The 72,089-nt window shown below is 30.7% G+C and overlaps 3 protein-coding genes and 1 long non-coding RNA gene across 6 annotated transcripts; 2 read left to right on the top strand and 2 right to left on the bottom strand.

Moving 5' to 3' along the window:
- The first annotated feature begins 22,082 nt into the window (after positions 1-22,082).
- On the top strand, positions 22,083-26,986 carry Vps8 (vacuolar protein sorting 8). Its single transcript, XM_040722896.2, has 6 exons — positions 22,083-22,463; positions 22,533-22,782; positions 22,840-23,018; positions 23,087-23,230; positions 23,290-23,783; positions 23,840-26,986. Exons 1-6 carry the CDS (start codon positions 22,213-22,215, stop codon positions 26,671-26,673), a joined length of 4,152 nt encoding a protein of 1,383 aa, XP_040578830.1. The 5' UTR covers positions 22,083-22,212; the 3' UTR covers positions 26,674-26,986.
- On the bottom strand, positions 26,748-30,093 carry LOC121127509 (synaptic plasticity regulator PANTS). Its single transcript, XM_040722898.2, has 3 exons — positions 27,559-30,093; positions 27,327-27,491; positions 26,748-27,268 (listed from the first exon to the last, which is right to left on the bottom strand). Exons 1-3 carry the CDS (start codon positions 27,652-27,654, stop codon positions 27,026-27,028), a joined length of 504 nt encoding a protein of 167 aa, XP_040578832.1. The 5' UTR covers positions 27,655-30,093; the 3' UTR covers positions 26,748-27,025.
- An 87-nt stretch (positions 30,094-30,180) lies between these two features.
- On the bottom strand, positions 30,181-47,511 carry LOC121127566 (bicaudal D-related protein homolog). 3 transcript variants are annotated; one of them, XM_040722978.2, is made up of 8 exons: positions 46,949-47,511; positions 46,341-46,571; positions 35,387-35,602; positions 32,496-32,612; positions 32,025-32,171; positions 31,687-31,962; positions 31,222-31,620; positions 30,181-31,167 (listed from the first exon to the last, which is right to left on the bottom strand). In XM_040722978.2, exons 2-8 carry the CDS (start codon positions 46,569-46,571, stop codon positions 30,745-30,747), a joined length of 1,809 nt encoding a protein of 602 aa, XP_040578912.1. In that variant the 5' UTR covers positions 46,949-47,511; the 3' UTR covers positions 30,181-30,744. The 3 variants fall into 3 exon arrangements, with proteins under 3 accessions (XP_040578912.1, XP_040578909.1, XP_040578911.1); XM_040722975.2 differs by having other exon boundaries at positions 47,003-47,293; XM_040722977.2 differs by having other exon boundaries at positions 46,955-47,186.
- A 6,345-nt stretch (positions 47,512-53,856) lies between these two features.
- LOC121127460 (uncharacterized) lies at positions 53,857-54,523 on the top strand. Its single transcript, XR_005867846.2, has 3 exons — positions 53,857-54,012; positions 54,100-54,322; positions 54,384-54,523. It is a non-coding gene; the product is annotated as an uncharacterized lncRNA (long non-coding RNA).
- The last annotated feature ends 17,566 nt before the right edge of the window (positions 54,524-72,089 follow it).

Below are 72,089 nucleotides of genomic sequence, written 5' to 3'. Positions count from 1 at the left end.
GTATTATACAAAAATATACAAGACCCCAACCGGCTACTTGTACTTTATTCCTTAGTAAACGGGTCTTGGATCCCGATCCCAAGTACTCGGATAATGTATATGCAAATTTTTATTATAAAGCTGGTTAGTAAAGATAGTACGGGTCTTGGATCCGTACTCGAAGGATATGATAAAGCAAAGGTGAATTTGTACTAGTCGATATCCAGGATCTGAACAAGTACTTTAACTTTTGCGGATCCTAAAATAAATATAAGGGATTTTTCGGATCTTAAAGACAAAAAATATTCCTTAATTAAGATCAATCTGGTCTTGAATTATATATATATGTTTTGGGATTGGTTTTTGGAATATTTTTGGGGGGAAAAATCCAATAATTAAATTCTTTGGGAAAAAAATTCAATAATCCACAGCTATATACAAAAAATTATTATATATATGTATATATATATCCACAGCTGCTTATAAAAAAATTAAATTTCAATTATAAAAATTTAGAAAAAAAAATCAAATATTCAATTTTCAAGTAAATAATAAAAATTTCTTTATTTTTTTTTTGTAATGGGGACTTTTATAGATCTTAAAAAGCTTATATTATAGCTTAATAAAGATAGGACGATTATTGGATCCGAAGCACTCGGTGCGATGTAAGTAAATTCGTATTATACGAGATATATGATCCAAACAGGCTTCCAGTCCTCAAACTTTTACTTAAAAAAGATTCACTAGATTTTTCAGATCTTATAGTACTCCTTCATTAAGATAGAATGGGTCTTGGATCCGGAACTGAATTACTCGGGTACGTTATAGGTAAATTTGTATTATTCTTCCAGGCTTCTAATACTCGAACTTTTACGGATCCTAAAAAAAGATTCGAGGCTGAAAAGCTTATAGTAACCCTTAATACTTAATCCTAGTTAAAAAATATATCATCTATTTGAAACGTTTCATCTCTATTCAAATTGATTAGTGCTTTGAGTAACAACTACATAAAAAGTTACACCGCGTAGTAATTTCAATATTATTAGTATAATAATTCCATTAATAACTATGTTCTAATAGAAATAATATTGGGTTCTTTATTATTTCGGCATCAGTAAATAGGAAAAATGTAGCCTCCGTCCAGATACTTCTTTATTTAAGATTGAACTTCCGCTAAAATGCTCTTAAAGTTCAAGTTAAGTATCACTCTAATTTTGAACTTTCAGATATTGATCCGAAAATGCGAAATTTATTCAAATATTTATCTCTAAAGATCCAAAACGACGCAGATCTGAAAAAATGTGGATATCCCCTATTTTTAATTAGGGGCTTATATGAAAAAATAAATTCATTCATCATTGAAGAAAATCCCTACAAAAGCGTACTTTACTGTGTTTCCAAGACTCGAGAGATCCCAGAAGGAAATTTCATGTGTTGTCTTCATTGTGGATGTCGGTCATTTTAGAAGAGCAGGGCCGTTGGCAGGATTTTATTTTGAAAGGATTTTTTTTTACAGGAGACAAAAAACTTTTTATAAATAACTTTTTTTTTTCCACAAGACTTTGAGATTTACATTTTTTGAATTTAAAACAATGATTTTATATAACAATGGAGAGGGGATATTGGGGAAGGAGGAAAGGCTACAGTAACCAAATTTTATAAGAATATAACGCTTGTTTCTTCTTTTAGGGGTAAGCGGTGAATGCTTGCCATATATTTGGATGTTATAATGGGACTAACAAACATATGGACTGAAACCTTTATTGTCCATCAAAAATCCATATCCCTTTGGGATATCTCCGTCCCTAATAAATAAATTTTTAAATGTTATGACATCATTTTGCATTCTGTAGCCCATAAATTAGCTCATACTTTTGCGTACGTCAGATATTTTTCTTATATTATCCTACTTATCTGGTTTTTGATCCATGTGGATCAGCGCTAATGGTAACAATCTAGATACATAAATGGAGTTTTCACAGCATATTCATTTGATTTTATGCATTTCAACGAGGAAACATGAGTTAAATTTTCATTTCTAAAAAGATAATTTGATCACATTCAGAGGCGGAGAAAAAAATTGGAAATTAAAAAAAAAAAAAAAAACCCTGTTTTTTATTACTAAAGCCCTTACGGGATGTTTTCTTCAGATTATTTAGGAAATAAGTCCATTTTATTTAATAAATATATCCACTATACTGTCCTATATGTTATCAAAGCTGAGATATTGAGGTAAACGCTAATTGCAACTTCCCTCCTATGAACTTTTGCGTAGATGATTGTTGTTAGGATTGTTATACACATGATTGATAACTAACTTAAAATTGGTAGGAGTACCTTAATATGGCCCACAAAATACACATATGGTGTTTATCACCTATTTTGTTAATTAATAATAATCAGATAGAGCATTTTCCGTAACATTTTAGTGCAAAAGAGAATCATTAATAACAAATACAACGTTAAGTTAGGCAAGTTACAGAATTGCATCCCATTGATTGTAAACAAGTCTTATTTTTTACAAGGGGGGAGTTATTTACTGAATTTATTACTGTGGAACTTATACGATAGTCAACAACTCCCAAAATACAGTGTAAAACCTCTGCCTAAAAGATACATTGATGAATGTATCTCAATTTGTTCCAAAGCTATGGTCCATAATTTTGACTTCTCAAAATTTAATGGCCTCTCACCCTGACCATTTATAATCTTCGTGCCAAGTTGGATCAAAATCGATGTGTACTTTTGGCGTCGTAATTCTGATGACTAACAAACAAATAAACAGAGGCAAAATAATAACTCATTTAACTTCGTCAGGGGAGGCAACAAAATTGATAGACCCTGTGATTAGTTACCTATTTCAATTAAGTAGAAGTTATTACTGGTTAAATGCCACATTAAGCATTCTCCTTATTTATATTTAAGTATGTTTTTCAATTAGGGCATTTGCCTAACGGTATAATGTCAAATAATTGTAAAATCAATCAAAAACATCTTCCACTTGAAAATAAACATTCTGAACATCATTTATCTAAAAAGCTTTTTCGTTAAATGGTAAAAGGTACGGGTTTCCCATTTAGGGCATTATATTCCTCCAACATGGCGTTGCTTTTAGTATATTATGGAATTTGTGATATCGGTAAAAACGCGCTATGAGATTTACACACACACACATACATACAACCACCCGCGTGACGGATCATCATAACGAAAGAAAATGACAATATTTATTCCAACGATGTATTTGTGCCCTTCAAATTAGATACGAATCTCAAGGAGCAGAAATGGAAGTGGGGCATTGAGGAGGATATGAATTATAATAATAATAATAACAATAAAGAACATAATGAGTATGACGTCATAGACGATGCTCCCCTTTCGGACAAATTCAATTAATGAAAGATTTAATTATAACGGACCATTGAGAGTTCTACCATTACGTTACAATTATTACTATCGTTATTAGATTGTGTGTGAGCAAGCATAACCACCACACACTCTTAAATAAGGGCTTCGCAATGGTTATTTTATCGTATATATATATGTAATTTCATTTAATACACTTGAGTAGCGCAGCCATTCTTGTAGTTACCATGAAGGCACAAAGAAAAGGGGATGAGGAAGAAATAAAAAGAAAAGAAAAGACGAAAAAGAAAATCCTTGTCTGCAAAACTAATTCATCTTCTTTTTAACAAAAAATAAATTAAATTAGAAATATGTAATGTGGAAGATTGAAGGAATCTTATACAAAGTTAACGGTCTATCTTAAAGAGATTAGAAAAATTAAGAAATGAATCTTTAAAACTAATGTATACAATATTATGTATATATTAATTTTATCTACATATAATGTACAGGGTTGTCACGATAAATTTACACAAAACTAATTTCAATTCAAATAATGATTAAGATCATTTCTTTTCAGATTCTTCTTTTCTAAGTGGTTTTAAAGACTCTTGGCTTAAACTTGCATTCAAATATAAGAGTAAATCATTGTTTAAATATGGATCGAGCCAAAAAGGAGGCAATTGTTAAGCTTTGCCGCGCTGGACTCTTCAATCGACATTTTAAAAATCTTGGAGTATCATAAGAGGACGGGTAAAAATTAATTTCACGGTGAGTTCATTACCAAGTAAAGACAAAATTTAAACACAAGATTCTTGGCTGACCAGAAAAAATCTATTGATTTCCATCCTGAATGGTCACACATCGACCTCACAAATCAAAGAAATGTTTTTATCTCATTAATCCAAATACCTTGGATTGAATATGTCCAAAAAGACAAGTTTTCACTAAAAGGATTATGGATATCAACCTGTAGAGATATAAAAAGATGTTGAACAGGCTGAATATATGAGGATACTAGGAAATTGGTGAAAAAGAGAGGCTGTGAATTAAAAATCGTCAGAATCATAGATAGTGTTGTGTTGACCCTTATTTAGGCCTAAAAACTGTTGTCCCGTCCAGTTCAGTCTCCTTTTGGTCCAGTTCAGTCCTCCATATCAGTGCTCAAACTTATAAAGTTTTATCCTTCATGACGTAACTCAACATTATTTCTTTTCTTTTTTAAAAAAAAAAAAAGTTATAATACTGACCGTTCAGAGGACCGACGGTCTTAAGGCCCGTTTCCAAGGACTGATCGCACTGACTCTTAGACTGTATTTGGCCAAATAAATAAGGACTCACATGGCACTAATAACAGATATGTAGGTATAAAATATCAAGTCTGAGATTCTGTCATCTTCACAACAACAAAATCAACCTCCATCATATAGCTTGGAGTCATAGTCAATGAGGGCCATGCCATGTTGTTCCATCATTGATGTGTGTTTAGAAGTTATACAGAACAAAGTAAATGTACAATATAGCTAATGGACGACCAGTTTTGTTCCAATATGGTTCAACTACAGCTCGTAAAGCCAACATGATCCATTCCTGATGAAGCAAAATATTCTTAATTTCATTTTAAATGTTCTTCTTTAACTCAGTTAACCTGAGTCGTATGGATCCATATGTCTAGAGGAAATTATAGGGACAAGTTTGTGAACGTCCTCACAGCTCCATCACAACATTAAATGGCGGCATCAAGAAGTATAATGCTATGATACCCCTGAAGGAACTTTTTGTACTCTACAAGTTTTTCAGACAGTGGCTCCGGAGCCATAAGGGCCTTTGTTGAATTTTGATGGTTATCACACAACAAAAAATAATTAAATGTCGCATTTTTTACAAAAAAATCTTTTTTTTACATTGTTATTTGTTCAAATTTAGTCTGAAAAATTATAACTCTAAACTTTAGAGAAAAAAAATGAGTGTCTTATTTTTTCAAATTTTGCATTATTGTCAAAATTCTACAAAAAAATAATTCTAATTGATTCAATTTAACTTTCATTTTCAAAAAAAAAATAATAATAATAATAGTCCTTCTAATCCTGATTGTTCGTGAAGAAGTTTTAATTCTCCCATACTTCTTGTGTAAATGTAACGTGACCACCCTGTATGAGAAAGTTATTTTACAACTATGATACATATCCCAGGGATTCAAAGTTTTTTTACTTTCTTCTTTTTGGAGAGCAGGAGATAGAAAAAATTAAGAAATAAAAAGTCTTGACATCAAATCAAATTTATTATGAAAGAGTATTATTATTATCTTACTAAACATCTCTTTCAATTATAGAATTTTGCTTCCAACTTTTTTTCTTACATTTTAGTGAGGAGTAGGTTGATGTTTCCTACCTGACGACAATTGCAAAAACTATTTATCTACTTACATATAGTATGCAAATAATAAAAATAACAATAATCTTTTCTTTGAGATGTCTTATCATTTATTATGATCCATAAATTGAATTCAGTGAGCCGTGATTAATTGAAATGTGTTTACTCACTAAGACCCTTTGGAATCTTCTCATATCTCCTTTAATTAATATTATTTAATACGATTGAATATTAAATAACAGCTGATACGGAGACAAATGATGTTCCTAATCCGTCAATGATGCAATTTCTTAAAAATAAATGTCTGTTTTCAGGGGAGTCCGCAGGGGGTAGGCTGGAAGGGCTAAGGCCTCTTCCCCAAATTAAGGAACTTTTGCTTTTTACTAAAAAATTTAATATTTAAATTTTTTTTCCTGGAAAATTACATTTCTTGTGAATAGCTATGGATTATTATTTTTTTTTTTTTTCGATAATTTTAATATTTGAAATCTCACTCTTCAAACTTTTTTTCGCAAAAATAAATTTTCTATGAATAGCTATGGATTTCTCATATTTTTTTCTACAAAATGTAATAGTTAAAATATAATTTTATATGTAACTTTTTTCCAAAAATTTACTTTTTGGGTGAATAGCGTTGAATTTTAAATTTTTTTTCCACTAAATTTAGTTTTTGAAATTTTAAATTTTTTTTCCACTAAATTTAGTTTTTTGTAAATATTTGAGTAGTTTTTTCCAAAAAATTTAAGATTGAAATTTTATATCCAAATCAAAATTATTTTCAGGAAATATCTATAAATTTTTGAAATTTTTTTTCGAAAAATTTAATATTTGAAATTTAATTTTTGAATTTTTTTTTTTCCAAAAATTTAGTTACTTTTGAAGTGCAGCGTAATTTTGAATTTTTTTTCCAAAATTATTTTTTTGTAAACAGCTTTGGATTTTTGAATTTTTTACTCCCAAATAATAATTTTTTTAGAATAGCTATGGATTTTTAAAAAAAAATTGAAAATTTTCGAAGAATTGTAGTATTTGGAAATAAAATTAATTTTTGGATTTTTTTCCAAAAAAATTACAAGAAAAAGGCCCCTCCCAAAATATATATATATATAATCCTACAAACACCTCTGGTGAGACAAAAATTAGCTTTTTGTGTTTGACTCAACCTGTAGAAGTTGCATTCAAGCGTGGTTCAAAAGATTATACAATTTTTGACACCCATTTCATAAGATAGTTAATTCTATTGAATCAGTAAAATCTAGCATTGAATCGGTTCTAGTTATGATTTTCTAATTAGTCAATTTCCCTTACTCTTTTCAGTTTTTTTTTATCGGTCCGACTTTTTTTACCATTCAACGGTTTTAAGGCCGATACGCAGGTCATTCAGTCCTAGCTATCTTTACAGCTATTCTTCATTCATAGCTAGGATTGAAGAACGCAATAACGAAGAAAATAATATTATAAAATATTATAATTATATTTAAATTCCAATATATTTATTTTATCATGCATTTTTAAATCAATTTACACCAAGGAGAGGAGGATGTTAACATCACAACGACCTATTAAATATGAACAAGAAGGATGAAAGAGCACATTCATCAACAGTTTTTCCTTTTCTAATCGCTATACTTAGTTGTTTTTTTTCTTAACACACATCCCATTTTTATGCATTACTCATAAATGATTATTCAACAAAAGTTATTAAGCACAACTTGTAGAAACTAGTTGGAAAATTGAAGTGTATCAACTTATCCACGTGCCAACTAGCCACACCACTATCCTCTTTCCCAACAGCCTTTTTTCGTTCCAACAGGCAAGATAACTTAGTCAGCAAATAATGGAAGTAAGGATGGCTATGATGAAAGAACTTCAACTCTTATAAAATTTACGTTTATTACATATTATAGTATTTTTATGATTCGCCCCAAATGAACTAGTTATATATATAGGTACTTTTATCGTCTTAAGTAACCATCATAAAAGATTGAACAAGGAGAGGCATAGATGATGATGGTGATAATATGTAGTAATAGTAGATAAAAAGATTTCAAGGTTCTCTGCTCTCCTTTCCTCACTTTTGAACTGAGTAAACCACTACTAAGATGAAGACGTTGAACAATTTACAACTCCTGTTATGAGATAAAATACTTTGTAATAACAATAAATAGGAGGATTAGAAAGAAATCAATTTAATCTTAAGCATTACTCACAAGATAGATATAGTTTTTATGTCTCAATTATTTATATATATATGACTCAGTTTTTTTGTACCCAGAAACTATATTGTTAATAGAAGAAATCTAAAAAAAAAAAAAAAAAAGTCTAATTAAATATCTTTACAATTGAAATAAAAAACTTTGAGAACTGACTACAGTGTGCGCAAGATATCTATGCCCTCTCTTAGGCAACCCCGAGCACTTAGGCAGCTGATTTTATTTTTTAGTTAGCTTGTTCAAACTTGCACGAGTTGGAAAACAAATCATATGGCAGTAGGACTTGGCTTCCTCCTGCACATCGAAAAAAATATCAAAAGGCTCCAAGACACAACAAATCCTTGGAGATGCATATTTTTTGAATATATATTTTGTTAAATTATACATTGAAACTTTTTCTATAATATAAGCTAAAATATTCCTCATCACTATGTTTTATGAATAAGTTATAAGGGTCTAAAGATGAGTGTCGTTTTGTTTTTTTCATTTTTTAGCCATTTTATATATCGAGTTCAGAACAACATATAGAATCAATATTAAGTCTTTTTAATCATAAGAAACATATTTATAATAGTTTTATTAATCCTACTTTTAATTTGAGGATTGTCTTATGAGTAAAAATGACTCTGAGCAATAATAATCCCGAATTATTATATTCTTAGATATTTCAGAATTCAGATGACTGAGTGACAATAAAATTATTATTATTTTTTTTTAAATGGTTCCTAATTGTACAAAAACATGTAAGAAAAGTTTGAACAATTTTTAAAGATATTTAAAGGTAGTTCAACGGCCCAAAAGTATTGAAAATGTACATTTGTAAAGAAAAACTGTGTATTCTCTTGAATACTGTCCATATACCTCAAATTAAAACTTTTTTGTAGAAATAATAATTTCAGCTAACTAAAATTATATAAAATTAAATATACTTCATTCTTTTTTCCAAAAAAATAATGGATATATGTTCAAAATAACGTTAATTGAAGTTGACTGAAATTTAGCTCATGACCTTTTTTTTTTTAAATTTCTTTAGTATATTGCAACCCAACTATTGGACAGATAAATATGAAAATTTGCAATTACGTTTAATTTACATTAAATTCAACGAAAAATAAATAAATTTTTAAATATTATATCCATACTGACCTTTTCACTCAAAGCGCTCTTTTAAATTCAATTTTAACACATAATAAAGGGATACTTTTTTTCCGAAGCCTATACTTTTGATGAGCAAACTAATGAGTTTATAGATGACGAAGGTGAAGATTAAATACCAATGTATACTCCAAAAAATAGGAAATAAAAACAAACTTTATAACTTCTGATCTTTTACTTGCCCTTGATCCAACCACCGAAAATCAGTTTTCATATTATTAGAAGTAGCTAAAAGTCTGGCATACGCTGTAAAAGAACTTTCACTTAAAAGAGAAACAATTTTTAAAAAAAGGCAAAACAAAGACTCAAAAAAATTGATGATATCAAAGAAAATTTTAGTCGAGAAGTTCCTTTTGCCATACATTGGAACAGAAAAATAATTCCTAATCTTAATAGAACCGAGAAAAAAAAGATCAATTACTTGTGTTAGTTTCCGGAAAAGGAATTTCTAAACTGTTATCGGTGAACAAACTTTTTTATGAGAGAGGAGAAAAACAAGCGAATGCTGCATTTAATGCAATAAAAGAATGTGATATTGGACATACAATCAGAGCAAGTTTAAATACCCCCAAGAATAATGGTACTTGTCTTATACTTGAAAAATTACTATGCCAACAACTTCTACCATTTACTTGTAGACACCTTGTAATGGAATTAGTGATTGGAATTGTTTTCCACGAGTGTTACATCGTCACCAGATGTTCCTTTGCTCAAAAAAGATTCTATGAAAATTGGTCATCAATCAACAAAACGATCTATAAGCCTGGAACTGCAGATGAAGAGAGTGGCCAGTCTTTTAGGAGGCATACTAGATAGTAATATTGAATTTTCAAAAGTTAATTCTAAAAAAATATACTCAAGAGACGAAAAAACTATTAATTATATTTCTTGGCAATGCCCTTGAGGACGAAGTTAAGTTCATGTCGCCTGGTACTATGCACCATGCCTGATGCCTTTTAAAAGTGATATATAGTCTCAAGAGTGAGATATTTAGATTATAATTCAAATTGACTCAAAGGGAAGAAAGACAAACAACGTGATGTTTGTGTTTTAATTGTAAGAGTCTATATCAAATCTTGGGTCGTCAATGAATATCAGGCATCCAATGCTCCTTTGAACCCCTTGAGTCTAAAGAAAAGGTTAATCATTTTCACTTTCCTCATCTATAATTTCATTAGTTCGTAGCATTTGATGTAAATTAAACGTAATTTGCAAATTTTCATATTTATCAGCCCAATAGTTGATTGTAATATGCTAAAGAAATACAAAAAGAGTAATGAGCTAAATTTCAATCAAATTGAACGTACGTTATTTTGAACATGCATACATTATTTTTTTGGAAATAGTTATTAAATATATTTTATTATAAATTTAGTAAGCTCAAATTATTGTTCTACAAAAAAAGCTTCAATTTGAGATAAATTGACAATATTCAAGCAAACTTTTCATACATGTTTTTTGTATAATTAAAATCCTTTTTTTTTTCTTACCTTAGCCGTTTACTTTTCCGAAACAAAATGATTTGATTGTCCTCCTATTCTGCACTCATAGATTAATTCGATTATTATCTTCAATTCGTTTGAATAAAATTATCCTCCCCCAATCCTAAATGGTCCCTTGTGTATAAAGCTTTGTTTCATTCTACACTCACTGAATATATTGAGTTGCTCAATTTCGGTTTCAAATTTTGAAGATCATTGCAACTTCTGTTCAAAGATAAGATTAAAAAAGACCTATGGAAGATCCAATTTTTACCCTATATATGTAAAAGTTGAATCAAGAATTAGTTTAAAAAGGAGATTGCATGGACCTCAAAGAGAGAATGTAAATAATTCCGCTGGAATTACTCAAGTTTGTCAATAGGTGTGGACAGTACTGGAATGGGAGTCTAATAGTTAAATAATAAAATTGTAATGCGACTATGACATAACCATTATATAATAAACCATCAGTTGCACAAAAACATTCAAGTCCGTTGTAACGAGCTAATTAGCTATAACAATAGAGTAGGAAGCTACGATAAATTCTTTAATAGAGGGGGAGTAACCTCATTTGGCCAATTTCAAGAATAAAAATAAATTTATCTGAGTAATGTTACCCTTAAACTGAGAACAAGAGAGTTATTTACATTTCTATAGAGTAAAAGCAAAAAAAATCGCATGAAATGCTGTTCAAAATTGAAATGCATTTATTTCATTGGATATTGTAGGGAAAAAATGAAGAAACTCGGGCTGGGAAAGAAAATGAAACATCTTGATCCCGGAGTTATCTTAAAGAACCCTTTTGCTGATAGGAACTAAAAGTATCTGAGATGGCAACTTCCTTCCTTTATAGCTATAAATATCAAGTTGATCTGGGGGATAGGAATAATCATCCTTCTATAAGACTGCAATCGAAACGACGTTCTCTCACCTACTTTATAACTACCAAAAAATCGCCCCTTCGCTAAGGATGGTGGAGTCCGTTACGTCTTCATCGTACGAAGGTAGACTCAAGATAGTGTGTGTGATCTCCAAAATCCAAGGATTTATTTATGGAGCTAATATCGAGTCCAAGACACTTTCAGAGGGACTTCGGAAGTATTTTTCCACACAAATTAAAATAATGCCCTCTCACTATTTACAAATATTGGGATGAAGAATCTGGTTGAAATTCGTCGTCCCCATACTCTGACATTTTGGAACCACAATCCAAAATCCATATTCTATTATTTTTATTATGTAGAACCTTGTTTCTTTTCAAAAATACCCCGTATTTTGTTGTCAGCTCTGAATTTTTCTGCTTCTTTTCTCCAAATCAGTGTTCTGTACGTTGACTAGTTGAAGTAAAATCATCTCCTATTAGGGCGTAAACAATTATCAACCATTATTGGATAATTAATCCTTTCATAGTTGAGAAGATGAATTGGCTAACTGCTACCAACTGATTGTGGGCCTTATTCCTTTTTATTTTCTGAGGAAAGGTTGCTTTGGGGTGTCTTAATTTCATTTGCACATATATGTATAGGACATTTTATTGAAATTAACATTCTTTTTTATTTTTCTTCATTACAAAATATTAGCTTTGTTTCTTGCTTTTAAGTTCAATTAAAATTTCGTATCTAAATGTTGGAAAGAGGGCGAATATATAAATTGGAAAAAAAAAAAAATATTTGTACACATTTTTGGCAGGTATTGTCATGTTTTTGGGGGTATGGGGGTAAAGAACGTCAATATAACAATTCCAAGTTATCTTTCTAATTTTTTTTTTTTTTCAGGTCAAGCCCAACAAACTAGCTTCTCTACGTCGTCTTATTGTTATTATCTGGACTCTCTTACAACAACATCATAAATATTTTTATTATATATTTAAAAGACTTATTTGAAACTTATATATATATTTATATATTGTTTTGTTGTTAAAGTCGTCAGGAGTATTGAAGATGGTGTGAACATATTTTATTGGGTCTATCTCTTCAAGTATGTTTCTGGGCCGGTTTTTCTTTTCTTTTTCTTCTTCTCCTAAAGTAAAGGTATAATAATATATATGTAGTCTTCATAGATTAAAATCAACATTTTATTATGCGTTATATTATTTTATATTATCATGATAGTAAGACTCTTGGAAAGTAGATCATTCGGAAGACAATGAAGAGGAGACACGGAGTAACCTCACTAATACAAAAATATAGAGCGTATTTTATTGTAAGCTGTCAAGATTTATCAGAGGCGTCTGCAAGGGGTGGCCTGGAGGGGCACCCCCCTAAATGAAGGAATTTGTCCGTTTTATTAGAATTTTCTTCCCAAAAACTTAATTTTGTATGATGTAGCTGTAGATTTTTGGATTCTTTTTGGATGAAATTTTTTTGAGCATAGCTGTTAATTTTTGAAATTAAATATTAAAAAATTAGTATTAGAAAATTCATTTTTGAATTTTTTTTTCCTGCGCAGTTTTTCTCGGACTAAACACTGTTCTGAACATTAATTAAATTAAAATGAACTCTTAGTAAGCTGTTAACACATAGTTAATATTATTTCTATAGGGACTGTTTAATGTCCACCTCGTCTAGTTTGCGGTAGAACTTCATTAGGCTTAAAATGATAATCATGACTCTTAAAACTTAATGAATAATCATTGCTTAAAACAAAGTTTATTTCACCAGAATATGATGTCACTGAGTCATTTGAATTTTTGGACAGAAATTCCACCATCCTTTTAATGTTTACAATTAGAGATCTTGAGAGGTTTTGATGCGAAAGAAGGCGCCCAAGTGTTACGCCAACATACACGATTCATTTTGTTGTCAGCTGTTGACTCCTTCCTCTGACTTGATAAATAAACGAAATAATAAGTTGTTTCATACTTTTGCTTCGTTTCCAAAAGGACAGGAATATAATTTCTTGTTGATCCCTCGCCGTGTATATATATATACTTGACATTTTTTTGTATTTCTATGGCTATTGTATACATATGTATACATATACCCTTTTAAAAAATATTGGAAAACAGTATTAACTAATCGTCAAATTTTAATATTATGCAAAATTTAATTTATTTGTAGAGATTCTGGAGAAATAATATAACAATGATAGTCTGGGATAGTGATGTAAATCGTGTGTATATTTTAGCCAGTACATTTTTTTTGGAATTGCTCATCTTAAAGAGGAATCTTCTTTTCCTTAACTTTGTCAGTATTGTTTAACTCCTAAGTAGTTATTTTTTTTTTTCGTAATACATTTATTTATATTTGAAACTTGACTGAACATTGGTGTAGAAGCATAAAAGATGGAGAGTAACCTTGAGGATTTGTAAGTCCTTCTTGGAATTAAGGATCGACGTAGTAGTAATTTTTGATCATGCCCCTGTTTATTTCCTTCCCCCCCTCCTCCCTTGTTCCGGCTGATTGTAACCGCTCTCTCCCCAAACATTCTTTAAATTATCAGGGGCTTGATTTCCGGTTTCTTCTATTTAACACGCCCATTATACACACGATTTCTATCACTAGTCTGGGAGTACGAAAGAGATCAATTGAGAGAAAGGTTGGTTGGATTGACTTTTTTGGCTAACTACCAGATGATTTTGAGCCTCTTTCTGTTTATTTTCGTGTGAAAAGTTGCAAAAAGTATCTCTAGCTGGAAGGAAATGGCTCAAAATTGTTAAACTACCAATTGATTTTGATTCTTTTTCTGTTTCTTTGCATATGAAAGGTTGTGTGAAACAATAAAGGCAACGACGTGGAGTAGGATTCGGAGAAGGACTTCTTTTTTTCAAACTCTCTATGTTTTTATTACACTTTACTTCTCCTCGATTATTAGGCATTCATCTGTACAAGATCTTTTTTTGTGTATAGTTTAACTGCTCACATCATTTATCAATATTTAATTCCAAACAGGAAAAAGTCTACGGAATCATTTGTCATCACTCTGACAAAACTTCCTCACAAAAGGAGGACGACGTGGAATATTTATTTAAGAAATTCATTTTTACATACATATTATTCAAAAGAGTAGGTTCTTTTTAATGATTCAACATACGTAGATAGGAGTACTGTGTAGCAATTAGAGTTCAATGACGCTCTAAAGACGTTTAATACTCCTGAGCCGACCCCTATATACCTTTTAATTAAACATATCCGTACAAGAAAATCTACGTTATCCGTGTCTAAATCAGACATAAGGATACATGTAATATGTATCTTTGTATTTAAAAAAGAAAGAAGTTCTAATAGGAGGGGCAAATTGTAATGTCAAATAAAGAAAAGTTACAACTATATACATACATTAGGGCGGTTTCTCTTTCAACTTTTTTCGAAATTCGATTAAAGCTATTTTCTAAAAGTTTTTCTATGACAAATAATAATCTATGCAGGATTTCATTTTCCTACGATGTGAACTTTAGGTTGCCCCTCCTCTGGTAATTTTGCTTTAAACTATTTTACTACTAAGCTCGCCTTTGGTAAATTTGCCTTAGGGTTGCCGTAAGATTGCTTGCCCTAGGAAAAAACTCACCGGGCAGAAGAATCGCCTTCCCTTATTTTATCAATTGTAATTCTTAGAAATTTATAGCGAGATTGTATTTTTATACTATTATTTAAAATATAGGTATCGGGAATTTTTACAAGAATGGCATCGGAATCAGAAACGAGATTTTTTTTTTTAAATAATTCCATTTCCAATATTAATTATTATAAAGAACATAATTTTTTCTTTCTTTCTGACAGAATAATCATGTAATTATGTTCTTGCCAAATGCAATGCATGTTCGTCAATCCATGAGTATTTCCTATATGATACTCCATCATATCTAATTATGATAATTAATAACAGTGAAGTGATTATCAATTCTTCGTTTTAAATCATTGCCGTATTTATTTATTTTGTTTTTCTCAATATACCAGGCGTAGAAATAGTACTGAGACCTGGCTCTAAGTAGTCATTAAAATACTCATAACTCATCAGGATGATGTTGATATAGAAAATTAATTATGAATCTGGCCACCATCAGCCTCAATGAAAGCCTCCAACCGCCTCCGGACTCCTTGCACACATATGCTTGTTTTCATGATCCTCCATTGCTGGTTAACAGAGGTCTTAAGGGCATCAATATTCGGTTGACGGACTTTGCAGGCCTTGTACATCTAAACGCGGATCATCAAATTTTCTTAACTGTTTCTCTCATTTTTTTTTTATGTTCCAGAGAACAATTTTATAGAAAAAAGAAACACTTTTGTAAACACTTTTTATAGGTTAGAAAAATGTCTATCAAATTTATTTAATTCAAAATATCTATAAATATTTTCTTATCATCTATATTTACTAAGTAAAGAGTTTTTGTCTTTTTCATAATTTGATGGAGATGTGCGACCTAAAGATGACCTAGTCGGAAACCGCCCTAATATATATACATACTCGTACTATATAGACAATGTTGTTTTAACAAATGGAATGAAGAAAAAAAAAAGAGAAAGAATGTATCAATCTTTTTAAGTATGTGTATTCATGTAATTAAACCCAACTTTTCTGTATTTATTTAACATACATACATTAGATTATATGATAAATAAACAAAAGAACCATGTTATTGGGCTTTATATAATATGTTGTGTACAAGTTGGAAATGGTAGAATTTGACATTTCTTCGTCTTTGAATCTATTATTCAATTACAACATTGGTCATTCTAATTACAAACTATACATTCATACTATCCTTTCATTTTGATCTATTGAAATTACATGGTTATTTTGAGAAAGGGACAGATACCAAAATTTCAGGTGATTCCCATATCTTCTTTATGAACGATTCATGTATTTTATTAATTTTATGTATAAAGGAATTGCAAAAGCAAATAACAAAATGATTTACTTTTTTAAATGTTTAACTTTTTATTAATTAGGGCTTGACGAGAAAATACATGAATATATTATTCATAATTATGACTATAATGAGTTCTAAATCATTTGAAAGAAAAATTATTTCGAAAGTTAGTTCTTCTCCGTGCTCAGGAGTCAATTTATTATGGGTTGGTTGGATAATATTATATTACACTTATTGCCCGCACTACTTAATAGACTTTCATTTTCAAAGAATGGACCTGAATTTGTTATGCGGGTCCATTATTATTGCATTCATTATATGTTAAAATATAAATAAAATGAAATTGGAATCGGCATTATTGAGTCTATTCCGATACTGCAAAAAGGCCGATTCTTGCCGATTCCGATGTATCGGAGCACCCCCTAGTTATTATGTATTTATGGATAACATGACACTGGGCATTTGAACTTTACCATGAATGTACAACAGAATACTTATATTTTTAGTCATTTGTATTAAAATACTCAAAAATGACAGCATTAATCTATCGATCATCCATGAAATATTCAATTATTGCATAAATATTGTAGCGACGTAGTTCAATAAACAACGCACTTGGAAAAAAAAACATTCTTTTGAACTCTTCCTATCTCAGTCACTCCTAGAAGAAATGGAAATATACTTAATGTATATGGACTTTAAAGGTCATTCCTACGTCAAAAAAAAAAAAAAAAAAAGAGCAAGGAGAAGGCAAAAGTGAGACATATTGTACATCTGAATTAATACTCTTGTTATTATCAGCTGTCTATTATATGATTTTGGGGATAGAAAATGAATTACAACGAAAAAAATATTGTAATTATCATTCAATTCATATATATTTATTTTATTATACTTTTTTAAACAATTTACACCTAAGATATGCAATAATGCATACTTCAGAGAGAAAAGTTAACACCACCTCGACCTTTTAAATCATGACTAATTAATTTTATGTACTTATACAGCTCCATCTTACCAATTAAATGAATATTGAAGAAAAAAAAATTACATTCTCTTCATCCAATGTACTGTAAATTCTTCATTTAAAATGATCAATTTCATTTGTTGGATCTGCAACTTGAATAATATTCTGAAACAAGTTGCAACGTGTACACACATATACATTACGTACGTATGTATATAAATTATAAACCTTTCGTAGTTAATGGTGGCTTTATCTACGTTAATGAAGCAAAGTTTGTCTGTATGCACGTACTCTCTTAGATATTTATAATAACATCAACTCTTTCTTCCCTCAATCTAAGTGGATGTTCAATTAAATAAATTAGGGCGTTTCAATATGTGACCATGAAATACAATTTGAGTATTCAGTGAGCGAATACGTTTTGACAGTATTGAGTGACCAAATGTGTTCTTTTGCAAAAAGTTTTAGCATTTGTAATGAAGAAATCTTTAAAAAGTAACATTGATTCAACTTGAGAGGCATTTAGCGTCTAATAAATATGAAATATGTATATATCTAATCCATACAGTCATTTTTTATCTAATAAATATATTTATGAAATTTTGCAGGTGTTTTGAATGTAGCATCAAGCGTGCGCGTCACATAGAAAAAGAAAAGGTAGTATACGTATAGAGTTGAACAAGTACGGTATGTAAAAATGAATGAAATCTGGCAGATGTTTAGATAAACACATATTTTATACAACTATATACTATAAAATATGAGTTGAGGACTCATATAACAACGGCCGTGAGTAGCTAAACTCATTAAATAAAAGAAGTACAGTTTATAAATTAAAAAATAATGGATGTGACTTTAGATAAGCCTTAGCAAATCACGTGTGTGTGTGTAAATAAAGCTCAGCAAGGGAGTCCTCCAGAGCAGGGATTCTCAAGCTTTTTTTTTTAGTTATGTATATTTTATGATATATTTATTTATTCTAAATACCCCCTACTAACATAATTTTTTTGGATTTCAGTGACAAGTGCTGGAGGGGGCTTGGTTTTTGTAATTTTTAAAAAATACAAGCATTATAAAAAAATTGAAAAATTAAACTTTTTGTATAAAAATTTAAAAAATCCATAGTTATTCTCAAAAAATTAAGTTTTTTTTGGAAAAAAAGATCAAAATCGACAGCTGCTGAAAAAAATCCATAAATTTGGGAGTGGAGGGAGGCTACAGCCCTTCCAGCCCACTCCTTTTTGACGCCCCTGAGTGATCTACCCTTGTAACATGTTCTTTCAAAATCTCAAGCACCCCTTGGGTGCCTCCAAGTACCCCAAGGGTTACGCTTACCCCTATTTGAGAACCACTGCTCTAGAGAGTAAAGTACTTCCTGGCTCATTTAAAAAAATATTCTCAAATTCATCTTTCATTCTGATGGAGAGACCATCTATGTTTTGAGTAACTACCTGTGAGGGTGCTCATGAAAAATCGTGATTAACATGGATGGATTCTTGGGGATTATCTTTTATACTATTAAAGCAAGGCAGTAGTGGTACCATTAGTATCTAATGAGTAACATGATATATTTCAGAGGAAAGTGGGTGAATGTTTACACAATGTGACGTAATCACAATGATTTTAAAATGATTAAAGACACAAAATTAGAAATAAAATCTGAAAACCTAAACACTCAACTATATCGAGCAAGGGTTCCAAGGTTTTATCACAGAAAAAAAAAGCATTGGATTGAGACTGTAAGCCGCCGTTTGAAAAGTCTAGCTATATGCCACACCATTTTCTTTTTTAATATATGAGATTTTGCAACTTCTATATATATCCAACTATTTATAACAGGAAGTTGTCAAATGAGAGAAATTACTTTTATAAGCAAGTAACATAGTTTGTTCATAAAGTTATTTAATGGGAAACCATCTTAAGGTGAATTATCACATTTCCAGCGTCTCCGCCGTTTTAAGTTTAGGAAAATGATATTTAATTTATTTTTATCTTCAATTTAGATTGCTCTTCTCTTTTACAAATAGGAAGTTTTGTGATAACAATAGTTACTTATTTATGGATAAAATTTTTATATTTTAACATGGAATTGTATTAACAAGGTGTGGAATATTGAAATAAATTAATCATATTTCTTTTCGACATTTGTATATTTTGAAAACTTTTGCAGACATGAGATCAATAATAGGGTAGATAATGATTTGTAACAAATAAAAAAATATAAATGAGGTGGAAAAAGTGGAAAACAACATTAATAAAAAAAATTTATTGAATAATATTTAACTTATCTCTAATATACTAAAAAAATTTTATAATGTACCATTCAATTTAGATATGTTTCTTTGTACAATCTTTCTATCTGATCAAAGTTTTCCCACTTATTAATTATTTATTACTCTGTTGAGCATAATTTCTCTTTTTATGTGACATAATTTCCGACCTTTCTATATTTACTGAGTAGTGGCAGGAGCAATCAATGATTGATATCTTTTTGAATTTATAATCAATTTAAGGAGTATATGGTTTTCCAAATTTCTTCATAGGAATTGTTTACCAATAAAACTCCTACCTATATATAACATTTAGAGAGGCCACTTACTTATATTACATATTTTAAGGAATTCAGCATGTTTTAGTTCTTTTAAGCATAAACCTAATCGATCCTAACTTTTTGATGACCTTTACCGATTTATCTCTCCTTCAGAATCGATGAGAACTTATATTCTCCCTTTTTTATAAACTGGATGACTTGTTTTACATCCCGGGACAAAACAAAGATTTGTCATTATCACAGAAACTAAATTCGGTAGTTTAATATATTTTAAGATTCAAACACCTCTTAAAAATAATTATTAACTAATCCATTCTTAGTACAGTCAAAGTATGTTAGTGCGACTAATGTATAGTAGACAGAAAATATGTTATATTGTTCTTATCCTTCTATTGAGTAATTCATGTATTTAAACAATAATACCGTGAGTATTCATAAATATCATTCGAGTAATGTGTTCATTTCTATAATAAGACTTCCTACAAGTATCCTTTACTTTTACAAAATTTTATATTTTTTAAACAAAAAATAAATTGAGTTGAAGATCATAATGAAATCCTTGAAATTAAGTATTTAAATTAAGGATAAAAATGTTTTAATGCATGTAGAAAAATATACATATACCAATGTAGTATACGAAGAAGAGTGGCGGAAAGTCAATAAGAGGTTGAGTGAGTGATTTCTATTAATTATTCCGAAATGTTTAACCAATGAGGTCAAATATCTACTGTAATTACGTGTAAACGGTTAGACTGCTGGCGATTTTTGCCAACGACCTGACCAATAATGGCGAAGGCCTTTGACCGTCTCCCAACAGTCGTTTTAAAAAATCATCTTATTAAAAATTATTAATTATTTGTTAGATTGATTTAGTCATGGACATCAAAAAATTATCTAATTATAATTTAAAAAAATATTTTCTTTGAATAATAATTGATGAACCAAAAAGCGTTTAAGTATAATTTTTTATAATGCTATGTGTTATTTATGATTTTTATATAAAGTAAACAATATCATCATTTTTAGTGAACGATAGTGTAGGTGTTCTCCAGGTAACATGTATTTCAAGTCGGATTTAATGATGGGATAAATTAGTGAATTTACAATTAAATATTTTTATAAAATTATATTAATCATTCTAATTTTTACTCAGTGTGGTGATTTTTTTTCGGTGTTCCTCAAGGAAAAAATCTACAAGAATCGAAACGAATAAATATGATAAGTACACAAAATGATATTGGATACCAATATTCATTTATTACTGTTAGACAGGTTGAGTTGAATCTGCATAATTGGAATACATGGTGCTTCCACTAGGTTTTAATTTTTATTACTATTCATATCTCGAAACAATATTAACTAATGATACAATTAATAATAGCTACATCTGTCTCATGTTTGCAGTATGCACACTATTGTTGCAAATATTGCTGGAATATTTGTTCATGATAAGCTTTGTTTGAAAATCCAATAACTTCAATTAGGGTTTTGGCGCTTCAAATGATCAAAAAAAGGATATCTCGATTATCCAAATCAAATATTGAGAAAAAAAGAATTCCTTAATTTGTAATATCATATCACCTTTGAATTTAGGAGATAGAGGAGGGTTCTTAATTGAGTATCCCCTTCTTAGTAAAAACATGACGGAAATTCATTCACATATGCATCTGCTTTCTATATGATTTGAGTTGAGAACACTCCGGTTCTTAAAACGAAAAACCGAGCAAGACTTTACCTTTGTCCTTCTTCCTTAATGAAGTTGTCGGAAAGTAATAATTAGACCGAAATTAATTAAATGTAAGACCTAAGTCTTAAGTTTATATAGTGTTTTCTCACTATTTAGTATTTACTCTCTTGTGTAAGGTAATATAAATAATAACTATAATGATATTGGAGGAGGGATAAACTATTTATAGTTGCTACTCCAATAGGTATTGTTTTCTATTTTCCAAAGCTGTTATCATGATTATTTTATTCTTAGAGAAAAAACATTAAAGTATAAAGTAACCATTTGTGCATAAGATATTGTTCCCAAACGCTCTTCAATTCAATATTCAATTATATATTATGTGCGTATGCTACTTGCTCACCAGAAATACAGGTGACAGCTCTATCTGTCATGCGAGAAAAAAAAAATAACGATGTGTGACGTACTGAGCCCATTCTGCCGTAATTTATGCAGTTTCCGAGGCGATATATTTCTAGTGTGTACTCATGACGTCACTACCAATAAGGTTGACGTCACATAATAACAACTCTTGAATAACATTCCAGTGATAGGTAAATTAAATTTTACTAATAGGGAAACGCCGACCGTCCATAAAAAAAGTAGAACTATGGATTCACAGAGAGAAGATGAAGGTGGAGACGACTCTTTGGAGGATCTGGATGATTTCGAGTATGATCTTCCTCCAGTGGACGAGACTCCTGATTTAGAGGATTTGTTAGCAGCGAGTGACGAAATTGTAGTGGGATTCCATGATTTTGCAGAGGAAGATGTCTCAAATACGGGATTATTGTTTGACGAAAATGCGGGTGAAGTTGTTCCCTCTGCTTTTCATTTAGATAATATTTCTCTTATGTCAAAGTAAGTGCCATATGATAATTCTGAATATTAAGCAATGGGACATTTTTTGTTTGATTTTCTTTGACTCAGAGGTAGTCTCAACTCGGAACTGTCTTCCTTATCCGAATGCAAAGGGAAATATCGTGGAGTCCTTTCCAAAAAGAACACTCCAAAACATTTGAACTATATCAAACACATTGTTCTTAAAGGAATTTCATCTCAAATGGCGTCTGCTTCAGATAGAGTGAACGCTGGGATCCCTGTGGTCACAGACTCTTCTTCTGCACTTATTGCTGTTGGAACGTCCAGAGGATACATCCTTATTTTTGACAGCCAACAAGTAACTTCTGTACTCAAGAAAATTACATCAAACCAAGAATTATTATATTTTATTTAGGTATTGAAATGGTCTCTTGGTGGAACAAACTTTGGATCTGAATATGGATCTGTGTCTGCTCTTGCTTTTAATTTATCATCTACACGTATTATTGCTGGATTTGCGAAAGGACATCTATTGGAATTTGATCTTCTTACTGGAAGACAACTCAGGGATTTAAATGAAACTCATCCTTTAGGGTATACATAACACTTACCAAAATTCCTATCTCTTTAATAACTAATGTTTCTTTTATTATTTTCATTAGATATGCAATTACTCATTTATTTTATACGGATGATCCGTCGGTCGCAGTATTTGCAGATTCAGGTGGTTCTGTATATGAGATCTCAATGAAAAAAACTTTTGGGCTACGGGGTTTCAAATCTCGATGTATTTTCTCAGGATCTAGGTATTCACTATCAATTAATCAATCTCTTGTTTTTTTATTTTTTTGAATATTTTCTTTAGAGGAGAAGTGTGCTCCATGGCTCCACTTAGACTCATCGATTATCCAGAAAACCGTTTCATTGAAGAGTCCATTATTGCTCTTGCTTCTATATCCAAAGTTATCATCTTGTCTATTCGTCCAAAAATGCGTGTTCTTTTTAATCATCCACTTCACGGTGCACCCACCACACTTCCTTTATTGTCCTGGCACTTTGTAGTCATTCAAACTTCATATTCGGATAAAGTCGTGGATCCAGTCCTTGCCTTTGGCCGCGAATCGACTGTTCTCTTCTTTCAAATGTCCGAGAACTTGTCAGGAAAAATTATTTTTATTCCATTATCCAAAATTGAACTAGATTATGTGTTGATGTCTATGGGCTGGTTAAACTCCCGATGTCTTGGTATCCTTGATGCGTCTGAAACTTTTCACCTTTACGACGTAAGAGGGAAAGAAAATTTAGACAGTTTCGATATTAGTGATGTAGGACTCTCATATGGAAGTAGTTTTTTTAAAGGTAGTCACTAAGATATATTTTTAATATGATTGTATAATTAAAAAGAATCTATTTAGGTTTAGCAACTGGAGGAAATGTAAGCGCTGCTCTTGCACTTGCTGGAGAACGAGCTGTCTATGGCTCTTGCCATTTTATTCAAAACCAAGTTCTACTACTTGGTCGAAAGGGTTTTCATACACTCATAATTAGAAATTGGAAAGAACGCATCGATCATCTTATAAAATCTAATCATTATATAGAAGCCTTTGAGCTGGGTCAGAGTTTTTACGAGGATCATGGAAAAGCCCTTATTGGTCTAAAGGGCTCAAAAGAAAAAAGGAAAAAAATGGTGGCAAATAAAGTATGCTCTACTCTCTTTAAATTTTTACACGTATCCATGACCACCAATTTCCCTCAAGAGGGAAATATGAGAGTATTAACTGAGTATTTTTCCGAAATAGTTCCACCCTGTGTACGTGTTTGTGTTATTTTTCGCCGTAAGGATCTGCTTTATCACAATGTTTGGGAAACTTTTTTAGTTGATCCTTTTTCTAAAGCACTGTTTTTAGAAAGTTTAGAAGTATTTATTTTAAATGATAAACTAAGGGACTTGCCTGTCTCTATTTTTCAAGAATATGTGATTCATTTTGAAAAAACCAAGAGGTTTCAGGCCTTGGAAGCATCGATCACTCATTTGGAGATAACTTCCATGGACATTCATCAAGTTATTAATTCATCTTGGAAGTATAAACTATATGATGCTTTGCTCTATGTGTACAATAATGGAATGTTAGACTTTGTTACTCCTTTTGAGGAGCTAATGGTTGAACTAATGACATCAATGAAAGCTAACGAGAAAGATCTACCCCCCCATTCAGTGGAATTAGGAAATAAAATACTTGTGTATGTGTCCTGTTGCTTAGCTGGGAGAGCGTACCCATATGGAGACATTGAAGAATCTTCCGTGTCAGAGGTGAAATATAGAGTGTACTCAATTTTAACTGCATTGCATACAAAAAGTGCACCCAATGAGGAATCTTTTTATCCGTATCTAAGAACCCTTCTACAGTTTGATACTCAAGGTCTTCTAAATGTTGTAGCAATTGCTTTTGAGGAGAAGGAATTTCAGGGAGAAATGGGATCTTGTCAGAAGCAACGCCTAATTGACATTCTCTTAAAAATCATGGTAAAGGATGATTCCGAATATTCCCCATCTCAAATTGGTAATTTATTTGTATTTTTGGCCAGACAAATCGCTAAAGACCCAAAGGGCCTTGATGTTTCAAGAGATTTATTGGACCGTGTTTTAGAAGTTCTTACACAGAAACCAAGTGACGATAAGTACCTTTCGTATGCAAAAGAAGAAAGACAGCAAGCTCTTTTTGAAATGATTCGTCTTGGGAATAGTTGGGTCACATATTTCGATAAAGATAAGTTAGTAAGGAGGTGTGAACAAGCTGGATTCTACAGGATTTTAGAAGCCATTTATCAAGAGGACAAAGAAATAGACAAAATACTGGAATGTTATCTGTTTGATGAGGTGCGAAAGAGACAAGTTTTTTCGTTCATTGAAAAAACTTTCACAATTGGTTCAGAAGAAGAAAAAAAACTACTCCGAGAAAAAATGTTCATTGAATTTACATCACTCATAAAAATTGATCCAAAAAAGGCTGTTGCTTCCATTTATTCAAGTTACAAATCCGAGGATCTATTTGCTTCACTAGAAGAACCAGAATTAAAGTATCAATTTTTGAAATATTTAATCGAGGATTGTGATTCTGTGGACATTTCTTTTGAATTGTACCAGTCTTATGCAGAATTAATGTTTTTACTTTTCCCTTCCTTTTTACCATCTTATCTCAAAAGCTCTAAAACACAAAACTATGATGCAAGAAAATTGTCCAAAATGTGCAAAGAATACAATAAGTCTCACGAGGAAGTTAATTGGTCACTGATAGAATCGGAAGTATACTTATTGTGTATTTTAGATGAGTCCATGGAAGGATTTGAAGTTCTACGTGGATCATTTGACAAAGTTGTAACACAAACGATTGAAAACTTATCCTCAAGTGAAGAAGTCAGTCTGGGTCTTTCCCTTATCTCTGATCACTGCCAAAGTACCTTTCCTCGGTTACATGAAGAGGAAAGAGAATCCATATGGGCTTCTTTTCTTGAAACTTTAATGGCTCCTCAAAGGAACTCTAATGACTCTGAAGTCCAAAACATTTTCAAACCCTTGGTAAAAAGACTAGTGAATTGTTGTACTGGTTTCATTCCTTTACGTACAATGATTAAAAAAATACTCCAGGATCCACTTTATGCTGAAGCGTCGCTACTCGAAATAAAAGACTTTCTGTTTGAAATGTTATCTATGTATCACTATGAAGAAACACTTCTAGTGTCTACTAAGAGTTTGGTGAGAGGTGACTTGCATTCATGTTTGGGGGAATTGATGACGTTGTCGAATCGTGGTTTGAGAGTCAACTCCGAAAAATGCTCCCTTTGTTCCGTATACTTGGGGAGATCCATGCCAGAGTTATCTATCGCCTTTCATTGCTATCATGGATATCATTTGAATTGTCTGGTTAAATCTGGCTGTTTTAACAACAAAGCAAATTTGTATCAGTGTTATATTTGTCTCAAATCATCGGGGGTGAATTATTCCTCTGCAACAAAGAGAGTTTCTGTTCAGATTGCTGACTCTGAAGGAGATTCCAAATCAATTTCTCTGGTTACTGAGGCAGCTGATTCGAATCAAACTGTCAATGAAGTGACAAATCGGAGGGTTACCAATGCATTAAATTATTTAAATAGTTTTAAGCCACCAGATGCTATTCATAACGTATCTATCTTCGATGAGGAGAGCTATCATTTAAGAACAAGCCCTGGATCTTATATCCCATTTGATTAAAAAAATGTCCATATTTGCTAGATGTGAGATCATTCTTTATTCTGTTGTGATACTCATTGATTAAAAACATGAAGTTTAATGATAAATTTATAATTCAATTGAATGTCTTAATCCAATTCATAGTTTTGTTAATCGTTATACATTCATATCTATAAATTATGTATCAATTACTATATATGAATTCATTTATTTTATTTTGTTATTCCTGCTAATTTCCTAGTCACATTCCAGTAATGACTCTTTACTTTACTATGTGAATGATACATTTGACGATATAAAAATAAAAAAGTTTCTACTATATTTCTACACATAACTTTCAGTTCGTTTGTTTGTTGTTTTGCATTTTAATAATCTACATAATGCTACAGGGAATGCCAGATGCAGCAAAATTCATTATTTGAGCCCTAATTGTATTATCTGTCGTTGATTCCATGCCTATGATTGACTCATTTACATTCTTCTGAAGGTAAGAAGGAAGAGGCGGACTCCACTCCTCTTGTGACGGAGGATCGGATCGTCGATCCCACACATTATTCAAATGATGGGGCTTCAATCGATCAGAAATTCTTTTTTCTTCTCGGCGAATAACACGTCTCTGAAATTACGAATTACACATAATAATAGTTAATGTACTACAAATGACGTTAGCTAACAGCTGCTTCGACGTCCTTGTCAGCCGTCCACTTCTTGCAATCGTCGAAATTATCCTTCCATTCATCGCAACTCTGAAGTTCTCCGTGTACAAAGAGGTCATGGATCTTTGTTTTGATCATTCCACAAGCCTTGTACTCGTCGTAGTAACAGTAACATTTCCGTAACTAAAAAACGTAAGGTATAAGTTAAGTTATTAGATAATCATTAGTTATACATTTGGGTACCACCTACCATCCAGGAATTTGAAAGTGTTTCTAAAATATCCATGTGATCATTGTTCATCGACTTGGTGGCCCAATTGTCCACCCATTCTTTATTATTACTCATCTCCTCAAGTCAATATTTATGTCATACAATAAATAATCACACTGTTACCTCACTATCAAAATATACCAAGTATTTTGTTGTCAGCTGTTTATGCTTTGGTTTGTTTTCGTATTATTAGTTTTTTGAACGTTGATTGGTTCAATTAGGATTAGCTCTCATTTACCTGTGAACAACTATTGGATAATAATTCCAAAGTTGGGAAGAATTGGCTAACTCCCAACTAATTTTAGGCTTTTCTCCCCTGTTTCTTTTCGAGAAAAAGGTTGCGTGAGACCATAAAGGTAACTATGAAAAATAAAAAGTTTTAAGGACAATTTGCCGAAAATAATAATACAAATATTTGATGATGATTTATGCTGCAATACAATGTAATTATCTACTAGACTACTCCAACGACAATCACATATTCATAATGATAGAGTCAGAGTCGATCAGGACTTGGTCAGTTACGTAAGAACTCCAACACATTCAATGTAAACGATTAATCCATTTGGATTGCCTTTTCATCTCAATCGTGGATTGATTGACTCTTTCTATTCTTTAAACATTGATCTCTTTCTAATTTACTTATTTTGGAGTAACACGAAAATAAAAATAATATACATGATATTAATTGGTATTACTTTATTGATGAATTCTTAGTGAATAATAAAATTCATCTACATCACGTCAAGCTTTATTAATGGGAGAAACAATAAAAACAGTTTATTAATTTTTCAAAAAACTAATTAAGAACTCTATATTTAGGTGTAGACTAGTAATAATCTTCAAACTCCACTCATCAAAGTGAAGAGATTTTGGTGTGAAAATGTTTCTTATTAGTAAGAGAGAAAATCCAACTATAAAAATAAATAAAAGTTTTATATGGACATATCTGGACTGAAAAAATAAAATGACAGGTTCTTAATCAATATGTTGGTATTTTGAAAGTTTTGATGATGAATATGCCGTTGATATTATTTCAATGAGATTTAGGATGTTTCTTTTCGACTTTTGAAATACCCCTTACATATATTAAAAATTAAACATAATTAGTATGACTATTTCACTGTATTTAAGGAGTTATCCAGAAATCAATATCTGATAACATCATATACATAATCCTTCAAAAATCGATCCTTAAATTCATCGTATGAAATAACCTACTAAAACTCATTGTTTTGCCTATTTTTTGTTATGAATATGTATTTTTAGTTTAGGCCAATTTTCTAATGAAACGCATGTATCCCAGTATCATGTACTTTAAAAATTACACTGAAGATATCATGGTGCTAATTTGCAATTCAAACAAATTTTTGGTAAAAAAAATTAGCACTTGAATAATGTTCTGAAACACTTTCCCTGTTTTATTTGTATGAAGTTGACTGTTCGCTAATTCAGAAACAAAGTTTGGAATTTTTTTTGCAAATTGAACGTTCCTCATTACAGTGTGTATTGTAAACCCAATTAATAAGGAGTATCAGTGAATAAACCTAGCTATTAAAGCTTAAAATTTATTATGAAGTATTTATATTAAAGTTTAAAGTATTTAGATAATTAAGGACTCTATACGGTAAAAAATTGTCTACGCTGAGTTGTAGGTTTTTTGTTTCTATTTACAGTAGGTGGTTTAAAGGGGATGGTTTAGTTAATTCAGCCCTTTATATAACATTACATGACACTTACACAGTTGTTGCCTATTCCCATTATGTATTAAGAATTGGAGCAGAATTTACTTTTATAGCTGGGGTTATTCACTGATACTGGGGTAAATTTAACCTTTTGCCATTTGCAGTTTTTTAGGTCTAGTGGGTATACCCGCTATAGTGTATGAATATATTTGAAACCATGTTCGTTAGATACATAACTTTAATTAAGCTTTAAATTGGGTAAGATATGTCCCGTTATAGTTTCAATTTACGCATTTAGTTAAATAATGTGCAAAAATTATTTTGCACTCCTGTCAAGCACAAAAAAAAAACCACATTCCACTAAAGCTGTTACCATTATTATATAATTATTGAAAAGGGGACATCTAAGTATAAAGTAATCACTAGGAATTGTTATCATGATTTAAAGACTGAGTATAACAATAAAGGTTTGCTCGGGAATTGTAATTTATGAATGTAAGTCCTTGTTATACTCGGAATAGAATTGCAGATCGAGATCGGGGTAATTCCGTCCAATATGTCCTCGTTAGTAAGGTTAATAGAAATGTATTTCCATTAACCTTGCTTGCGAGTGGGATTTGTGTTTATTTCCTTCCTCTCACGGCTGATTGCAGCTATCTAATAAAACGTCATGACAGCAAGCTCCTCTTCTACCAAACATTCTTCAACGTCATTGAATATTTCGGATGCCAATCACAACTTTTAAATTGTGGACGATCATTGCATTCATAGCAGTTAATAATTAATTATATATTTTCTTCTTCTATGATCTAAACGAGCACATCCCCCCATCTCCCCTTGGGAAGATGTGAAATAGTAACATAGGGTAGTTGTGAATTGTCAAGATAATCATGGTGAAGCAGTTAACATATATCTATTAAAAGTAAATAATTTAATAAATCGTATATTTTTCTAAACGGTGTAGTTTGAATAGTTAAAAGAAATGGAAACATGTATTCAGTTATTATAAAATTGACAAAGAAATAACATTCAAAACGATCATCGTTAGTCATAAAAGATTATACATCTAACTTAACAATCAAAGCAATATCTCAAGTATAATGATAATAAGAATCTATAAAAAAAATCTAATATATAAATGTATTTAGGAGTATTTTTTTTCGATGAAATTGGGCGGAATGAGTTCATTTGTTTGAAAAAAGTATTCTAGGGGCACAGTAAGATGCTGTATGGACTAGACATGTGATACAAATTCATTATTTCCTCACTTAATTTGCGTAATATTTTACAGTAATCATGGAATGAGGAAAAATTGAACGTCACTTGTGCTTTAAAAGAAAAAAATAAATCTCCAATTATCAAAGATTCAGTTGAATCTAGGAGGGAAGAGAGAGAGAAGTAACACAGCTTAGGGATGAATTTGTGATAATACTTCTTAATTGAAAAAGAGGGTAGCACGAATAGGATGGAGTGGAGTGGGTTATCTTTGAAAGAATGACAGGATGATATTGCTTCGTTTGCGTTGCCTAGATGCTTCTGAATTTTGCACAGAAGGTCTTTGATTATTGTAAAGTTTTTTTTTGTAGCCTTCGTGTGCTTTCATTTTCTTCGACATTTGTTCCTCCAGAAGTTCCTCCATATCAACTTGCCATTGTTCGAGCTGTTTAGACAGCTCAACTTTTTGTCTAATGGATTCTAGTAATTGGGAATTAATTTGCATAACGTCTATTCGAGATCGTGCGAGTTCAATCTCTGTATTTGTTTTTCGTTTAACTGCAGCATCTCGAACATCCCATGCCTTTCGAATGAGCTCGTCTTTCCCTGCATCCGTTCGAGAGAGATCTTCTTTTAAGTAATCACGTTCCTCTTCAGTCGCAGAAAGCTTGACTTCAGTTACTGAGAGCTGTAATCATTAAAAAAAAGAAAAGAAATTATACAGCAATTATCCTATTCTCACCTTGCTTTTAAGCTCAACAATTTCCTCATCCCTCCTTTTAGTCTCCTCCTCTTTTTGCTTGAGCGTTCTCTCAAGCTTTTCGAAACTTTCATTAGTACGATGTAGCAATGTTTCAAGTCTACGTTTCTCTTCATCCGTAGTTGAACTTCCACAATTTGGACAACAATTATCATTGCTGGACTTATTTTTCCGAAGTAATCCATGAATTATTCCCTTTAGATCATTAACAACTACACCAAGATTCCCTAGTCTTAATTCTTCATCCTCACTCCATTCAATGCCACTATCATCATTTTGAGGATCAGCGGGGTTTTGTGACTTTCGGGCTTGGCCTTCTTGTTTGAGTCTTTGACAAAATTTTGTCAAGAGTTTGTGGACGGAATGTATCTCTGCTTTGAGCTAAAATAAGAATAAAAACATCACAGTTTGTCCAATAAGTATAATTAGATCTTATATAATAATTACAGCATCATGTGCTTCCTTAGACTGATTGAATTTAATAATGGTTTCGTCATCAACTTCAATGTCAATCTCGTCATCAATATTTCCTTGGAAGACATTCATACTCTTTTCGGAATCAGAAATCTCCATTTCATTGAGTAGACTCATGGTACCACCTCCATTTTGACTACTATTACAATGTGGACTAAGGCTAAGACTCCGACACATAGAATCTAAGCGATTTGCTAGTGCTAAATTAGTATTTTGGAGCTCTTCCATGCTTAATTCATTGGATCGAATCTATTTAAAAAAATGAATTACAAGTAATAATGACTTCTAAGAAATGAAGTTAGGCAACTTACTATTAGATTTTGTTCTCGCGATTGTTTTTCAAGCATGAGGATACGATCTGCAGATTCGTCTAATGTCGTTGAAAGACCTTCTCTTTCGTCAGTTAAAAACTCTATCCTTCTTTCCAACTCTATTTTTCGTTGGTTCAAGAGGTTGATCTAAAAATGAAGGAAGAACAACAATGATTAGTGATAACTGTGATAATTTACTCAACATAAAATATATGTCAACAGTTAATCATAATTCAAAATGCATATCCTATTATCTCGAGGGAGAGTAAATCACAAATACATAATGTATAATCTAGTTTCAAATCCAGTGGATTCAGTGGGTCTGAAAGCGGTTAGACACTTAGGAGAAGGAGAGAAGGATATTATTTATGAATTTGAAAAGCGGAAAGAGATAACAAATATATAAATGATAAAGACACTAGCCAGAAGCGTACTAAATCCATGTTAAATATAAAATTATTCATTTCTTACCTCTTCTCGAAGCATGTCAAGATGAGAGACGTGATCATTCATAGAGCTTCTTTTTTGACTTATTTGACTTTTAAGGGTATTCATGTCAGAGAGCATTGATTCTTCGTTCTTAGAATTCTGAAATAATTGAATGGAACAGTTAAGTAATTTGGAATTGAAGTATTCATTGAGTAAATCATCATTCGGTTTCTAATTTTTCTGATACTAAGTAGTAGTATAGAAAATAAGTAAATTATTTCCATTCAGGCATTGAGCTGATAAAAACACCACATCTTTTTAGTTTTTCTTAGATAGTGATGTAAATCGCCCTTATTTAAATGAATGGACACTAGTCATTGAGTCACGTTGTATGAGTGATTGAGGAACGAAAAATTACTGACACATTCAACATGCATGAAATCTTATTAACATTTCTATGGATTCTCTTGCTTGTCTATAGAGCGTTTTCATGTGACGTCTCATTTGTTGATGACGGCCATTTTGGTGGCCTAAACAACAAAGTTTTATAAAAATTAAAATCTTTTTTTCATTAATATTAAGGTATATAATGAACTACTGGATGCCAAAATGGGACCAACAAATAGAAGGACTAAACCTTACTGTCTATTAAAATGCTATCTCTATATTGCCTAGTTTTAATATATATATCTGCCCCTAGAATGTATTAAAAATATGTTATTTATCTTCTTACAATCTTATTTTATATGATAAATAAAAATTAACTATTAAAATGGAAAGAATAAGATAATTTTAACAAATTTCTCTAATTTTATTGTCCCTAATCTATCAAAAAAGTACACAAAATTATACAAGTATTGCCATTTTTAGTGCATATTACTTTAATTTAATTCAAATATCTGTGTTTATCATTTGCATCAAGTAGTATTGAATGCAGATATTAATTTTTTTAATTCTTAAAGGGATTTATTTGATGGTGTTTCATGGAGATTTTTTGGAAATTTGTATATTTTATGTTGTAAAAATATGCACTTCGAGCCCATGAAATGGTGTTTCCTTCAATTATGATGCAATTTATGAAGTCAGTGAAAACACACTATTGATAGACTTTAATAAGAGAACCTGATCTATTTTTAGAAAATATGACTGAGTTAGTAGTAAAGAGGTCAGTATGAAACCTAGAATTGTGTCGGTGCTTACTTATTCCCATTAGTTCAGCCCAGTCGTAGGACCTGCCCTTAGGACTGTCCGTACTAGAACGGATTGAAAAAGAACAAATAAAGTTGAGCGACGTAATCAAGGATCCATCTTTATAAATCTATAGGACTGATAAGCAGGACTGAACTTGACCGGACTGAGACTGAACTAGAAGGGACTACAGTCAAAAGTCCTAAAAAAGGCCGGACACAACACTAAATTGAAAACTGTAATTGCATTCATTAAGTTGCCTTGTAGTGAGCATACATAATTATATATTTCATAGCATTTAGTAACTTGCAATGTACATTAAATATTTTTTACAAGGCTTTTCTTAAATAAATAGTACTTTATCAAATACATTTTAATGTTTTTCTTTATAGTTACATATATTGTAATGTATCATTTTTGTTTAAAGTTGGTTCACAAATAAGTTAATCATTATTTGTTGTTGATATTCAGAGATAGAGTTAAAGCTTAAGTCACATCTTCGAATTTCAAATTACTTTTCAAACAAGGAAAAATGATTAGCCTTCAGTAACAGCAGTTACTCACAACATAATAACTGGATGTATGCAAACATAAGTTAATTTTAATAATATAATTAATAGATCCTCTCATATAATTAAAGAAAATATCTCAAATCAAAATGAATTCAATCTAATTATGTTTACGAACATAATATACAATTTAATAACTCTTTAATAAAAGTAATAATTATATGGATAGTTTTTCTGAAGGGCAGGAGTGGAAATAAATACTTCATGTTGTAACCTTGATTGTTTCACGCAACCTTTCGTCTGGAAAGAAAATGATTAAAAGACTAAAATCAGTGAATAATAGTAGTTTTCGATCGGCCCAAGGACTTAATTCCTAATCAGTCTTTTTCCCAATTGGTACGGTCATTTTCATCATTCATCCGTACCAAGGACCAATAAGTCGATCCTATCGTCTTAATTATCTTTTTATTTTCTTAACTCCTCACGGTGTTACCTTTATTGTATCACGAACCTTTCATACGAAAGTAAACAGCAAAAAGGGCACAAAATCATTTGACAGTTAGCCCATGGTTCTCAAGTAGGGAATGGTTCACAGCTTAATAAGAACTGATTCTAATTAAATCAATTTTCAGAACACTAGTTAAGAGAAAAGAAGCAGGAACATCTACACCTGACATAAAAAAAATTAAATTTTTGTGTTAGCGAGGTAACACCGTGTTCTAGCTAGAATGGAAACATAAATTTAAAAGAAGACCAGGATAAATGAACGTGTAATGCTAGAGTATTACACCAGCAACACACTTCCTACTTTAAACCTAAGGCATTTCGACTTTTTTAAAGAGTTTAACAGCTGAAGGGACGTAGTTAGTAACTACTAAATACAGAATTTAAGCTGTTGTAGTTACAATAAAAACCGATAAGGACCGGTTCTTAAGACTGTATTCTTTTTATTTTTTTTAGACTGATTCAACATTAGTTGATAGTAATCCAATTACTTCCAATTATGGAACTATTATTAAATCAATGTTGATAATTGTTCACAGCTTAACAATAGCTAACCATAGTTGAACAAATCAACCTTAAGATTACGGATTGAAGGAAAGGAAGCATAAGCATCGAGAGTTGACAACATAAAGCAGTGCCTAATTTTGGTAACACTGTGATTACTATTGTTATTATATTTAGATATAAGCTATATAGGTAGATTAAAATAATGTATTAAATACTAATAATTACCTCCTTCAATTGATTGGTTAGTCTTTGGTTTTGTTCAGTCATAGTAAGAATAACTAAGGACTTTTCTTTGTCATTTTGTTTGTGTAGACTCTCTTGTTCTTCGAGAGATAGACGGAGATGAGATATATCAGATTGGAGCTCCTGGATTCGAAGCTCATACTCTTCCACAGCATTTTCCAAACGTCGCCGTAAATGATATTTTTCTTGTTCTAATTCCTGAAAAAATAATATATTGTGATTATCTACTGATTTAGTTTACGGAAGTGGACAATCAATATTTTATTCATTAAGATCAACTTCGTAATATCTAAGTTCATTACTTTGATCTCTATAAATCAATAATAAATTATTTATTATAGTTCCATAGAAATCAGACTGGAATCAAAAGAATTGCACAGGGTTGGTTCTATTTCCTCCAATGGGAAAGTTTTATCAACTTTCGAATTGTAATTATTTATCTCCAGGCATTTGAAGATAATGAATAATCCCGCCACTTGTGCCTTGTGGGCAGGTATTAACAATCATTAATAGGAATTTCCTTGATTTGATTTTCTACAAATGTCAAAAAAGTAATTTTCTCCATTATTTTAAGGAACTCTATAGTCATCTTGGATGCATTTTCTCGAGGTTACGCAATTTTGAAAAGCCTTTCATCGATTCATATTATGTACACCTATTTTTTATTACATACAAATATATCTTCACTTTTCTGATATAATTTGTAGATGAAGAATTCGGGGATTTATTTAGGAAATCCTTATTTCACAACAATCCTATTCTTATATCAAAATAGTACACATTTTTCATTATGAACATAATTTTAGTAGGCTAACTGTAAATGAGACTTCCTTTGTCTATAACTATGTAAAGAAGAATTCTTTTAGTATTGACTCTAGAATTATTGGGATGGTTAATCAATATGAACAAACTAAATATTATTATTCAAGACAGAGTTTAAAATGTAACATATTTCTGGGTGTCTGCAAGATTATATTTTTTTTTTTGATAATAAATCCTTTAATCGATTTTGACAACTCCCTCCGGACGCCCCTACATTTAAAAAAATAATACCCAGTCATCTCAGATTAAAGAATTGTTGGTTTCCAAAAGATGGAAGACTTCTGATTTGAAAGATTCATTATATAATTACAGGGTACATAGTTAGAATAATATTACTTCGCCAAATAAAATAGAATCAATCAATCATAATTTCTATAATATATACCAGTGCCGTAATCACAGTTTATTATTATTTTATTGGGGGGGAGGGGCTCTTTGGAGTGATCATAGATGACTCACCATTAATAACACGATAAATAAAACTATTGAAAAAATATTTGATAACTAAGTAAGTTATAATTTATAATTAATATATCTTCTGCAGTCGTATTTGTCTTTTCCCTGCTAAGGGATCGAGGTTGAGTAATATACAATTTATATTTTGTTTCGATATATAGGTTCCCACACGTCGTAATTTTAGGTACATTTCTTTAATATATTTATAAGCCTGTTAATATTGATATAGGTCATGGAATCCAAAACGGTCATACAGGTCAGTTTGAAATTTAGCAAGTTTACATATAAAACAACCAAGTTTGTTTCTATGAACTTTTTTTGGTCCTCCGAAGCTGTTTTGACCTGTCAAGATAGAGAGAAAAAACCTATTTTCCATTCTCTCCCTTATTTTCTCTTTGTTTTTTTTCTTCTACCTTCATTTTTTGCTTCTATTCCCCTCTATTCAGCGATGCAACGCATGTATGATAGATGTTACCACATCTATCATCCGTCTACACTTATACGTGTATGGATAGTTTATTTCTAAAAACTTATATATATTATAATCTTCAAACCTGAAATACTTACTCTTTCAAAACGAAGAAGTTTTGTGATTTAAAATGTGTCTTGTTTATAGGGGTGAAAACGCCATGATAAATAAAGTTTTGAAAGTATCAAAATTACTGACGTTACATTTTATCTTCTTCAAACAAGAAATATTTCAAATCACAAAGCCTCTTTGTTTTGATAAGGAGAGCTCTGTAGATTTGAAGATTATAATATGTAAAGTTTTTGGAAATAAACTGCGTGTACGTGCATGATAGATATGGTAGGTAACCCACCTGAACAATGAGTGTTTGCTCGGGAGTTATAAGTAGTGATGAATATTGCATATATTTTGGGCATGTTAAAAGAAACCAAAAATCAACATGGTGGAACTAGGAATTTGAAGAATGTTTTGAAGAAGATCAACTTAGCTGTTATGGCATTTAATTAGATCAGCTAATTTGCTGTGGTGAGGGAAGAAAAGGAGAAATAAATAAGCAAGGACATTATGAAGAATTACTCCGATGTTGATCCTCAATTCTCCTCCAAGTTCATCCAGGACTTAGTACTATATCCAGGCAACAAATTCTTAAGGTTACTCTCCGTCTTTTATGACACACACGAATGTTTTATCAAGTTTCTGAATATATTTGAACTTTACTTCTCCAGGGTTAAATAATTATGATAAGGAAAATAAAATTCACTCTTCGATTACCAACTCCCAGAAATGGGCAACCTCTAATATATATAGGTAGAAGTGTAAGTCCTATTTTGACTCGGAGTATACTTGTGGATCGACATCAAAGTAAAGGTGAATTTAATGAAACATCATGTCAGCTAAGCTAATCTCCTCCCAAACATTCTTCTAATTGTGAAGGTTACCATGTTCATTTGTCTTTTGTTTTATTTTCACATACGGACATATTTTATGCAGCTCTACAAAGAATCATGGATTTTCCTCTTGAAGGCCATGGTCGATTAATTAATTAATCCAAGCAAACTCTTATTGTAGTTGTGTTTGTTTGAAATGTTACTAATCTTATCGCTCTAAACGTATATAGATCAAGGAAGTAAAGCCACTCACAGCGTAGGTATAATATGATATAAACATTAAAGATTAAAGCTATTTGTGTAGATTTATACAAAATATTGTTATAAAATTATGTACTTTATTTCAAGATGAAGAATAGTACATATTTTATGCTATGAGCGAAGTGAGTTGAATATCATTTCATATGAATAGAATCCTTCAAAAAAAAAAAAAAATTGAGAACAGAGCTCTACTTATTCTCAGCTTGTACATACGCGTACGCATGTTCTCTATCAATATGTGTAGTGTGTACCTTCATATTTTACACATCACCCACACTATTTTCAATCGTTTTGGTGAAACAAGTGTGTTTCACATAAAGACAAGAGATCTAGTTACTTCCTTCTTTTCTATTACATATAAATTGAATTTATATACGTATTATATATACCTACAGAGTGAAGATTTTAAATCCGGAATAAGTGTATAGCTCTATTATCTTGACAACTCTAAAAACCATGTGTATGAAATTATACTCATGTGCAAGTTACAACTTGTACACAAAATATGCAGACGCTGTACAGTGTACATAAGTGTAGTAATTTACTATTCTTATGATCCGTAGACCAAGAGTCTATCTTTAAGATATGCCACTTCCAACACATAATTTTGAGGTGATTCTATTATTTTACTGTCTGTTTTGCAATATGTACATTGTATATACAGGGTAGGGATTTTAATTTTGGAATCATGAGATTCATATTGATGAAAGTGTGCTCATCAGAATTTAGCTGACAAAAACTGTGTAAGAAATATACAAAATTCTTGAGACGCTCTACTAATACGAACTTCGTGCGGCCATTATTGTGTGATTCCGTACCCGACGCACGCCCAAGAACGCAAATAACTCTATAGATAATAATACTAGATAACTTAAATGGATGTTAACGGATCCGGTGTCATGCTAGAATTTTAAATTTGTGTGCTTTGTCCAAATTGGAACTGGATTTATTCAGGAAAAATACAAGTTTTACAGATTTTAATGTTTTGTGCAAAGAAAATTTGGCTTCCTAGCTACCTGGATCTTGGACCACTTTGTGTGAGACGTCTTGGAAAGAGAGTCCAATAAACGTGCACATAACACTGTTAACTTCTTGTTGGCTTCCGTTATCGAGGCAGAAGTCAACATGTACAAGGAGTTCCTCAGGTTGGAGGCTGTGATTGAATCTGAAGGTGGTAGGTTTGAGTGATTGACTTCACTATGGATCCCCACGTGTAGGACAAAAGATTTGTGAATTAATTGTAGGAAATAAATTGAAAAATTTACATTATTCTTTAACTTTCCGGATTTAAAATCCAAACCCTTTTTCTGTACAGGTAGGGCAGAGTTTGTCATCAACTCCTACATGGCCTTCCGGCGACGTGTAAAGGCTTTGATTGATAATGAAGGTGGCCATATTTGTTACAAAAAGTTTTGCAAAAACCTTTTCTACATGTTTTGTTAACATTATTTTTTTTTTGCCTATTATTGAATATATAAAATTATTGATTTATTTCTAAATCCATCTCTCAACTCCACGTTTTGCTACTCTACCCTGGATATTCCGTGTGTTGGAAAAGTCCTGGAATGCTATCCAAATGGACATTTAAGAGGTTTCGTAGACATTTTTAGTAAATATCCATTTATAACTTTTTGCTGCAATAGTTTTAGCAGTGAGGTCAGCTATTTAGATCTGATTTCATTCTCTTAAGTGGAAAATGGAAGGCAATTGAAAGGAGGAGGTTCACTCTGGATAAATATAGAACCCTTAATAAATCCCGAGAAAACGGAATCTCTAGAGAGAATCGAGTTTCTTGATATTCCAGAACGTCTGGTTGCTTACTTTTGATGAAGATCATGTGTATTTTGGGCGTATTACAAAAAAAAAAAAAAGTTCGAACTGGGTGTTACACAAAAGTACCTAAGAAACTTCTTACATATTCATATTAATAACATTCCATAACTTTTCGAACATCCAGTATATACCTAGTTTAAATTTAAAAAAATGACTATTATAATATATTGACTACACATTTACTTCTTTACAGTATCTTTGTTTTGCTTCCATCATCATTTGACTTTAAGCATTCATGCATGGAGTATTATTACTATACTAAATGTATATAAATTGTAGGATAATACAATCTATGGTTGAGGTAACTCTCTCTCTATAAGATATATATTATAGACATTTATTTTAGTAGGAAGGGACAATTTTTTTATGAACATGTTGTTATGTGGATTCAAAACTGAATATGACTAAATTATTTTACAAGTTACAAAAATAAAAATAAGATATGGGATTAAACATTCTAAATGAATAACTTACTCATATATCAAAATGAAATGAGAATATCCATTAATACTTGGAAACTAAAATGGATAATTTAATATATATTCATGAAGCAAACTTTATCTTTATGCATGATTGAATAAAAGAAAAAAAGTCATTTTTTTTATCTAAGAAATATTATATTAATGAAATTTCCTCTAAAAAAGAATTCTTGCTTATCTTTGGCCTAATTAAAAGAAAAAAAAATGCATATTCAAATAAATATAATTAAAATATTTTCCCTGCACTGATGCTATTTTAAATGTAGAGGGCTCTTTTCATTATAGCAGTAACTCATTTTTTCCAACCAAAAACATAAAAGGCATCTGATATTAACAAAGATCTTAATTTAGGTGTGCCATATGTTATGTTCCATTATAAAAATCCAGTGTAGAATGGGCATGTTAAAAAAGAAAGCAGAAATCAACATGGTAACCCTGACAATTTGAAGAATGTTTTGTAGGAGAATAAGAATAATACTCAAGACGTTTAATTAAATCTGCTACAATCAGCTGTGACAAGAAAGAAATAAGAAAAAGATATAAACAAGGATATTTGGTGGAATTACTCCGTTGTCGATCCCAAATTCTACTCTGGGTCCAACAAGGGCTTACAATTTTAACTCCACAACAAATCCTCAGTGTTATCCTCCTTTCTTTTATGAGCACACCCGAATGTTCAATCAGACTTTGAATATAATTGAATCTATATATGAAAGGATGTTCACTACTCAGGAATTAAATAATAAAGACAACTGCTAAGGAAAAGAAAAGCCCCTTCTTTAAATTAACCATTACAAATAAACGGGCAAGCTAAAAAATACTCCGGATTTACATCATTAGTCATGTTCATGCCTTCTTTTCGCGCTCCTTCTTTTCTTTACAAAAATGTAAACTCTAGTCACAACGCCTATATATTGAGTAACTTTGTGTGCTCATAAAAAAGGCTGAGTAACACTGAAAATTTCTTGGGTAGTCATCGTCTATATTTTTTAAGCAACTTTTTCGTGTTAAACACCACCTAATAACTCTAAACAAAACTAGTATAACCCCTAGTAATTAACATCTATAATTTATTATTCATTCCTGCAACAGAATTTTTTTTGAATACCCAATTAATGACGGTACTCACAAGTAAGCTTAAATATATATAAAGGGTTTTTATATATTTGAAGCTAATTTGTCTCTATTGTAGTGATATTTTTAATACAAAATGCTTTAGATATTAAATTAATTAGAGATAGATTTAGTCTATCCCGAGCCCGTGGCTCGAAGCTCTACGCCTGATGAAAAAAAAAAAGCTGACCATGACGTTATTGATTATTTGTAAGAGTTACACTTATAACAAACATGAATGATAACATTCATGTTTGTCCTCCAGAAATGAAGAAAAATGATGAAGACATGAAACGGTTAAGTGGTAATTCATTTTTAAATTACAGTAAGTACAATGAATCTCGAGGACTTTTATTCTCTCCTGGACGACACAAATCAAGAAATTTTAATTAAAAATCCTGAAAATTCCATGAAAATGAGAGAAAACCTCATCATCCTCATCACAACGTCTATTTTCATTCGTATATTTTTTTTTGAGGAAGTTGGAACTGCCGATATCAATTAAACATGACTATGGAGGCATGCCAAGAAAGAACATATGAAAGTACTCGAGAGATCTAAGACTAAAATTGAGGCAACCTACTCTTAAAGACCTTTTAAATAGTTATGAATGCATATTGGATTACCTTTAATCTAAAGATCATTATATTTTGGCCCTAAATCCCGTGGATTGGCTCGATATCCGAGACCTTGTAGCCCAACCCACCTTTAGGATTAATTGAAGAAGAATTTCTCTTTCGGTATAGTATATTTATTTTTATTAGATAAAATTAGAATCAAAATAATATGCAAATCTAACTCTATGATGTCTTTATTTTGTATTTTTTTAAAACATGAAACTATTTCTTTTCATTTTTTATTAGTTGACTGAAAAGATGATTGAAGAAGGGGGAAAGAGAAAAGAAAAGTGAAATTTCTTGTTTTTTTCTTATGGAAGTGATATATTATATATATATATGTATTTAATATGCACGTATGACAGGGAACGTACATATTTGTACCTTATGCGTAATTATTTCATTTAGTGATTCTAGCTACGTACATAAGTAGGCTCCTTGGTATGATACAACATTTTCTCCGAAAAGAAACTGGGAAAAAACCCAAAATCCGGTATTAGTAGTTAGCTCATTCTTCCATACTATACAGCCCTCTATCTAAATAAAACCTGACGGGATCTCACATTTTAAACACTATGAGGAAGTCAAATTCAAATTACTCAATGGCATCGTTTTCTTGCACTAATTTTTGAGTTTTTCACATATAATGTTTTTGAGTCATGATGTTCGTTTAAAATCCTATTGAGTTTTGCCGTTAAACTAGCACCGTATATCTGTAGACAAGTATTGTCGGATGTTCAACAGTCCCTATGGAATTATTATTCAATCATTGTTGAGAATTGTTTAAAATTAAACAAGAAATTATTCCAATTCAACCCATTCACGTTCATTACAATGATTAGGCCGGAGAAAAATGCAGACAAATCGACAGTTGATAACAAAATATAATGTATATTTTGTTGTTAGTTGGAACAATCATCGATAATATAGAGATAAAAGATATAGAGTGATGACCATCCAATTGTATTAGGAATAAATGGGTGTATGCTAGCGGCATTGAAGGCACTTTAAATATTTTTATGTTCTATCTTCACTGTATTGATATTTGATTCTATTTCTCTGTATATAAATTGTCAGTTCTTATTGAAATATAGGATGCTTTTATAAAGGATCCTATATAATTGAAGGATATTTCCATTGTTTTGGTCAGCTTCAAAAAATGGATCTTGCTTTTGCTCAGTGTGAGGCACTCTATGTATTTTATCTTTATGCACGACTTGCTTTTTTATCCACTCTTAACCTCGACTGTCAAGAGGGAAAGGACAAATTTGAAAAAAAAAACACGTAGTTAGCTTTTTGTTGCCAACGTTTTATTATTATTAGAGAATAGTTATTAATTATGTTATGAATTTTCAATAAGTATCAATGACAGAGTATGAAAAGACATGAATTCTAAACAAAGGCTCTTGATTAATATAAATAAAAATTAAAATTCTATGACTAAAAAAAAAAGGCTAGCAACGCCACTGACGAATACCTTTTTTGAGTTAGTTATATGTAGAGTCAACTGTTTTAAATCATACAAGAGTCAAATTATGAAAATTAATTAAAACATCTAAAAGAGAAATCCACTTCATCTTTGTTTATTTTAAAAAGTGAGCTCTGATGCGACTCCTAGAGGTTCAATGTAGTTCATCTGTACATACAGCACGTGACGTGTATCAAACGAACTGCTAGAACTACAATTTGTCAAAATGAGGCTCTAAAGGAACACCTAATAAGTTGTCAAGTTTGTATTGTATAGATATTATATCATTTGGAGAAATATGAAGATCTTGTTTTTAAATGTCATGAAAAAGTATTTTTGTTTTTGACAACAAAGCCATCTAACGGTCCTTTTTTATTATTCGTCAAATGATCAAGATTGCTATGATTTGAGGTGGAAACAATGTTGATGATGCATTTAAGTGGGCTCTTTGGCAAATATAAATGCGTTGGGCCATGATGGTTATTTTTTAAATGGATTAATATCAGTATTTCAAATTGCATGTTTTTTGTGAAACATGATATTTTTTTTTTTTTTTGTAGAAAATACATTATTTTAAGCAAACGGAAATTTTCTTATTTTATTTAAATATATATATATATATTTTACCCTATGCTGGCCACCTAATTTTTTATCATTGTGACCGGGACAAGTACCCCAATTCCTCCCCTACAACCGTTCCTGTTTAGGAGACATACAATATTCATTTTTTCCTATAGGATTGTGAATAGAATAAGTAACAACAATAGACTGCTTAATTAGATACAAATACACTCATCATCATATGACATAATTAAATCTCTCATCACCAGCTGATCTAAGATGTAAAAAAGAAGAGAAAGTCTTTTGCATCTTTGCTATCAAAACAAAAATAGTGTTTCTTTCTTTCATTTATATTTTAAAAAGATAGAGCAGAATCTCAGACCTTTCCGATTTAGTCCACAAAACAATAGAATGGTATATATATATATATATATATATATGGATTACAAAATAAATCCTAATCATGGGATTTAATTAATAATGATGATATTATTATAAATTTACTTCCTTATTTGATGACTAGGGCCTTAGAGAAGGGAATGAAGCAAGGACATGCTATTTTCCATAGAAGATCCAAATGAACCCTGTTGCAATACATATTATTTCTCTAATTAACATAAAGTGAGATTCTCTGATGATTTTTGTGAGTATGACCCCTAAAACGATATAGATGCATGGTCTTAATAGCACATATGCTATTAACAACTGTTTTTTTTTCTGCAAAAAAAGATGCAGACGCGCGAAATTGCAGCAGTCTCGTATAGGGATCCATATTTTGTAATTCTTAATATATGTATATATTGATTTTATATTAGAGCGGTTTTCAACTTTTTTCGAATTTAGATAATGATTAGAGTGGGGAAGTTGTCATATGGTATGAAAATGACTTATGCAAAATTACATTGTCCTAAGAGGTCATCTTTTGGTCATACATCTTGATCAAATTATGTAAAAAGGCAAACACTCTTTACTTGGTGAATATTGATACAAAGAATGCATGTTTAGTTATTTTGTATAAAATAGATTTGATAGTCGTTTTTCTAACCTTTAAGCAAAAAAAAAAACAGAGAAAAAAGTTTGGAAAATTTCCTGATCCGCGTATTGTGTGCCTTATTTAAAAAAAATTTTTTTTTACATTTTTCGGTATGGAAAGATAAAAACGTTCTGATGTTATCCTTTCTTTTTGCTTCATAGAATAGCTTTAGAAAAAAACTTTTTAGATATTTTTTATAGGTGGGAATAATGTCTATCATCATTAACTTATGTACAATATACATACATGCTGTATTTTAATCTTTATTGACAAAGTAAACAACTTTTGTCTCCTTTCAAACTGTGAACTAGATGTGTTACTTAAAGATGGCTTGTTAAGACAGTGAAATTTTCCAAAGGTGACTTTCGAATTTCCAAAATAGTTGAACAATAAACCTGCCTAATATGTATACCATATATATTAATAAAAGTATAAACTACTTAATAATAATTATCAATATTATACATTAAAATTTTTTTTTTTTTTTTTTTTTGCAAGGTTAAAAAAAAATTCTTTAAGTCCTCATCGTCATTGAGAGCAAGAAAAAATACATATATAAATGTATATAAAAATGTGTCCATTTGAAGTGCATATATGGATTCCTTGAATTGTTATTTATTATTGTGATGAGAGAACTTTATGTCAAGGATTCCGGGTGAGTTGTAAAAATAATAGTAACAAAGGGGTTCAAGGATTATTACCCGTATTTTATTTATCTTCTAAGCCTAGTTATAGGTTTGGTGTAAATGAAATAAACATGACGTCATACATTTCTAAGAACTCAAGACGGATGCTACATGTAAATGGGTCTCTTCATGAGTAATATTTACCTACATAATTCATCTTTGATCTGACAAATTTCCTTTTTTTAAACAATTATTCGATATTATATATATTATAGCTTTCAAATAATGATTATTAATCCAGTTATTCTCACCTCCAACTTTTGGGAAAAGTCTTCGGCAATCAGCTCATTTTGTTTAGAGATCTCCTCATTTTTGTCTAAGAGAGCTTTTCCTAACTCGGCTGCTAATACGAGATCCCTCTCCTTTTGAGCCAATAGAGCATACACGTCAATATCTTCGGAGGCGTCTTCTACGGCAGAAAATACACCAGATTCCATATTACCGGAGGACGAGGCCGGCCTGGAGAGCTTAAGTGCCTCCATCTATGATTGGAAATCAATTTTATTGAGTAAAGGTTTTTGTAAGATGGGTTCTTTAAAGGATCATAAGAGCAGTTTGAAAAACCTGTTTTTCTAATGTTTTTTTTTAAAGTGATAATTATGTGGATATATAAGAGGCTAAACTTTCTCCATCTAATGATAAGGATAGATAATAAATCATGAATAATTGAATTTGATACTATTATGTTTTAAATAGTAGAAAAATTATTGTTGTTCTTTTGAACAAAAGAGGAAATGAAACAATCAGAATTTATGCACAATCTGCTTTGAATTACATCACGTTATTTATTGTTTATCATTTCCAAAATAAATAACAGGAAGGATATTTTTTGAAGATATATTTTTTGCATTACAAAAACCTTTACTCCTATAATTATGAAGGATTAAAAATTCACAATTCCCTTCCGTCTCACTTTTTCTAATTCTTCCTTTTGTATCACAAAACTTTCCTGCAAAAATTCTAATTTAAATTAGATTCATTCCAAATAAAGAGCACAACTTTAGCATAAAACGTATTTTCAAACATCACTTCACATAATATCAAAAATAAAACACACACAATTATGACAGGATTCAATGCGTGACTGAGGCTGACTTAGACTATTGAAGGCAGGCAGGTTAAGGTATATTGTTTTTTCTTTTTTTCTGTTTTAATATGGTTCTGCGTCAAAATCATACCTTTGTGTTACTTTCAAAGGGCTCTCGTCTTGCAAGCAAGCTGATACATACATCGTTATCGCTCGCCTGAAATTGTATGATTATTAATAATAGCAACCGCTCTGTTAAGACTAATCTTCTATTCATAATAGCAATGAAATACAGAGTTAAAAAGAAAATATAAAAAATCAATTTTTAAAGTGTATATAAATAAATAAAATCATTTGAACAACGAGGAACAGCTCACTCTCAAATCAAAATAATATTGAAAAGGAGAGAAGGACAATCCTTTTAATCTAAATTAGAATATAATCAATAGTATGCAGTATGCCTGTATAACAATGACAAAGAAAATAGATAATGGCACAGGCCTACTATGTTTGACTATTTCTCGATAAGATTTTGGAAACGTCATTGCGTTTATTCGAATAGTCATTTGTAGACTGCTCTTATGATTCATACCTGTTGTGTGTTGCTCTTTTTATACGTAAAATTGAAGCAGTTCTCTGATTCGCAAGTAATGCAAAATTCCCTCATTGATATTGAACCTGTTAATGATCTATATACAGGAGTGTCCGCAAGGGGTGCGCTGGAGGTGCTGTAGCCCCCCCCCCCAAATAATCAAAAATAAAATAATTTTTGATTTTTACTAGAAAATTTTATATTTGAATTTTTTTTTAAATTTAAGTTTTAAAATTTTTTTTTTTTTAATTAAATTTTTTAATTTTTTTTCCCGAAAAATTAATTTTCTGTAAATAGCTATAGATTTAAGAAATTTTTCTCCAAAAAATTTAATATATATTTGAATTTTTTTTAAATTGTAAAAAATTAACTTTTTTGAACAACTGTGAATTTTGGGAAAAAAATCCCACAAATTTCATTTCTTGAGAAAATTTGGGGATTTTTGGAATTTTTTCCAAAAATTTTATATTTGAAAAATTATAGTTGAAATATTTTTCTGTGGATATATAGAAATTTTTTCCAAAAATTTAATTTCTTGAAAATAGCTACTGATTTTTGAAATTTTTTAAGAAAAGTTGTGGATTTTTAAATTTTTTTATTTTTTTTTCGACAAATTGTAATTTTTTGAATTTAAAAAAAAAAAAAAAAATCATATTATCAAGCTGCCCTGCCCTTCCCAAAAATTACATATTTATATATATAATCCAGTGGACGCAAAATTAACTGTCCCCTTTAAAATTACGTATAGAAGTTCTGTAGCAATCTAAAGGTTGTTTAAAATCACTGCTTTTTATCAATGCCCCAGTTCCCATTTAATACACTTCTTTTATTTTAAGTTATGACGTTATTTTTTTCTTCCTTTCTAATATTTTATTTGTAAAGGGGCTACGTATAATATATCAATTTCCCGGAGTTACTTTCATTGCATCACGCAACCTTTTATAGGAAAAGAAACAAATAAAGGGCCCAAATTCAATTGGTGGTTGGGCAACTCCTCTTTCCATCTATAGAGTTAATTGTTGAGAATTGTTCACGGCTTTAGAGGAGCTAATTCTCATTCAACCAATCAACGTTTAGCACGCTGATTAGGAGAAAATAAGGAGATACATTTACAGCTGACAATAGAATACATTGTAATTTTGGGAGTGCTGTGATATACTTCAGTACATATAATATTATCAGATAATTATTTGAGGAATTAGAGTTCAAGGTAAATAAGATTAAACGAAGAGATTTTATTTCTAATCGAATAAATAATTGCCTTTAATAACTATATTTATACAGCATACTAATTTGTATTTAGTAATTGGATTAGACATACGAAGAACACAGAAAAAAGGTGGAGTCTCAACATTGCATTTATTTTTGCCATTGTTTACTTCTGCTTTTATTAATAACTTGATTTATACCAGTCAATTAATTAACTGTTATGATATTTTATGAAATGGAGCGTGGTATTTTTTCTTTCTTCATTCAAGTGTGAGTGTGTGTAACAAATGACTAATGATTCTGGTCTTGCGCTTGATTTAACGATTAAGAGCAAGATGAACTGAAGGTGGGGCATTCATCATCATTAAGTCTGGTTTTGTGGATTTCTTTCACCACTTCTATAAAAGCTATAGACAATGATAATATAGATTCATATCATATTCATGCCTTACAATCACTCCCAGAAATATCAATTATGTTAATAAAGCAAAGTCGTTCGTTTGTTTATTTTTGTATCGGATGACAACTCAGTTTTAACAACGAGCTCTTTTTTTTTTTTTTTTTTTTTTTTTTGACCAGCTTGCGTATTTTATTCCCAACAAATATAAACATAATCCAAAATAAAAAGCTTTGTAAATCCAGGGGTGTCCCCAAAATATGTCTTTTTTTTGGAAATTTTTTTTAAATGTCTTGGAAAACAATTTAAAAAACTAAATTTTCTGAATTTTTTTTTACTAAATCTACAGCTGCTCACATAAAATTAAGGTTTTGTCCAAAAAAATAAATTGTAACATTATTTCTTTTGGAAAAAAGTCATAAAAATTAAATTTGTAACATTATTTTTCTTTGGAAAAAAGTCATAAAAATTAAATTTGTAATATTAAATTTTTTGCAAAAAAATGTTAAAAATCCAATTATGTTTAAAAAAATTAAATTTCATAAAAAAAAATCAACAATTCTTTTTCAGACTTAATTTACTATTTGAAGTTTTTTTTTCAAATATTAAATTTTATGGGATTTTTTTTTCAAAAATCTATGGCTATTTAAAGAAAATTAAATTTGTTGTAAAAAAAATTGAAAAATTAAATTTTAAAAAGTAAAATTTTTTGGAAAAAAAATTCCAAAAATCTATTGCTATTTACAGAAAATTATTTTTTTTTTCAAAAATCCAAAGCTATTCTTAAGATTATTTCTTGAAGAGAACAATAACTAAAGCGTGTTCTCATCAAAGACGGAGAGTAACAATGAGTGTTTACTCGGGATTAATAAGTGTAAGTCCTTGTTGGACTCGGAGTAGAATTGACTTTAGAGAAATTCCCGCCAATATATCCTTTTTCTATACAGAGCGGGATTTGTGATTTTTTTCCTTCATCTCACTGCTGGTTTATGAACAATTAATAATTGAAAATCAAGAAACCTCATAAATATGTTTTAATGAAGAATCATAACAAAATTATTTGAGCATGAAAAATTTTATATGGGCATATGAAATTAAGACACGTCGGAACCTTTATTTAATTCTGCAACCTTTTTTCTAAAAAGAAACATAAAAAAGGCTTAAAATCAGTTGGTAGCAGTTTGCAAATGTTTACCAACTATGGAATTATTTTATTATTTAATAATTTTGAAAGAATTATTGACAGGCTAAAAAGTGCAAATAATAATTCAACCAATCAACATTTAGCACGGGTTTACCTCACCAACACTAAAATATATCTTCGGATGTCTATTTTCAGCGTACTGTACGTGAAAGGATTCAATTTGCCACTGTTTGCTAATAACAATTCTTCACAATTATTGAATAATAATTCTATAGTTAGGAAGAATTGGTGTATGATTGGCTAATTTATACTAATTGATTTTGGCCCTATTTTCTGTTTCTTATCTTATAAAAAATGGCATGATACAGTATTTGTATGTAACAACTTGCTACGTACTTATGTTGCCTTTATTGTTCTCTTCCAAAAAAGAAACATGAAAAAGGCCTATAGTCAATTGGTAGTAGCATTTAAGGGATAAATAAAATTTGAACAATTAACGTTCAGAACACTGAATAGTAAAAAAGAAACATTAACACCGACAACGTCTAACAACATGTATATTTTTGTGTTTGCGAAGTAACATCGTGAAGAATGTACAAAGCTCCTTACAAAGAGACATGGGTGATCAGTTAATCACAAAGAAATTATTATTAAGTAATTGTTATATTACTTTTGATTAAATTGTGTGTTTGTCTGGAAACGTAATTTATTTTTTGATACATATTACGTCATCCAATGTATTTTGAATTGTAGATTTAAGTGTTTGGAGAAGCTCCTTTCTTCGTTCTCCTTCTTGTGGTTGTGTGTATAAACTCTTCTTCTGTAGAGTATTGTTAAATCGATACAAATTTTATTCAGTCCAAGACAAAGGTCATGCGTTGCTACAATGAACTACGTTTAATTTTGTATTATAGTACTTAAGAGCCAACAAGTATAAAGGAAATACCCTAGCAAGACTATAAAAGTCGATAGTTATAGAATTATTTATGAATCAATGTTATTCTACAAAGGTAATATTAGAATGTTTCAAAAAACAGGAGCGACGACATTTTGCAATAAAAACAGCATTTTATCTGCCTGTTTATGTGTTAGTCTAAGATGATTAATATTATTTCTGAGAAGTTGATATTGACGGAGATCATTGTGTTTAAGAATATGGCTATTGTTAGATATTGTGGGGACATATTTCATTTCAATATTGACTGATTATTGAAATTTAAAATGCAGTGAACTCTTTGTCTCAAATTGAATAATTGTTATTTTATAAACAAAATTGAATAGTCAAGCATTTTTACAACTAAAATGATTATAAAGTTCAGGGTAGTTAAGTAGGTTTCAAGTGTACATATACTCGTAACTGAAGTTTATGTGCATTTAAGTTGCAGAAACGTTGTTTGATTAGATTTGATGATAAAATAACGATTATTTAGTTTTTCTTCATTTTTAACTTTAATAATCAGTGGAGAAATAAAGCAAATCAGGGGCATCCGCTGGACTTTATTTTTAGGGGGCCTTGTTTTTTTTTGGAAAAAAAAATCCAAAAATTAAATTTTTTTGAAAAATTTTTTATAAATCCTCAGCTACTTACAAAAAAAAATTCTAATAATCAATTTTTAGTACAATTTCTTCAAAAATATAGAGCTGTTCACGAAATTTTTATTTTTTTTTTGAAAAAAATTTCAAAAATCCATAGCTATTGACAAATAATTCATTTTTTTTTTAAAGCAAAAATTCCTTAATTTGGGAAGTATAAGCCCCTCCACCCCCCCTGCACACGTCTAGTAAATATGAATTATTCAAAAACTCTAAAGTGTTGCCTTTAATTCTTAAGTATTTAAGTATTTAATCCCAATGTATTCTGCCAATATCCACATTTTATAATTTTTATTCATCACCAATATCTTAAACTGGCACTAATACAGAGAAAAAGCTATCATCCGTTTAAAATCATATTGTGACTGGATTTTGAAACAGTCTAATCTATGTATGGACTGAAATTCGACTTCATTTTTTTTGAAAACATTCCAAGTAGAGTCTGACATTTATTTGATTCAATTTATTAAGTATCTCTTCAATTGCCTTCAAAAATTACGAAAACCTTTTATAAATAAGTACATTGTACAATGTTTAACCCCATGGCATTGTAATATACATAATTACATATACTATTATATATCTCGGTAAATGCCAACGAACAATCTAAAAGCTTTAATGAGTCTTAAAAATCCCGATATAATTTGTTCACGATTGATTAAAGATGAATACACGTTAATATATCACTCATTAATAGGGCTTCTTTTAGAGAAGCCTTTTTGTATTATTACCTTCAAACACCACAATGGTGACGTCTTTGATCAATATAAGTAGGAATATATGTAACTTCTTTGACCACTGACATAATTGTTAAAAGAAGTTGAGCATTCTTTACTTACATATAGCGGTGAATAATATATGTAGTGATGATAATCGTGTGTATTTTGGGCATAATGAAAAAGAAACCGAAAACTCTTACAATTTGAAGAATGTTTTGGAGGAAAGCAGGTTAGCAATCATGACCAAGGGAGTCCCAGGATTACATAGATTATATAATACGTTTTTTTTTTGTGGCTTAGTTTTGGGATTTTTTGGAAAAAAAATCTAAAAATTAAATTTTTTTTGGAAAAAAATTTCAAAATCCATAGTTGTTGACAAAAAAAAAATTTTTTAGGAAAAAAATGAAATTTCAAGTATTAAATTTTTTCAAAAACAGAGTTATTCATAAAAAATTGCATAAATTTAATTTAGAATATTAAATTTTTAATAAAGTTATTAAAAAACATAATTTGCCCGAATAAACTTTTTTTAAAGAAAATAAATCTTACAAAAAAATATTTTTAACCCAGTTTTTCCTTAATTTTTTTTTTGAGGGGGGAGGGGCTACAGCCCCTACCGGACGTTTCATAACATCAGCTACAATCAGCTGTAACAAGGGGGAGCGGGAGAAGGACATACAGAGGACATTATAAAGAATCCCTCTGTTGTCGATCCTCAATTCTAGATAGTGTCCAACAAGGACTTTGAAATATAACTCTGCAACGAATCCTCAAGTTTACTCTCCGTTTTTATGAGCACACAATCAGGTTTTGAATATAGTAAGAAAATAAATTCACTGCTCAGGGGCTAACCCATTCCATGTGATCGGTTTATTAATATAGCCCTAAATAAAGGAATGAATTTTTCAATCTACATCTAACATTTATTAATTATTTTTTGTTTATCTGTCGTCTTGAGTACTTTAATTAATATTATATATAAAAAATAAGTATAAATTATTTACTGGTGCACTGAATTACACAAGAGTATACCTCGAATCGAGAGTGTTGTACAAATGAAAATTATGGCTTCCACGAAAAGGCAAATATCTCTTGAAGGATAAAGTCGACATATTAAATTTCAAATGGAAATGTTGTCTGATCATTGATGTTGCTTGTAATCAATTTTTTAATCCTTTCCACTCATTTTTTACAGGTCATTTTGAAATTAGGCGGTTAAAAAATTAACCTATCGTCAGCAGGGTAAGCAATGTGATTTATAAGAATAAATTGTTTTCATAGGAAATATCTTACTGTAAACGAAATTTTATCGATATTCAATTTTTTAAGGCAAGAGAGTGGAATAGGTTTGAAGAAAGTATATGAACCTCACATTTCCTGATGGCATTTCTAAAAGTAACAAGAAAGAGTCTAGAAAGAGTTGATCTCTTTTATACAATACAGCTGTCTATGGAGGGAGAATTACAAAAAGGAAGGAGTGGAGGTCCATATTTAACAAGTTAGTTGGGATTCTACTGCTTAAGCCTGGCGAATCATGAAACCTAGAAAAAATGTATATTTGTCTCCTTTATAATTTATACGTCACAATAATTCAGTTACTATCTATTTTTTAGAGGAGCATATAAGAAAAAGCGTGGGAAGCGAGAATGATCATCTCCTTAACATCTCTATCCCCTCGATGAAGACGTTTCAAAGCTCCAATGCTTAAGGAAAGGGGAAATTTATCTGTTTCGGATTCAATATTTGACAATATCCAAATATTTTCTATAATGATCATAAATAATAAAAATTTATCCCATAATTGTTTTTAAGTGTCCTAAATAATTATCGCGTGTGATGGAGTTAAATTATAATGGAAACAGATGAGAAAAGTAAATGTATTCTTCAGATCACCAATTCCTAAAAAGCGGGCCAGCTAAAAAATACACTTATAAAAATTACATTACTAAATACATGACCAAAATAGCGGGAGGGCCCTTTTTCTAGTTAGTAATCTGAATATAATCTTTTTATTTTAAATCTATTGTCATTATTATTTCATTCTTGAAATATTCTTCATCTAAGTAAGAACAAATACATACGTGGGGCAATTAAAAGATGAAGAGTAACAATGAGCCTTTGCTCGGGGGTTATAAGTCTTTGTTGGACGCGGAGTGGAATTGAGGATTCATTCTTTATTTCCTTCTTTACACGGCTCCTTGCAGCTAATCTTATGAAACGTCATGAAAACGAAGCCCCTCTTCTTCGAAACATTCTTCAAATTGTTTGGGTGACCACGTTAATTTTGAGTTTTTTTATCTTTACATACCCGCAGGTAATGTTTTAGGCCTCACTATTGACATACATTTAAAAATGGTAAAATAAACACGATTTTATGGTTTTTCATAATACAATAACTCAATCATGGAACATAATTCTGAAGTAAACAAATACTGGAGTTAATTTTTGGAGTAAGACAACCAACAATTCTCCTAGTTGGAGTTAGGAGGGGGAAAAATATAATTTTTTCACAATACAAAAATATGTATATTTGACTCCTTCTTGGGAGCCTTTTCAATCGTAACTGAGTAGAATAATTGATAAAAATTGATGATTAAGTGTAGTACACGAGACCAGCAAATATTTTACTTTATTTTCAAGAAACAGGTCGAGCAAAGTACTTTTTTTTTTAAAACTGGGATACATTAGTGGGAGTAGTTTCCTCAAGATTTCCTATTTATTCCTGCTCTCATTGTTTTGAACTTCCGAATCCACGCCCTCTCTCGGGTCAATCTCATCACTACTATATTTGTGGTCACTTTTTCAATGATTTGCACTTGCGTATAATGCATTTTTGGGGCAGCGGTGAAATGTAGTCCAGTAGCTCCTTCTCCTCCCTCGATGTAATCCACATGTTCTCTAACCCTGTCTTCCAATCTTCTTCCTGTTTGGCCTACATATTAGGCTCCATACTTGGGGTTTGAGACTACTCAAGTTTATCTCACAATCAACTAAATGACTAAAATGTTCAATAGCTTTTGACTCAATATCCCATACTTCTTTGTTAATATCCAGAATTGGGCCTCAATTGCATTTGTCCTTAAAATACCCATTATTCTTTCAATACTTTTTCCATAAATGGACGGATCAATTACTGAGTTCGAACTTAATTGTGAAACTGGAATGAGGAACCAATATTTGCTCTCTTATTTTGCAACAAAAATAATGCAGGAAAGCCATAAATTAGTCGTCTTCCAAATGATAGATAACAATATATATTATTACTTTTACAAAATCCACCTAATCGGAACGGAGTCTTATGGAGATTATCATTGATAAGCACGTAGTTTAAAAAAAAAACCAATTAACGTCTTATTTGGTCTGTACCAAGGTTAATCGAAATACATGGTTAGACCATCATGTAATCAGGCTTGCTAGAATTTTCAATTTGATGTATTGTATCGACTGTTGGACAAGACAGGCAGATTTTGACAAAACGCGCAATCACTTATAGTCTATGACCTCACTATTTCTAGAATTTTCAATTTAATGTGTCGTACCGACTGTTGAAAAAAAACAACAGATTTTGACAAAACACACAACCACTCATTTACTATGACGTCAATATTAAAAGCGTGGTGGAAGTCAAATATTAGTTGTAAACGCATTATTGTATAAACTTGTATTTCTATTAACCTTGGTCGGTACTAAATCTGAAGGATACATCCGCAATCCCATATCTAACCTTTGTTTATCTATAGGTTTCAGAGTTTATTATTCCTTGAGTCGTTTTCAAATCGATCAGAACTTTTTCTCCTTTCATCGGATTTTAACTGCGACTAAATAATATATTGGAAAAACTGTAGAACATGTTTCAGCTTCCTATAGCCTTAACAGCAAAATTTGAGCAAAGACTGTTCATCAACGATATAAATATAGGCTACAACCCATACAGTAAATGATTCAATACACTTATCAGTAGATATTTTTGAAGAGGAAGGAGAATAGGAAATATAACCGATTAAAGGTGAGTGTCAAAAATAATAATTACTTCTATAGGATCTTATCAAGGATCAATAACAGGGACAACATGACGGGGCGTGGGACAGATCGATTTGAAGTCCCATATTGAGGAACGATACAAACCTAGTCATGGACATAAAATATTTGTATATTGTATAATACGTTATAGAAAAGTTCTATTTTTGGAAATTTACCGCTTTCCCTTACAACTTATAAATCTTGAGTCAAAGTGGTTATTTCTTAAACCATCTATTTAAAAAATGCATAATTTTATTTACCTGGGAATTGGAAAATGAAATGGTCAAGATCCGGTTGGATCATTAGATTATTATTTGTTGTTATTGATTGAATATATTCTTATTTAATGCCCATTTCTTGAATTTTACTTTAAATGTTTTTAATGGCGTTTTCTTAATACGAGAGTTAATTGAAGATCCTGGATTACTCTTATTCTAAGAGGAAAATCTCTAATTGATACAGTCCACAAGATGATATAAAGATTTTTTTGAGGAGGGGGGGGGGGAATTTTGGTTTTTTATTTATTATATTAAATATTTTAGAAAAAAATTTCAAAAATCCAATGCCAGCCACATATAAATATTAAATTTTTTAAATAAAAAATTCAAAAATGGTATTTTATTATGAAGGCCTGACAGAACTTGAACATTTTTGGATCAATGATACATCCCTAGTCTAACGAAAAAAGAGCAGATATTTAATTCCTATGCATTTTTTTTAACCTATTCCAACTATGATGTCATCTTTCACTTTACGATTATCACAACTAGTATTTCTTTTGAAAATATTAAAAAAAACTTAGTCACATTTTGGTTGAAAAGAAGTACATTAATGTTCTTTATACTATTCAATTGCTATTTTGGTGGTATGAAAAGACAGTTACATCCATTGTGAGTCTGTTAAAAGTTACTCATCAAAGTTTCAGCCATTTTGGTCGAACAGTTGTTATGGTACAGTCGTTTGATTGAGTTGATGTGAGGGTTTTTGTGAAAATGGCGAAAATTCAAGAAATACGGGTTTAACTGCTTCACTATCCATCCTTACTCACCAGATCTATACACAAGGGGCTTCTTTTGGTTCACTCATCTAAAAATTGCACTCGTAGGACAAAGATTATTGTCAGATAGAGAGGCAATCACCCTCCTAAACAATTATAATGTAGGGAAATACGCCAAGTACTATTTGGATGGACTGCAGAAATGGAACCATCGATGGGGGAAGTGTGTTAATTCACAAGGAGACTATGATGAAACAAAATGTCTTGTATCTTTCTCATGTTGGAAACTTTTCAGACCACCTTCGTATGGTTCAAGTTATAACAAAGAAATACTTGTGTTTTTAATTATCTAGGCTGGGCTATCTTTGTTTATCATATCAATTTATAATACATTATGCAGAAATAGTTATGTTGCAAAATATGTGGATCATTTTGACTCTCCTATAGTAGAACTTTTGTTTTTCAAAATATCAATGTTTAAGTTACATGAATGAATTATTTGCAAACAACGCTTACAAAATAAGAGTTAAATTCGTCATAATTAAGCCTACAGCCTAATATGCTTATATTCTCATCATTTTTATAAAGTAAAGTTTGTCTCGATGTGCGTGTGGACGTACACTCTTGTGTATTTATAATAACATCAACTCTTATTTCCTGCAGTAATGAAAATTGTGTGTATTTTGGGCATGTTAAAAAAAACGAAAATCAACATGGTAACACTGAAAATTTGAGGAATGTTTTTGAGAAGAGCAGTTTAGTTGTCATCACGTTTTACAAGGTCAGCTACAATTATTCGTGACAAAGGGGAGGGAGAGAAGGACATAAACAAGGGCATTGAAAAGAATTACTTCGATGTCGATTCTCAATTCTACTCTGTGTTAATCAAGGGCATACAATTATAATTATCCTAACAATTATCATGGTTACTCTACCTCTTTTATGAGGTTTTAGATATAATTGTTTCTTTGTAAAAAATTGAAGTTTACGACTCAGGAGTTAAATAACAATGACAATAGCTTAGGATAAGAAAATTCCCTCTTCATATTACCAATTCCAAAAAAAGATGCCAGCTTAAAAATACTCCGGGTTCATCTCTATTCTCTAAGGGAATTGGGTCTGTGTTTAAGACGTACAGTCATGCTTAATTGTATCCTAGGACTGTGTAAATAGACTTGATCTAATAAATAACAATACAATTGAGCCTGATCGTCATATTATAACTGTATATTTAGTGATGAAAATGGGTGCACTTTTTAGCTCGAACGTATTTTTTGAGTTTGCCCACTGAAGAGTATTTTCCTAAGTTGTTGCCCTTATTATTATTTAATTTCTGAGGATTAAACTTAATTTTTTTAGTATACACAACATTTCATTGATGTAGGCAAATCCGAACTGAGCCATTGCGTGCACTCATAAAAGAGAGATACACTCAAATTTATCCTGCTTACCCAAGGTTAATAGAAGTATAAGGTTAGACCTGTATGTAATCGCACTTGGTATACTATTCAATTTGATGTATCGTACCGACGCGACTGCTGGATAAAATAGACACATTTTGGAGAAAACACGCAACCAATCATAGTCTATGACGTCACTATTGCTAGATTTTTCCATTGAATGTATCACACTGACTACTAAGCAAGAAAGACAGATTGTGACAAAACAGGCAACGCCTCATACACTATCAAGTCAATATAAAAAAGTGTGGTGGAAGTCCAATATTAGTCATAAGACATTTTATGGTATATCCTTGTATTTCTATTAATTTTGCCGATTAGCATCAATATCTGTTCTACAAAATATAAGTTGGGAAGTACTCATTTCAACAATGAGTGTATGTAGCAAAAGCTCATATTTAATAAGAAATGAATCCCGAAGAACATGATATAGAATAAAAAATAGTTAGGTCACAGACAGTGAGTGCTCTAAAGGCTAAAGTACTCCCTGGTTCATCATCTCATTTAAAAAAAAAAAAAAAAAACATAAAAAAAGGACTCCGAACCATTGGTATTGTTGTCCTTTGGAGGGACGGCTTGAACCCCCCTAAAAGTATCTAAAGCCCCCTGTCCAATTTTCGTATCATATCTTATAAATATTTATAAGTCGGTTTTTTGTGTTATCACTCATGGAATCCCTAATGGTCGAAAAGATCCGTCTAAAATATAGGAAGGAGGCATATTAAATAACCAAACATGTTCCTATGATATTTTATTGGGCCTCCAAAGTCATTACAGTGCCTGTTTTTCACAGAAATAGAACCACCATTTCTTTCTCTCTTTCTATCTCTTTCTCTTTCTATCTGTCTTTTCCCTCTTCTCTTTTCTCTCTTATTATCTTTCTACATCCCTCTCTCTGTCTCTTTTCTTCTACTTTCATTCTTTGATTCTATTTAGCCCTGCAACACCTCTGCTTGAATATATTTATAAAATAAACCTATTTATATAAGTAATTATATAACGGCGTTGATAATCTTTGGAGCTACTCCTCCCCCCAACCCTATGATAGTTGGCACCTATGAAACATCTCTTCTTTTCAACTTATCCATTATTATTATTATTTTTTGTTCTCTAAATTATAAAGTGACTTCATTTATTTTCCTTTTTGAGATTACTTGAAAAAGAGGGAACATAGTTTAAAAAACGGGGAAAATATTAATATACACAAATGAATGTCAATACGTTTTATGCAGATGCTTCAAATATCGTATTTACCTAACAGTATGACTTAAGTATGAGTACATTGAGTTTTTGAAGAATGAAAGGAAACTATATCTCAATGAAAGCGTTGAGCAATTAAAAATTACCATTTAAATTTTCTCAAAATACGTTCAACAATCTTTCAAAAAAATATTTATTAAATTAAAAATTATATAAAGCCTTGCATTAGGTGCCTCAATGTGACTGATGACAAGGAAAGTTTCCTAGATATTTAGTTAGTATAATCATTACATTTAATTAACAATTAAAATATTTCATTTTTGAACTAAGTATTAATTATAATAAATTATTACATTTCCTTTACAATGAAATGGTCCTCTTAGCTGATTATTTTTACATATTGAGAGTAATTGCAAAAAATATAAATAATCTAATTTACATGCAATGAACAGTAATTTTAATATATACAGAGTAAAGATCTAAAATTTCTAATAGCATGACTAAATTATATAAAAACGTCATTTTTATGGAATCAAGAAAAAACAACAAAAAACCATTTTGCAAGATGTTCAAATACAATATTTAGGCATATTTTTTATTAAATATGTTCTCCGTTACAAGCAATAACGGCTCTTGACAAGAAAGGCCATGTCAATGTTGTATCACCCTGTCACAATGATAGCTCGGAGTGAATCCAAATTTGTATATGTGTGGCAGACATTCTTGTCCAGGTCGTGCTTAAGCTACAAAATACAAAGGGCCCAGATCAAGTCTGGAGTAGGGCCACAAATCTTGTATATTATGCCGTATTGGGCTGTAATTGACTTTTTGTTGTTGTTCTAGGGAGTCTGGATAGAGATACCAAGGGTTTCTGATTTTCTTTTGTGTATTTGCTTCGACATCTTTACACTTAGAGACATAGAATAAAAACAAAACTTGTTAAAAAAATTTTCAATTGTCGTTTGGTTGCGTCATAAAACCTCTTAATTAAAAAAACCGGGAAGAACCTCGTAATTAAATGCTACTGCAAGTTTTGGGGCCACACTATAAATTTACTAAATAAGTGATGTAGCAGATACTTTAAAAGATTTAAATAAAAAAGTTGTTGTTCTTTTGTCGGGGTTTTAGTAGTTGTCTAAGCCAGTTAGATCGTCGCTCTCTCTAGCACTGGGAGAGGAGAAGGATGACTAATATGGGATTGACCATGAGATGATGGTATATTTAATGTACTGATTATTAGAGTGTGTTAATGCAATATAGTTTTATAAATAATATAATAATCAGTCGTCATCATTATTGGATTGTTCTAAACTTAACAACTTTTAGAAAAGTAGTCATTTCAATTTCAAAAACTATAATGTGTGTATTGATATTAATATGAACGACTATGTAAAAATAGATGTTAGCTATCATTATAAATTTAATGACATCACGTCCTATTATGCGCATTTGGGACGGATCTCATACATGTACTTTGTTTGTTCGTTTAGGGATCAACGGAATTTCCTTCAAACCCACTCATCACCTATGTGAATCAAATAAGTAAAATGCTTATTCACATAAGCTTACATAAATAATTAATGCACATTTATAAGGTATCTTTACAGTAACGAAGCAGAAGCTCGGTTTACCTGGAGTATGTCACTGGCAAAACCTATGTACGTGTGCAGTGGAAAGATCGGTCCAATATATTAATTGTTTATTTTATGTCAAAATTCAGATGAAAATCAAAAATATTTTCCAAAATATAACCTTTTAATATCTTTAGATAAAGGATGTGCAAGCTTTTTCTCACAGAGTGATTACAGTAATTACGACTCCTTGGGAATGAAAGACCTAATAACTTACAATTTCATGTTTTTTATATTAAAAAAACGTTGCCCTGTACTTTCCCTTTAAAATATTTTTCTTGAAAAGTCATTTTGCCACCAAATAGATTTTTTTCCCTTATTTAAAAAAAATATCTTTCGGATACATCGTCTTAATATATCAATAAAAAAAGTTTATACGTCGTTATTGTATATTTTGGTTGAAATGGATGTTCACATTTATTTTTGAAATCAAAATATGTACTGTTTCTTTCTATCAAATGAATTAAATATTTGTTGTCTGGTGGAGTAATGATGAAACTAGGATTTGGCCAAATATTATGCTTTTTTATCAATCCATGAGTATTTTCCAATATCCGTAATCCATCATCTCTAATGATAATTGGTAACGGAGAATTGATTAACACCTTTTCCGTTCGAATCGTTATTTTTATTTTTCTTATTAATCAAATTTTATTACCTATCTTATCTCTGATCTAAATTCATTACATAGTAAGATTTCAATAGTTTGTATACGTTAAAAAAATTTAGGTAGAAAATAACCATAATAAACATTACATATTCTTTAAAAAAATTCAAAGTGAACATCAATTTCTATCAAAAATAAACAATAACGACATATAAATATAATTTATTTATATACTAGTGGTAGTACCCGGCATTGCTCAAAGCAATTTGGCGTTGGCTAAAAGACAATTTTTCTTTAATAATAAAGAAATCCTCAGTGTTGCTCTTCATCTTCAAGAGTACACTCCCACGTAACTGCTCAACACAATAATACGTATACCAATTTATAGAACGTATTTTCTCCTCAAGAATGAAGAAATAACAATAAGATTTTGAGAAAAATAAAATAATATCTTGGGATTACTGATGAGTAAAAATGGGTTGTTTGGTCAAATAAATTACTATTTTGAGATTAAAAAAGGAAAACAGTTTGTAGATTTTCCTTTTTTTCTTCTTTCTTCCTTCAATATTTTTCTATATTTCTTGTACAACATCTCCATCTAATAAAGACTATAATTTGCCACTTACCTTAGCCCAATATTGAATATAATTAATTTTATTAGTCAAATGCCTTAAAAAAGTTCCCCCTTCAGTCTGGATTACATTTAATTGGATAATAGATCTATAATATATAAATATGACATTTCCTGAAGTAAATCAATTATACCTGAATTTTGAAAATTTCGACTACTTTATATATTAACTTTTCTAGTGTAATTTCAAATATAGAAAATTCTCATTTCTATAGTAGAATCATATGATATTCTATCCTCCAAAACCGTAACATTAATCAAAACTACTTTTTGTCTCGCTCCCGCTTTTTACACGCACTCACTCGATGTCCATCTCTACTGATGAATACTTTAGCCTCCATAATATACATAAAATACCCATAACAAAAACAGTGCTTTTGTTATTCACGCACGTGCCGGCAATGCTTCATAAATACGACTATATTAGTATTTCTTATATCAAAAATATATATAAGATTTACACCAGGGAACACTATATAAAGTTCACCCTGTATAAACTTTCGATGCCAAACGCACAAACTTGCAATATTTTATAAATATGAGTACATTGATATTTATTAAATCAAAATATATTTATGATATACATCAGGGATCACTGTATACAGTGCACCCGATGACTTGTTGTCATATATTCAGGAAGACAAACTTTGTTAAATTCAAGAAACAATAGGCTCGAGGCTAAAAAGATGTGATGGAAAATAACCCTAGGCGAAATGGTAGTTTGTGCCTTAAAAAAACACTATAGCTTGTATATTTATAACTGAATATATTACCTAGGAATCCTCTGAGGTTCGTAAGTTGCTTAAAATCAATCGAATGTTGAATTAGGTAATGATGTCGTTCTATAGACTGGTTTTCAACCTTTGAAATTCTTGGTATTGGAGTCAAAACTATGACCAAAGTGATTAGATTAAAATTTTCTTTTTCTGATAAAAAAAACAACAACCATATTTTCTCTCTTGTTCTCAATCGCTTGAAGTGTCTCCTTATCGTCTTATATAGATTTTTTCTTTCTTAACCACAACAATTGGTATTTTAAATGAGTCTTTCTTCATTTTTGGGGGGGGTTTCTATAACTATATTGCTTCTGATAAAATATATGTATAAACATATATTAAATTCTATTTTTTTTGGTTGTTGAATTAAATGGCTGCCAAAAAATAAAAACCAAATGAGGAGGATAATTATAACTAATTAATTACCAACACCAACAGGAATATTTTTTACGAAAACTTTCCTTCTCTCTAGGTGTGTTTTTATTAATTAACAAAATTATGAAATCGTTGCTGCAAAAAATATTTATACACGTATATTTTTTATGTATGTATTACCATATATTCATTGACCTTGTAACATGCAAGATATGTAATCATTTCATATACATAAGTTTCATACACACATTATATATATATATGTATATATATTACTGGGATAATATGGGCCCTGGTTAATATGAGACACCCTAATATACTATTCGTTATGAAGTTACTTTGTTTTGATATGTGCCACTAAATGACATCATCTTTCAGGCCAATGACATTCAAGCTAATTGAGCTACTCATGTGAAGAAGGTAAGTATATATTATTTTTACCTTTTTTTCTCACAGGAAATTAATTTTTTTTTTAATTGCACTCTATAGTGGATAAAATTTGTTGTGCAAACAAAAGATGAAATAGTAAACACGGAATACAATGTAGAAGTTTATGTGTAATCCACATTAGTTTCTAAGATGGTACATTTTTAGTAACATAATTTCATAAATATTATGAAAAATTATGTGGGGGTAACATGAGATTGGAAGGATATTAGCCATGACCTTGTGGATGTCTTTTGGCTACCAAATCCTCAATTTGTGTTAGATGCATCCAAAGCTTTGAATTTGCTTTGATGTGAATGTTTTTGTCAGAATGGACAAAATTGAGCATTGAACTTTCATTAAATATTTGTAGTTGAATGTGTAACTCTTAAATAGATTATAAATACTTGTTATGTTAAAATTTGACGCGTCTAAGTCAATCCAATTTAGAGTAATTAACCCAAAAAACAAAAAGAGGCTCATTAACAATTGTTTTGAAGATAAAAACGCTGTGTACTATTTCGACGGGTTAATTACATTGGAGCATCACTGGCAGAAGTGTGCAGAGGTCCAAGAAGATCAATATGTTGAAAATATAAACAAACATTCAGAAAAAATGTCTTGTATCTTTGTTAGGTTGAAAACTTTTCAGACGACCGTCATACAATAATGCTTATGTAGCTCGATGTACTTAATAAAAAGACGAACAAAGAAATGTGAGATAATTCCTGCGAACCCACACAAAATGATTAAATACAAAGTTATCCTTTAGGATTATTTTGCATGATCAATATAATACAGAAGTGTGTTTTATATATCCGAAAATGAGGTTGTATGTATATGATGGTACGGATGAGCAGATCAAATGTGGAGATGTGAAAAGATGTTTTTAAGAGGGTGATTTTCATTCTATGGAGTGGAATAAAGCAACTTGATTAAACAATGACTCTTCACGAAAAACTTTTCCCTTTTCCATTGACAAACAATAAGTGAAATGACTTTGAATACATATTATTGAATTTAGAAAAAAAATCATCATCGAATCATTCATAGATGTAATAATATATCTCTTAATTGTTTCGTCTAAGTCTAAAAAAGTATTATCTGTAATAGATGTAACAATTATCCAAGTTTAGAAAGTAAGTTAATATCATACATTATTCAGTCAGTTGATGAAATAAAATTTCATTTTATGTGCTAACATATCCATTTAAAACCACAAGGAAGTCAGTCAAACACACAAGTTCATCCTAGCAGTGCGTGAAGCTCTCAACGGTGACAAGATCACACAAGATATTCAACAACAAAAAAAAGTGAAAATCCTTTTTAAATAGTTATAATTAATCTGCGAAACATTATCTATAAGGTAGTGCTTATAGATTTGATTTATATTTGGATAATGTGTTATACATTTTGTAGTCCTTATTACCAAAACCTCAAACCCAAATGACGTAATTAACATTTAAAAAATACAAAGCAGTAGCAATTTAATTAATGACTCACCGTGTTACTTCACTTGATCAAAAATGTAGAGTGTATTTTGCCCTCAGCTGTCAATGTTTCTGCTTCTTTCTCGCCTAATCAGTGTTCTAACCATTGATTGGTTACAATTATTGAATAATGTTGAGAAGAATTGGCTAAGTACTAGTTTTGAAAGTCTCAAGGCTGATGACTTTGAATCTTGGACTCGATGGTTTTCTATGTTTTATATTAGGAATCGGATTCTTCTAAAATTAGTCGGAGTCCCCAGCCTTTCATTTTGCTTTGTATTATTCATAAAAGTTTATTTAGGCTCCCGTCAGTCTGGTCCTGAATAGTCGGTTCTTATTTACGCGACAACATTTTTTAACAAACTAAAGGAGAGTTACATGGGACAGTGTACTGTGAATCATTCATGCTTTATTTACAAGCTGAAAATTCATATGTCCAAATTAATTATCCGTGTTGCCCCCTAAAAGTAAATTATCTAATCAAACTTATGAAAAAAAAATCAAAAAAATTGTTTTTTTTTTGTTTTTCTTGAGACAAATAAACGTTTATACATCTAATGTCCTGTTAGTTTGCAATTTTTCCCTCCATTTGTCCCGCGTATCTTTTTTACAGAAGCCACCAAGTGCCCTTTTATGTCATATTAGTAAGTTCAAGTCGAAATTGGACTGGGGACACGGTCTTGAAGTTCAAGTCAGATTCCGGACACGAAATCATCCTGAAATTTCAGCCAGTATTCAGCCCTGGTTGAGACACGGTACAAGGTCGAATTTACCCCCCCCCCCCTGGTATGCTTTAAAATAATTGTTCTCAAACATACATAGATTAAAATTTAGTCGTTGACCGATTTTTTCAGTCTCAAGTCTCAATCTATGGACTGATATTATCCCCTGTCCTGATTTATTATTTGTGCAAACATGATTAATACAAAACATTTAACTTGGCATGACGTTATACTATGTCAATGTTCACCATTTTGAAACAAAACTCACGTCGTCTGCTATTCATCTATATAATCAATATCGACCGAATTTTAAATGAAACTTAGACCAGACCTTTTTTTTTTTTGGGGGAGGATTGATCTACACCGAAATTTTCTTTGAGACCCGTCCCGATCGAACTTCTTTAAGGGACTTAATTAGTTAGGTCTACTAAAAATTAAACTGTTTAAGACCAGTATGGGATTTTCACACCGAATTCTAACATGTCTAACTATCAACAGATTTGAGTTCTTATTTATGTTTCTTTTTGGAGGAAATGTTCGAAGATGCTATATAATTAACGACATGTACTATATTTAGAGTCAGAGGGAAATACATATATATTGGTAAAATTAGTGTTTGGCATCGGTCCTTAATACGGGCTTAAAATCGGTCTGTCCCTATTATTGATCCTTAAAAAAAGAGAGAATTTTGGCATTATTCTCAAGTTTGGCCTAATAAAAGTATATATTATTTTTATAAATATAGATAAAGACTAATTGGTGATGACGTCATTAGCTGAAATCTATGAAGATTATATTTGTAATTTTTATAAATTTATCTTGGACCTCCGATGATAATCCAAGCTTATAGTGGTCGACTAATAGTTAGTATTTATAAAATATAAAATTATCATTCCTAGTATAAATAATATATATAAGGTAAGAATAATAAAATTTAAAAAATATTTATTTCAATGATTTGTAAGAAGTGTAATAATCAACCTATTTAAGCCAAGTATATCCCCTTCTGTTTGATAACTTGTTGCCAACGAGAATCCCACTTCATAATTTCTACTTCTTGCCAGTTTCAAAATGTCGAGTTGTTCGTAGTAGGGGGCAGAATTGAGCGTTTGGTCTTAGGTGAGCAACTCATACTAGATTATTCCCTTCCAATACTACCAAACACATCGCAACAATTTCCTGATAATCAATCCTGGCTTGGGTACGGTCTGGGCAGCTTCGTTGGCTTTCAATCAGAATCTCTGTCGTATGACAATAATGTAAGTAATTCATTTTTCATCGCCAGTCACAATTCACTTCAGAAATGACACGTTTTCCCCTCTCCGACCTTTCAGGTAGTAATAATGAAAGATCTAGAGAATTCCTTACTTTGAGACCTCCATACTCGATTCACGACTTAACCGGGCAAGCACAATACTGTACAAAAAGAGTTTGTAGTATATCCTCACACCTTAACAACGTCTTATCGTATGATCCCATTTTACCAATAATGAACAAGATATCATTAGTTAAAAATAGGTGGTAAAAATTAAATATGAAATTACTTTTTCCCAAAACCTAATATCCCCAAAATGTAAATAATATATATTTAAATATACCACACACAAAAAATTAACTAAACTTCCCTGACGAAAGTGTAGAGGTATATAATTCCAATGAATAAACGATCTATAGCAAAAAAAAACTGCTTGAAAATGTATATATTGGGTTTTTGGAAGGTAGATGATGTTGCAATCAGAGAGTCTAGATTCGTGGAAGAGGTAGACTTTGTTTGTTATCCAGGGTCAGTGAGATAGGTTGTTGTTGATCTTTTTGTTTAAAATTCGTTGGAGTGTAATTTTCCGTCTAATATACAAATGGATGAGGTCAAGTCTTTGGATTTTGCATGAATAGTTGTCGTTATCTCACAATAAAGGAAAACACGACAAAAAAATTTACCTTTTCTAGGTACTTAATCAGATAATTTATGGAGAGATTCCTAGATTTCAGATCCATACATCAAGATCGGGAGGACATACAGTTTCATCATGAACGAAGGGTTACGTGTTATGAAACTTTAAAAAGATTGTTTTATGGGACGGTTTTTGCTTCCAGTTCAGGCAATTTTGGGGTTGCTACATCCCTAGTTAAAATGGTTATTATTATGGAAGCACCATTTTGTAGAAGTAACATTTTTGGAGTCGAATGGGGGCCAATGCTATTTGTATACTTGCTTTTGCCAAAAGTATTCAAATACTTTTTAATTCTTTTTTTTTCCTCCAAAAATATGATTTATTCTGGTCTTGAAAAGGTACTACGAATATTTAATTTTGCATTCGTGACAATAGTTTGTGACAAACAACCTTTTGTATACAAAGCTGTTACTTTAACATATAATGGCAACGGATGAATTAATTATTCACATGCAAGTCATTAATCACTTCAAAAAGGTCTTTGACTCATATACATTATTGCATTTATTAAAAATTTCTATTGTTGTTCTTAGACAAATTAACATTAAAGAAGTAAAAAATGACATTGAATTGGTTTTGGAACAATATTAAAAATATATTCTTCGCTTCATAAAATATGCTCGACTATTTCCTGGTACTGTACATATTTCTATAAATAATTAGTAATTATATATAATGAATGATATATATGAGTACTTTGGAGCGTTTTTAGGGGAAATGATTATTTGACTTGGAATTGAGCTTAATTGTTTATGTACATAATATGAGTATAAATGATACACTCAAGAACCACAGTCTTCAAAAATTGTAGGGTTGTTTTATTGGGAGGGGCGTCCACAAGATCATATTTGGGGGAGGGGGGGAAGACGCTTCTTCTTTTGATTAAAAAAAAAAAAAAAAGATTTAAAATATTACATTTTTATAAAATTTTTGTTCAAAAATCCACAGCTATTCACAAAAAGTAAATTTTTGGAACAAAATTTTAAAAATTAAGTTTTTGGATGGTTTTAAATCCCTAAAAGGGGACTAACGGCGACATTGTGATAACAGCAGCAACAAGAGCGAAAGGACGACAGCTCCAAATCTAGAAAAAGAATAAAAAAACTATTTTAAAGTTATGTCAAACTTTATAAACAAGTGATTTACTAAAAAATACTCTCTATTTTTTTAATTTGTCAACTTTTAATCAATTTTATGAATTACTGTAGCTCAGTTTTCTTTCATCGTCTATAAAATAAGTTTAATATATAAACACGTACGTAAAATTTACCAAACTTACAGAGAACAGTGAAACAAATTTGACTCTTTTGGATCATAAATTATACAAAAAAAAAAAAAAGTATTGTCCGTTAATAAGCGACTTTTGAAAATTTGGGTCTGAGACGAGTTTCTATATCTCATGAAAAACTCATAATTATCTGTGGAAATAAGACAAACTTAATCTTCTGTGATTTTTTTGTATAGGTGGGGGAACTTCATAAATTTTAAAAGGGTTCAAATCCCCCAAAAAGGGGCTACCGACCCTCTGTTTATAATAATTAAAAAATATATATTATTACAGTCGAAATGGTAATACTATTACGAAAGGAAGGGGTTGGAAAAAATCAACAAGGACATTGGCCATAATCCCTCTGATGTCGACCTTCAGTTCTACTCTGAGTCCAACAAGGACTTACAATTATAACTACGCAACAAATCCCAGGTTTACATTCCCTCTTTTATGAGCTTACGCTTATGTTCCATCTGTTGTTGTTTTTTTTACATCATTGACAGCTTTTACTAGGTAGAAAAGGAAGTTCTCTTGAACTTAATGTGTGTACGTTCTTGCCCAGGTGATTAATGGAGAAAGAAATATTCTTAATGTATATGAATTTCACCAAAAGATTCCTATATTATATAGAGTAAATGCAATACTATAATAATTAACTTATACTTAATCAGTGCAACTCCATCTAAACAATTAAAGGAACATTAAAAAAAATAATGATAACAGCTTAAGAAAAGAAAATTCACTCTTCAGGTTACCTATTAAAAAAAATCTCAACAAATCAAAACGGTTTAGCTAAAAAATGGATCCAATAAACGTCACCAATTATAGGTGTGTAAAAAAAAAAGTAATAGCAAAGTTTGAACTTTTAAGGAATATGAACCTTGAAATTTAAAATCCTTTTTTTTTCCTCATTGAAATACCTACCTAAATGCACTTTTATCCTTCATAATTGTGTTGGTCCAGATTTAAATGTCTTACATAAAGTCATTAAACCCCTTTTTGACACATAAGAACTTTGTTTACATAAGAGTATGGGATAAATCATGCTCCCACATATTTATACCTATATTAGTATATACCTGCATAACATGTACATATATATGTACTTAGTTTCTGACTTATAACTAAGGTTCAAGGTCTTACACTTAATTCATTTATACTTCAATAAAAAAAAATATATATTTTTAGTCTGGATTAATGAAAAATAGCACAATAAATCATCAAATTATTACCTCGTTATTGTTTCCTTCGTCACGAGAACGCTTTTAACCTTCTTCAACATTTGTGTGTGAGTCACTTTTGATCTCTTAATTCATTTTTCTTCTTGAGTTTGATATATAAATATGTCTCAATGTCGATGATGTCAATCCTGTAATGAGGAGTTCAATCAAGTTTTAAAATGTAACGGGATTTTTTTTTCCCCTTGGAGGAGTTGATGTATGTTTTTTTTTTTTAAAGAGTCAATGATAAATTTAAAATTAGTCAAATCCAAATGAGCCAATAGAAAAAGATTACAACTAAATTTTGTAGATGTACAAAAATACTACAAAAGAAAATACAAAGGGGGATGTAAAATGACCTTTGACCTTGACGAACTTTGCTTTCGTACCGTTCTGCATGTGGACAGGACAGTTTCTTTTGGGATTTTGTCCCAAGATGGGGTAATATTGAGAAAAAGGTTGGCCTTTCTTCCTACAACTCCTTATATGCAACAATCAGGGAGTTGTTCACCAAATTTAAGATGCACGATTCATGTCCCATA

The sequence above is a fragment of the Lepeophtheirus salmonis genome, chromosome 13, assembly GCF_016086655.4.
Source record: "Lepeophtheirus salmonis chromosome 13, UVic_Lsal_1.4, whole genome shotgun sequence".
Classification (NCBI taxonomy): domain Eukaryota; kingdom Metazoa; phylum Arthropoda; class Copepoda; order Siphonostomatoida; family Caligidae; genus Lepeophtheirus; species Lepeophtheirus salmonis.
Note: the sequence above shows the minus strand (reverse complement) of the source record. Positions and strands in the feature narration are given on the sequence as shown.

Excerpts from the sequence above, each read along its gene's own strand:
- Vps8 (XM_040722896.2), top strand. The coding sequence starts at position 22,213 with ATGGATTCACAGAGAGAAGATGAAGGTGGAGACGACTCTTTGGAGGAT. Across the intron at positions 22,783-22,839 it reads TTATTTTTGACAGCCAACAA|GTATTGAAATGGTCTCTTGG; the intron begins GTAACTTCTGTA and ends TATTTTATTTAG. Across the intron at positions 23,784-23,839 it reads TGGAAGTAGTTTTTTTAAAG|GTTTAGCAACTGGAGGAAAT; the intron begins GTAGTCACTAAG and ends GAATCTATTTAG.
- LOC121127509 (XM_040722898.2), bottom strand. The coding sequence starts at position 27,654 with ATGAGTAATAATAAAGAATGGGTGGACAATTGGGCCACCAAGTCGATG. Across the intron at positions 27,492-27,558 it reads CACTTTCAAATTCCTGGATG|TTACGGAAATGTTACTGTTA; the intron begins GTAGGTGGTACC and ends TACGTTTTTTAG. Across the intron at positions 27,269-27,326 it reads ACAAGGACGTCGAAGCAGCT|AGACGTGTTATTCGCCGAGA; the intron begins GTTAGCTAACGT and ends TCGTAATTTCAG.
- LOC121127566 (XM_040722978.2), bottom strand. The coding sequence starts at position 46,571 with ATGGAGGCACTTAAGCTCTCCAGGCCGGCCTCGTCCTCCGGTAATATG. Across the intron at positions 31,621-31,686 it reads CTAAGGAAGCACATGATGCT|CTCAAAGCAGAGATACATTC; the intron begins GTAATTATTATA and ends TTCTTATTTTAG. Across the intron at positions 31,168-31,221 it reads TTGTTGAGCTTAAAAGCAAG|CTCTCAGTAACTGAAGTCAA; the intron begins GTGAGAATAGGA and ends TAATGATTACAG.